At 39.3% G+C, this 72089-nt stretch overlaps 1 protein-coding gene across 1 annotated transcript; it reads left to right on the top strand.

Annotated features, from left to right (window-relative positions):
* Nucleotides 1–21963: 21963 nt before the first annotated feature.
* Frg1 (FSHD region gene 1) lies at nt 21964–37482 on the top strand. The gene is made up of 9 exons (XM_028768241.1): nt 21964–22154; nt 23520–23590; nt 27066–27191; nt 28120–28177; nt 30803–30917; nt 34641–34745; nt 35492–35583; nt 36082–36192; nt 37359–37482. The coding sequence occupies exons 1-9, from the start codon at nt 22093–22095 to the stop codon at nt 37393–37395; spliced, it is 777 nt and encodes a 258-aa protein (XP_028624074.1). The 5' UTR covers nt 21964–22092; the 3' UTR covers nt 37396–37482.
* The last annotated feature ends 34607 nt before the right edge of the window (nt 37483–72089 follow it).

The following is a 72089-nucleotide window of genomic DNA, read 5'->3' as shown; positions in this document are numbered from 1 at the left end:
ACCAGTGAGGGCTGGATGTGAAGTATTCAAAATGAGTCAATGTGCCCAGTAGTTCATAAAGTACTAGGCAAGTACTCAAGAAGTAAAGGTAGCCTTCCAGGTTCACACCTCCAGAGAGTGTGATTTCTGGACAGTCATTAACAAGGAATACTACCTGACAGACAGACAGACAGGCAGGCAGGCAGACAGACAGACAGACAGACAGATACCTTCCTACAAACTAAACATTTTTGCCTTGGATGTGGTCACTCCTATTATAAGAACAAGAAGAAAACAATCCACATCCCTAAGAAGATGCTATAGACTACCTCACAATACAGTTCTCTCTGTACTTGCTCCTTGGATCTCTGTTTAAAATTTAGTTCAGAAAGGAAAGTAAACTTTGCGATAACAGGGGCAATTAAGATGGTGTTATCTAGGAACATTTTTCTGCCTTGTCTCTGTGGGAGAAAAATGTATATGCAAAAAAAAATAAGATTCGGTAAAAAATAATGCTTTATTACAACCTGGAGATTTCTCCAAACTCAGAGTGAACTCTACAGAGCCAAGCCAGAGCTCTATCAGTAACTCAGCCTGCCGCCAAAGCAGGCCAGAGACCACCTCCACCCCCAACCTCCTTCTGCTACTTCTCTCCAACCCAACCCTATGTCTTACATCTGGTCACTCACGCAAGAAAGAGCTAGGCTACTCAGCAGGCAGGGAAGTAGAGGGAGGCAGATGGCCACAGAGAATGCTTACTGATGGCGAGAGAGCTTGTTGAAGAGTTAGTACATTTTTCTTGTTTGCCTTGGGTGTGTTGTCTGTAAGAGATTAGCTGGGAAGTCTCCTGCCAGGGATTATCCTGCAGCCCTTGATTTGCTCAGTGCTGGAGCAACAAGATCCCAAAGGAAGAGAGAAATGACAAGACTTTCTGCCAAAAGGGAAGCCCAGCCTTCTGTAACTCTTCAGCTCACCCAAGAAAATCCACTTAGAGTTAAGGAAAGCTTCTTCTTTAGCTGTTACCCCCAAAAGAGCCTTAACCTTGGCTAACCGTAGCATCCCTGGAGATATACAGAAGAGTGAGTAGAATCTGGACATCTACTGTCTAATACTCCGGGCCGGCATATCATTGCCATGTGCAGAAAGCCTCAAAATAGTGTTTGCTGACAATACAATATATATATATTATATATCATGTACATGATATATAATATTTACTGAATCTTAATATGTATAAGATTATATATATCACAGAGAGGTTTCTTATCCTACTGTCATGATAAAATACTCTGATAAAAACAACTTAAGGGAGAAAGAGTTTATTCAGCTTACAGTTCTGGTTACAACCCATCATGAAGTCCCAGGTTATAGTCCATCACGGTTGGGAGGTCAGAGTAGCTGGAGTTTGAAGCAACCGGTCACATTCTATTTGCATTCAAAAGAAGACAGCAATGGGTACGAGTTGGTGCTCAGTTTCCCTTCTCCCATGTTACACAGTCCCAAATCACCTGCATAGGGAATAATCTAACTCACTATTAAGATATGTCTTCCTACATCAATGAGCATAGCCAAGATAATCCTTCACAGGCATACACAGAGGCCTCCACGATTCTAACTTTTCGTTGGGTGGGGAACTTCTGTGCAACGCAAACATCAGGGAATGTTTGCTAAATGGTTTGGAGCAGCTTGACGAGCTCACTGCCAGTACCTACACAGCAGACCTAGGTGGGTTCTCTCTGGCTTGGATTTCTAAGGCTACTTGAAGACCCTTCAGACAAGGGTCTCAGCCTCAGGGGGGAAGTACAGACTCTAGTGTCAACCCTGCGCTCATAACGTGCACTCTTCAGTCAGCGCGGAACACTGGACACTTAGCCTTTCTTTCTGACCAGGACCCGCCTTCCCTCGTGCAGTTACTAGCCTAGCTCACAGGCAGCCTTGGCATTTGTGTCAGGCCTGTTTGACCACCCGTAGCTTAGTGAAAATCGGAACATTAGGCCTGCTGGCTTCCAATCCAGGACTCCCCTCAACTTAGAGTGCAAATAAATTTAAAACCAAGAAACTGAACGTGCTTTATTTTCATTTTCTCATTTCATCACTTCTTAGAAATCCCCGTTTAGAGAATCTTGACCTCCAACGTCCCATAATCCTTTCAGAAACGACACAGCAAATACGATGCATGCGCAGAGCAAAGCACTGCTGACTTCGTTTTTTCTGTCACCTAAAAGGCGTAGAAGGTAATTTCCAAACCGGCAGTAAAATCTATTTATAAAGAATGCTGATTTGTTTTTCAGCACTTCACAGCACAGAAGTTCAACTCATTTCCTTACCATTAAAACGGAGAAGGGGGGAGGAAGGGAGCCGTTACTTTTTAAAAAACAATCATAGTCAATGCATTTTATGAATGTTTTAATTTTTTTTTAAAAAAAACTTGTAAATTGGAAAGGAAATAGCTTTCCTAAAATGTCTCCAGTTTATACCCAGTTTGCTGGTTGGTGAGCTTGCCATTCTTCAAAGCGAAATATTTTATAGTCACTGATTATATACTACAAAGTCGTTTTTATAAAGCAGTTGGTTATCACTAAAACAATTATTACAAATTAAGTATCGAGGCTTAAAGGAACATCTTTATTCAGACAAATGCCAAAGTATGAACTAGCTCATTACCAGAAATTATGTTTTTACAGGAAAAACACTACATATTCTCTTTGTGGAGTAAATCTAACACAGTAGTGAAATTTTAATAACTCTGCAGCAGGAACTATGGTGACTTTTACAGTACAGTGTGTTCTCTGGAGCACTTGCCATGAGTTATTAGAAAGGAAACACCACCACCTAGTGGATAAATGAGGAAGTGAACGCGTGCCGTGAAGTTTAAAGAAACAAGGGTATGGGAGGGTTTGTGGGGATTAAGAGGAAGGGAAACTTATGAAATTATATTATCATTTCAAAAAGAAAAAAATTAAATAAAGAACAAAGTTTGTATCACCTTCTCTAAGGGTAGTGATACCATAGTTACCTTTAGTTAACAGGGGGCTGAGAATATAGCTCAGTCGGTAGAATTCTTGCCTAGCTTGACAAATCTTTGAGTTCCAAATCCAGAACCCCATAAACTGGATATGATGTTCCAGCACTCTGGAAATGGGGTAGGCTAATCTTGTATTTAAAGAACAGGATAGTACTTACAGAGCTGTATAATTGACACCAAAAAAAAAATGTCTTCAGGGGATACATCACTCAAAGATGGCTAGTGAATTCTTTCTAAATTCCAAGTTTAGGTAGGGAAGAGGTAAGGTTCAGGACAGATTAAATAAGACTTTATTCATGTAATACTAAGTATATCCATTCTTATCATTTCTAACTTAAAGGAGATCCAAGCAACAAGAATTCAAAGGGAAAGTGAAGGGGCAGAGGGCAGGGCTGATATTTCCACATCCCCAACCCTCCTCCAGCACCACCCAACAGGGCTTGCAGCCACAGCTCTCTCCTGTGCATGCTATTTCCTCCTACTCTATAAACATGCAGTGCAGAGAATCCTGGAAGGTCCCTACAGCCCTTCTGCAAAATCAAAATTTGGTTGTTTTTTAATAATTCGAAAACTCTACTGTGTTTTTCATACCTCTTCTCCAAGCTACCACAAGAAATTAAATGTAAAAGCAAATGAAGGAATCAATCGCTCTTCTGTGGAGCCGGGCATTAAGATGCATGCGAGGGTATGAAGCACAGCCTTTCTTCTCATCAATGCTAGTCCTCTGAAGAAATAGCGTTCAGTGAAAATGTGATTTCTGTTAAAGTGTAATAAGTGGGAGCTGAGGAGATGGTTCATCTGGAAGAGGTGGCGCTGTTCTCTCAGAGGACAGGAGTTTGGCTCCCAGCACCCACACAGGGAGGCTCACAGCCGTCTGTAACTCCATCTCTAGAGATTCTGCCTCCCTGCAGCCGCCTCTGTGAGCTCTTCACTTAGAAGCACATACACGCACATACACACACATATGAGAGCATACACACACACAAACACACACAAATAAGAAAGAAAGACTGTGACAGGTATATTTTTAATATTTTAAGCTTTCTGTGTTAATTTGAATACATTAACTGTGGTTATAAGCCACATAAACAAGCATGTTTGAGCATCCTGATTAACTTGTAATGACAGAGTCTTAAAGCCAACAGGCCTGAGAACTGATATGCTAAATCACATACTCCTGTTCTGGGAACTCCCACCATACCTTAAAAAAAATAAAAATAAAAAATTAAAATAAATAAAAATAAATAAAAATAAAACACCGGGCCAGCGAACACCCCATGCCTTTACCCTGGTCTGCCTTGCCTACTGCAGAGTAGTACGGTAAGTAGTAAACAGTAGTAAACAGAGTAGTAAACAGAGTAGTACAGTAAGTAGTACGGTAAGTGTTAAACAGTAGCATCCTTGCTATTTCACATCATTAAGATATCACTGACCGAAAAACCTCAAGTTGTATTCCTTCATACTTTGGTTTGTGTGTACACTGTGAAAGCATCATATCAAGCAATTGAACATCCGTCGTCTCTATGTAACTGGCATTTTGTGCAGTGGTGGGGTGGGGCTGGGGGGTTGGAAAGCACTCATCACATCTATCCTCTTAGCATGCTACAAGTGTGCAACACGGTGCTATCCAATTGAGCCTGCAGCAACACCACAAACTTGGGTCATGTACTGGCTGGTTCTGTGTGTCAACTCGACACAAGCTGGAGTTATCACAGAGAAAGGAGCCTCCCTTGAGGAAATGCCTCCAGGAGATCCAGCTGTAAGGCATTTTCTCAATTAGTGATCAAGAGTGAGAGAGAGCCCATTGTGGGTGGTGCCATCCCTGGGCTGGTAGTCTTGGGTTCTCTAAGAAAGCAAGCTGAGCAAGTCAGGGGAAGCAAGCCAGTAAGTAACATCCCTCCATGGCCTCTGCATCAGCTCCTGCTTCCTGACCTGCTTGAGTTCCAGTCCTGACTTCCTTGGGTGATGAACAGCAATGTGGAAGTGTAAGCTGAATAAACCCTTTCCTCCCCAACCTGCTTCTTGGTTATCATGTTTGTGCAGGAATAGAAATGCTAAGACAGGTTATCTTTCCATTTATTTATCTACCTCAATTCCTTTCTAGTGTATAACTCTTTCTCCTTCTTGGTTCAGTTTATTTCTAAGCATTTTAGTCTTTTTGGTATTATTACAAATGGGAGTTTATTTGTTTGACTTTGGGGATAAGTCCATGGAAAATAGAAGTGCTGCTGATGTTGAGGCAGATTTTGTACCACGTATATTAGTTTTAATAGTGGTATTACTGTCAGGCATTTCATCTTATGCAGTTTTCAGGGTTGCCTGGCTAGACTATCATTTCATCTTCAGCCTGGATGCATATATTCTTCCCCTTCTGCTTAGAAATGCTTTAGTTGTTTCTTATCCAATTATGCTGAATGAACTGCCAGCTCCATCTTGAATAGAGGTGAGGAATGAATCCCATTGCCTCATTCTGGATCATAGAGGGACAGATTTCAGCTTTACACTAATGTATTAGAGATGGCTTATCCCTATGTGGTAGTTGCTTTGTTGAGGTGTCTGTCATATCCAGCCTATTCAATGCTTTTGTCATGAAATGCTGTTGAATTTTGTCAAATGTCTTTTCTATTTACTGAGGTGCTTGCCGATTCTCTATCTTTTATTAATATGGTGTATAGTGTAGATTGACTTGCGTGTGCATTGAACCAAATGAATTCAAATTCTACTTTGTCATGATGATGCCGAATTCCATTTGCTAATATTTTGTTCAGGACTTTCGAGTTTATCCTGCTAATTTTTTGTTGCCTGCTAATTTTCAGCAATAGAGCCCTGTCTGCGTGCTCTATCTACTCTTACACCTGCATGTCAGACAGAAGAGGGCGCTAGATCACATTACAGATGGTCGCGAGCCACCGTGTGGTTGCTGGGATTGAACTCATAACCTCTGGAGGAGCAGACAGTGCTCTTAACTGGTGAGCCACCCCTCCAGCCCCAAGAGTGCCTTATTTGGAGGTGAGGTTTGGGTGTGTGTTCATGCAGGTGTGTATCTGTGTGTGCATATATACACATGGAAGCTGGCCATCAACTACGGTGTAAGCACTCAGGAACATCCACCTTAGTTTTTGATGTACTGTCTCTCATTGCGATCTTCTCGTCAGCAAGCTCTGTCTCTGCCTATCGCTGCCTTCCCAGTTCTGGGATTATAAGTACATACCACCATGCCCGCATGCATTTTTACATTTATTTTAGGTGTAAGAATGTTTTGTCTATCTGTCTATGTATGTGTTCCTGGTACCTGTGGTGTTCAGAAGAGGCTGTCGGATCTCTGTCGGATCTCCTGGAGCTGGAGTTAGGAGTGGTTGTGAACTACCATGTTAGGGCTAGAAGTACAACTGGGTCCTCTGCAAGGGCAACAAGGGCTCCTAACCTCTGAGCCAACTCTCCAGTCCCTCAGAGGGAATGTTTTGCCTGGATACTGGTCTCAAACTCAAGTCTCCTCTGCAGCTGTCTCCCCAGGTCCTATGTTTGCCGGTTTTTTTTTGTTTGTTTGTTTGTTTGTTTGTTTTATTTTGTTTTGGTTTGGGTTTTTTTTTCCATTTTGACTGATCTTTTTTTTTTTTAAGAATTCTTTTCTGTGTTTACTTTAGAGCCTGTAAGATGATGCCAATGAAGATCATTTTAAATTCAACTCTCACCTGTAGGTTTTGTTTTGCTTTCTATTTACTCAGCATGGAGTATGATTTGAGATCACAAGCTTACCTGAAGCCATCCAGAGGTTACACCTCCTGGATGATCATTTTCTTTCCCTCCTGAGTCAAAGGCAAATTACATTTTATTACTGCCCCTTAGTTCCATTAGATTTGTGTCCCACTCAATACATTGAAAGTATAGCTCTTTGTCTATATAAAGAACCCCTTCTCAAGGAGTCCAGCCTCTGACTGCTTCTATCTAAGGCACTCAACAAAGCAGAAGTCCTAAATCCCCAGGATTTGGGAGCCTTTTGGTTAAGAGCTAGCCTTATGAGCTGAGGGGGGTTTGTAGCCCTATGTGGGCAGCAACAGTGTCAACCCGCCAGACCTCCTGGAGCTCCCGGGGACTGGACCACCAACCAAAGAGTACATGTGGAGGGAGCCATGGCTCTGGCTGAATATGTGGCAGAGGATGGCCTTTTTGGACATACGGGGAAGGAGTGGCCCTTGGGCCTGAGGGTGTTCAATGCCCCAGTGTAGGAGAATGCCAGGGCGGGAAGATGGGAGTGGGAGGGTGGATGGGGAAGCACCCTCATAGAGGCAGGGGTAGGGGGCATGCGATAGGGGTTTGGAAGGGGAGACCTGGAAAGGGGAAAACAATTGAAATGTAAATAAAGAAAATAGCCAATTAAAAAAAAAGAGCTAGCCTTATTCATCCAAGTGTTCCTGTTTTCTCATCGTTTTCAGCTTCTATGGGCTCTTACTTTGTACCAGACGACCAGTGCTTTAAAAATACCTTGTCCAGTGGAATGAGGTTTTAAATATTTATTAAATGTTAAATAAATTATTACAACTTTATTAGGCACAGGCATGGTACACATATAGGCACACATGCAAAACACTCATACGGATAAAAATAAATAAAGTTTTTTAAACTTTATTCTAAAGAGCTCATAAATAAAACATCATGCAGTGCAATTAATCAAACCTATTGTTTCTTATTTCATTTATTGTTTGTTAGATCATGTTTCAGTGAACTTCTATATAATTAGAGGCATTCTGTGTAACTTCATATTGGATTTTACACTTTCACTGTCAGATAAGTTTCAAGTGTTTGTCTGCACCAAAAAGAAGAAAAATCATTGACAGAGTTAAAACTAGAAAAATGATTATCCTCCATTGTGGGGCTTTCCGGGGAGTGGGGGAGCCTCTCTAGCTGTTAAATACTAGAGATGCAGAGATATCTGTGTAGTTTAAAGCTGCCGGTCTTTGGCTGGGGCAGTCTCTCAGCAAGCCTCTAACCCAAGCCGACATCTCCAACACTGTGTCTCTCCGTGTGACTCTCACTGCCCCACTTGCCTGTTGTGCCCTCCTCCATGCTTATGTCCCTCTGAGTCTGTCTTTCTGCTGGTCTTTCTCTGGTCCTTCTGCACCAGCTCTAGCAACCAGCTCTTAACTATGCAATAAGCCACACTCCTTACTCATCCAGGTCGCATTAGGGGATACATACATGACTTTCCCAAGGAAGCTTGCCTTTCTTTTGGGGCAGGTGAGGAAGGAACAAAAACATATCCAGCTCGCCTGGCCCGCCCAGCAATTAACAATGCAAGGACATACTTTTTCGTAGCCAGTAATACAATATCTGTGGGCCAACCCAACCATCTTCTTTCGCAAATATTTCTTTTTAAATAAGAAAGATCCTTCAGGCCGGGCAGTGGTGGTGCAAGCCTTTAATCCCAGCACTTGGGAGGCAGAGGCAGGCGGATTTCTGAGTTCGAGGCCAGCCTGGTCTACAGAGTGAGTTCCAGGACAGCCAGAGACACACAGAGAAACCCTGTCTCGAAAAACAAAAAAAACAAAAAAAAAGAAAACAAAACAAAAATACAAAAAAAGGGGGGGGCCTTCAGAGTATTCACTATCCTGTTGAGATCGGAAGTGTAAAAATATTTACTAACAAGATAAGAAAGTAGGGAATAATGGTGACTCAAACATTGGAGATAATAATAAGAATTTCAAATTGTTAGTTTAAACTATCATAATGTTTCTATGAGACTGACTGCAGATATGGTCACAGTCACAACCAAAGGCCTACTTATATATTTAAATTTTCCTGTAGTTTGTTTTCTGTATTCTCTTACTTTATGTGTCCACTTAGTAGCCAATAAACAGACTTAGGAAAGTTCATGATAGAGAAACAAACACACAAAGAACAAATCAGCACAGACTAATACTGTCACAGTCACAGCCTTTCTTTCTTGGACAGCACACAGCACACAGAGCCCTGTTGTAGTTACCAAACACCAAGAAAAGGAAGCACCTGTAGATTCTAGTTTGTAAGTCCCCATTAGACTCTGAAAATACAAGTTTGGTTTTTATGAGCTATGAGGCAATATTGACCACCAGGCTACAGGAAAGGAAGCAGCACATTCTCTCTGCCATAGCAGATAAGACCAGTAGAATTTATGAGCAGTCTTCCACAGGCGTAAGGACCTACTAAACAGAGTCAGAGATTTCATTTCAGTATAGAATACACAAGAAATATCTGAGAGGAAAGTGCTGTTATTGGTATTGAGTGCTTTAATTTTGTTTGGTTTGGTTTGGTTTTTTTTGAGACAGAGTTTCTCTGTCCAGTCCTAGCCACCATTAGGTGGCAAATGTTCTTTTTTTTTTTTTTTTTAAGTCTGGAAAGAGATGGAAGAGGAAAGGGCCAATAAAGGTATCCAACTGTTCTTTTTATTTTGCTTCTAATATTTCCATTAGATGACATGATTTCATATTTACAGCCCCATGGTATATTGGACATTATCTGCACCGAACTCTACATTTGGACAATGCTGACTATGGCGACATCACAAAAGAACATTACCATGAAACATCCATATCCTAAGAATTTGAGTAGTAAACTACTGGGCACGGCTAGAATGTTCAAATTTTTTAAATTTCTTCATTTATGTATTTTTTTAAATGTAGGGGTGCTCTGTCTGTAAGTACACTTACATGCCAGGAGAGGGCATCAGATCCCTTTATGGATTGTCGTGAGCCAACAAGTGATTGTTGGGATTTGAACTGAGGACCTCTAGAAGTGCTCTTAACTGCTGTGCCATCTCTCCAGCCCTCTGATATCTTTTAAGTTATAAAATATAGAGAAAAGAGCTGGGCATGGTGGGGCACACCTTTAATCCTGGCACACAGGAGGCAGAGACATGTGGATATCTGTGAGTTTTAGGCTAGCCTGATCTACAGATTGAGCTCCATGGGAGCAAGGGCTACACAGAGAAACCCTGTCTTAAAAAGCAACAACAATTATAATGATATAGAAAAATTAGAATAACCCATTAAACATAACTCCTGCAATGTTGAGTTGCAGATAAGCAGAGACTTGCTAAAGTCTGCAAAACTGACCCAGGGGTTCCACACTACACGTGAGTAGACACTGAGTCACCTACGTTCATGGGTCCATTTTAATAATTCTAATGCATTTTAAAACATATGAATTTATTTATTTACTTTAATGATTTATTTACCTAAAAAACCCAAGATCCTCCATTTGTGGAGGACACAGAGAGAAATCAGTAGGAATTTGAGCAGATTGTGGTGTAGTGCCTCCAAACAGGCTAACCCTTGTGCATAAAAGAGATTAATCTTGGAACAGTTGTTTTTTTAACTATTGAAAAGTAATGGAGAATGACCAAAAATAAGCTGGAAGTAGAGGAGATTTTTCTCCTCCTGAGTAAAGGATTGTATTTTTATATCTTAGGTAGACCCCAGACAATGAATGCCACTGAGTCATGACAACCCACAAAGAAGCTAAACCCTTACAAACTGAGGAATCAAAGTTCAGAAAAACCTGAGGATAGAGCCCTGACCCTGAGAAAGCCACAAAAACTGCCCAGTCCTCACACACATCCCTAAGCAAGCTTCCAGCTGCCACCTGCTGTACTCAATCCCAGCAGTCAGGAAGCTAAGGCAGGCAGATTCCTGTGTGTTTTGAGCCAGTCTGCCTTACATAGTGAGTTCCTGCTTTAGGGTACACAGTGAGATTCTGTCTTTAAAAAAAAAAAACAAAAAAAACAAAAAAAAAACAAACAAACAAAAAAAAAACAGAATCCTCCCCCAAAAGAAGCCAAACTAAAACCAGAACTGAAAAGAAACTTCACTGAAGCTTATCACAAAAAGATTGAATTTGGAGACAGAGTTCACTATCTTCTAAATGAAATGATTAGAATTCTCCCACAGGGGGCTGGAGAGAAGGCTTGGTGGTTAAATGTACATGTTGCTCTTCTGGAGGTCCCAGGTTCCATTCCCAGTACCCACATGATGGCTCACAACCGTCTGTAACTCCAGTTACTGGGGATCTGATGCTCTCCTGGCCTCCGCAAGCACCAGGCACATGTGTAATGCACATACATACATACATACAGGCAAAACACTCGTATGCAAAATAATGGTTTTTGTTTGTTTTCCAGCAGAACAAAACAAAATCCAGAGTTCCTATAATCTAGGATGCAAACCAGTTAAGTCCAATAGATGAAGAAACACACTCAAAAGAAAAACCAGTCAATGAAACCAACTCCAAAGTACCCTGATACTGGAACTGGGGGTATGCCCCAAACAAAACAACAGAAAAAACAGACAAACAAACAAAAAAAAAACCTAAGAGTAGATGAAAATCAAAGGTGTAAAATGAAGTTAGAATAAAAAGTATAATAAAAATTTCTAAAGACACAATATATGATTTTTAATTGGCACACGTACTTAAAAGCAATTTGAGACAGTAAAGGTAAGACAATGAGCCTAAACATAAAAATATTAAAACTATCTAATCTGAAAAATATGAGTAGTCAGAATATCTTAGGGAATGAGAACTTTTCCCCAAAGATTACTTTTGTGTAATCTTATATTTTTTTGAATTTTTATTATTTTAATAATATTTTACTAATTCTTTGAGAATTCATACAGTTTAATCGTATTCATTCCTCTTCTCCAACTCCTCCCAGATCCACTCCCACCTCCCAATCCACCCAACATTGTGTCCTCTTTTCTAAAAAATCCATTGAGTTCAATTTGTACTATCCAAATACTCTTGGATGCGGGCAATCTTGTTTTTAAAAAGTCACTACTACAGACTGGTAAGCTAGGAGATATCTAGCCAGACTGTATCTTTATGTCATTATTACTTTAAACAGAATTTCTTCATATACAAGATAGAAAATGTAGACCACATGGGAATATTTACACACATTTATTCTTCACCTGCTAGACTCTCAAGCTGAAAGCAGTGATCTAAAAGACTTGGTAAGAAAGCATGATGGGGCACGTATTGGGATTGCATACTTTTAATCCAGAGGCAAAGGCAGGTTGACTTCTGTAAATTCAAGTCCAGCCTGCCTGATCTACACAGAGAGTTCCAAGGCACCCAGACTATATGGTAAGACCCAGTCTCAGTGATTGATTAATTAGTTAATTATTCAAAGAAGAAATCAAACATCTTCACCTCCAAGCAAGGTTGCTTATTATGACAAGGCAGCCACTGGTCAGAAGTTGCCTATTTCATCTGCAGACAAAATAGTATCCACAAAAAGGTCACATAATGCAGAATAGTCTACCATTGGCTCTGCAAAGACAGGACAAGCAGTCCTTGATATTTCTGCTTTCCAAAGGTCTGTCAGATGATCATGGGTCAGAAGGGTCCAACATTTTGAGGAATTAGGTGGCTGTTCAGGTAGTCAATTGTCTCTACAATTGTTTAAGTTTGAGAAGCTGTGTTTGGTGCTTCCTATATATCCAGGTAATGTTTAAGTCATTCTCAGATTTCTGATGGGGTTGAAGACAAGTTTTAGTCTCATAATCAAACTCAAGTTGTTTAACATTGAGAGGTTATAGAGTGGAAGACATGGTTTTCAGATGGCATTACAGGCTAACATTTAAACATAATCTAGGGATTTTAAGTTTTAAGTTAGGAATAATGGTAGAGTACTCCATCTAATTAACAAATATGATAGACTGAATGTCATTTGTATGTCATACTGTGTAATTTACATGATTGTTTTGGTTTTGTTCAATTTATGTCTGGGAGAACAGTGTTTTTTTTTATCTTTTATTTTTTATTGGACAGAAAAGTGTAGGGGTGGTTCTGATGCTGTTCCCCAATTGTTTCTTGATCTGTCATTAAAGAAACCATGGGCCAATTGCTGAGCAGAAGGAATAGATGGAACTTCCAGGTCCCTGGAGAAAAAAAGGGAGGAAGGGAACTTTCACCATACTTCTGATGGAGAAGGGTTGAAAAGCCATGTGAGATCTCAAAACGGAGTGGCCACACAGGCTGCTCCTACAGGCAGGTGATCAGGGCATTTAGTAGGGGCTAGCTGTGACAGAACAACTAAAGTTTAGGGCAGGCAGGAGGTGAAGAAATAAGAATATTAATAGGTTTATCTGCTCCTGATTTAACATTGGTAACTGGTATTTGTCTAGAAAATTGTCCATTTCATCCAGATTTTCCAATTTTGTTGAGTATAGGCTTTTGTAGTAGGATCTGATGTTTTTTTAATTTCCTCAGTTTCTGTTGTTATGTCACCCTTTTCAGTTCTGATTTTATTAATTTGGATTACAATTTGAAAAAAATAAATAAATTATATAAAAGAAAAAAGAAAAGAAAGGAAAAGAAAAGAATATTAATAGGAACACACTTTTCCAGGTGAGAGATAGTAGCGTCCAGCCATTGTGTCCAAAGGCACGTTGAAATTGAACAACTCTGTGTGTGTGTGTGTGTGTGTGTGTGTGTGTGTTGTGTGTGTGTGTGTGTTTTATCCATGGATTCAAGGGAGGCTGGGTGGGGGCTGATACCACAACCCATTCTCAGAGCTTAAGTGGGGAAGCTAAGGCTACATGCAACAGATAATTCCTATCATGTTCTTCAGAAAGTGCTCTCAGTACAGTGAAAATTCTGGGCCTAAGCCTTGACCTGCTAAGATTCCATCTCTAAGACTGGATTGAGGGCCCAGGTGATTTGACACACTTGAATATGAACTACTTACTGTTTGTTCTGGCAGAATGAGAGCTGGCAAAAGACAGTCCAAAGTAGAGTCCAAGGGCAAGTTTTACACCCTTAGCACTATGGGGCAATTCTTCAATGGGTAGGGGCCGCCTTATGCATGGTAGGGTATTAAGAAGCATTTCTCTTCCCTTACTTCTCAAGTTTTTTTCAAATGAACAAGCATCTGGACACTAGAAAAGTACCTTAGGAAGTGAAAGGGTCCCTAGAACAGAAGAAGAGCCACTGCTTTGGAAGGTTGGAGGAATAAGAATGTTGCTAGCAGGGTTGGAGAGATGGCTCAGAGGTTAAGAGCACTGGCTGCTCTTCCAGAGGTCCTGAGTTCAATTCCTAGCAACCACATGGTGGCTCATAACCATCTTTAATGAAATCTAGTGCCCTCTTCTAGTCTTCAGGCATACATGTAGGAGACTGCTGTACACATAACGAATAAATACATTTTAAAGAAGAAGAAGTAGAAGAAGAAGAAGAAGAAGAAGAAGAAGGAGAAGGAGAAGGAGAAGGAGAAGGAGAAGGAGAAGGAGAAGGAGAAGGAGAAGGAGAAGGAGAAGGAGAAGAAGAAGAAGAAGAAAGTTGCTAGCCCAAGAACTGGAAGGTAAAGCAAGATGGAGGAGCTTCCAAATATTGGAACTGCCAGCCCAGGCTAGAGTGTCTGCATAAGCGTTCAGCTCATTGCTTGTAGGTGGCCTGTTTGATATTAGATTGGTAAGAGACAGACTAGAAAGACTAGCACTATACAAGATGACGCAGAACAGGCCAGACCTGTATTCTCATGGTGTATCAAATTTAACATCAAATTTTAAACTTTGTTGGCCCATAGCCAACTTTAGCCCTGAATCATATTTAATTTTTACATTTATTTTTTTAATTTATACACACACATACACACATGTGACAGTGCATATGTGGAGTTCAGAGGACAACTTTCAGGAGACAGCTTTCTCCTTCCATCTTGTGGGTCTGGAGAACTGAACTCAGGTCATCGGTACTCATAGCAAGCATCTTTATCCACGGAGTAATCTCTCCTGCCCCAAACCAGAATTTCCAGTGATAAAATACAAGCATCTGATGCAAAGCTGGATATGGTACACTCACTGAAATGAACATAAATCTGTCTGAGTCTGGAACTCAGCCCAGACGGGTTTGAGCAAGGCAGACATCAGACATCCTTAGTGTCTGAACCTCTGGTAGCTCTCATTCCATGTTACAATTGAGGTAGTAGCTAAATCTGTGGGTCCTAACCAAGGAATTTCTCCAATACTACCCCACTACCTTCTTTCTAAGTTGATATTTGCTCTTCTGTATTGTCCCCTCTGCTTCAAAGGCAATGCTTTTCTCTCAGCCTATCCCCCATGTTCCGATAGTTATTTGAATTGTTTTTGATCTGGGAATGATAAAAACGAGAATCAGTTTTCTCATTAATTGATGGGTTAAGAGTTCCTAACTTCCTTTTAAAGTAACTTTACAAGGCTGAGCATCAGTCGTAACAATAGAGAGGGTGCAGCATGTGATAAAACAGATGTCACTTGCAACATAAAAAGTAGCAGCTCTTAGAGTAGCACTTTGTTCTTTATGCCATACTTTATACACACACACACATACACTCACTCTCACATATACACACATGTAACATACACATACAGATAAACACACACGTACACTCACACTCATACACTCACATACACAATTTACACACATCTACTTACATACACTCACACATATATACTCACATGCACATACACACACTCACACAGACATACACTCACACACACACACACACACACCAGCCAGAAAGGGAGGGATTTAAAAATTTAGTTACAGCTTTTTCCACAGGGCTTACTTACCCTCCTGCTAAGTCTCCAACAATTGAGTGCTATTATGAGTCACAGCGTGAAACAGCTCCACGGAGGTGCTTGCCCATTCTAGTGTGGCATGTACTCCTGAGGGCAGGTAGTCCTGATCCACTCTTGGCTGCCTGGAGGAAAGTTGACTCCAGAAAGCCATGGTCTTGAGCAACTTTACCAGGTATTTCAATTACACAATTGTTTTTTTTTTTGTATTGTTTCACTGAGGAGGCATGAGTAATGAGCAGGAAACCATTATGTAAGAATATAAAATATAATTAGATAGCACTTTGAGCCACAGACATCACAAGTGCTATCTTAACTTTGTTGGCGATTGACCATGAAGATGAACTATGTCAGAAGCATACATGAACACATTTGTGTCTTTCCACAATGTTAGAATTTATGGAATAACAAATTCATAAGCCATAACAGCTTCATTGCCAGCAATTTGCTATACATATATACAACCCCAAGCTGGGTAACTTCCTGGGGTAGCATCTTTACTATAGGACAAAGTTAGTTATTAGTTTGTACATCATGGAGAGCACTGGGCTCTTTTATTCTAGTTTTAATACTGCTATAGTTTCAGGTCACATGTTACATATCACACAGGGAATGTGTGTGTGTGTGTCCGAGAGCGCGCGCCTGTTACAGATAGCTACAAAAGGGTGAAAGAGACCACAACAGAGTTCAGGGAGGTCAAAGAAGCCTCATGGTAGATATAAGCTAGCAGCTAGTGGAGATGCAAAAAGTCATTGCAGTGGAGAGTGGCTGAAGGGCTGCCATGTTGAGATGGCCTCAAGGTTGAGTTGGGATGCAGAGGCAAAGTGCAAGACTGTTTCTGCCATGCTGGCCAGGCACAGAACCCGGTTCAAAGAGATAAAGGGATGGACAAGCTGAGAGCAAGCAATTCAAAGTGGCTCTGTCAGAAGTGGAGCTCTGATAGAAGCCCTGAAGCAGGAAGTTGTTTTCCTGTCAGTATCTTCACACAAACCAGGTAGTCAGAAGACAGTGGTAGCTGTTGCCTTCAGTGTTGGGTAGCCTCCTCTTCATGGGATCAATTTGGATATCCTCACCCTTCTTTTTCCTAGTGTGGCCCATAAGTCACCAAGCCTTGTTTTTTCCAGTGTGGTTTTAATGTGCCCATATGGTTCTATAGTTCCAAGCTACTTGGATAACTTTGTTGCGGGAAATATTATAAAAAAGAAAAAAATAGTATGACAGGATTCCCACGCTACTGCTGCCAACTCTCTGCCCCAGTGCCATCCCACCGGGCTACTCTTGGTCCGCCAACTCTCTAGTGTGGCTGGAGCTCCTGCATTCCCTTCGCTGCCACACTAGCTCCACACAACAACCGTCCACTCGGCAGTCAGCCACCACAACACTCATTTACCTGGTAGAAACAAAACTCTTGATGCTTATAATTAACCAGTCAGATTTATGTATCAACAATTCTCAAATCACAAGATGCCCACACAATGATTTCAAGGCCAATTGATAAAGATACAAGCTGCCACTATAGAATAGATAAGTTATCTCAATTCTTCTAACCTTGTAAGATATTCACCACTACCTGCAGTTATTTAAAGCCACAGTGATTTGAATCATCCTGTCCTGTCTCCATCTTGGCTCCTTCTCTCTCCTTGATACTCCTTGATCTATCTCTCTCCCTCCCTCCCTCTCTCTCTCTCTCTCTCTCTCTCTCTCTCTCTCTCTCTCTCTCTCTCTGAGTGTGTGTGTGTGTGTGTGTGTGTGTGTGTGTGTGTAACTCTTAGCTCTGTCTTCCTTTTCCCTGTCCAATCATAGACCTCTCCTGCTACATAGATTTTATTTATATTTAAATAGATTAGACAGGGAAATTCCTGTCACGTAACTTCATGGGGTAGTATCTTTCCTATAAGATACTTAAGTTATTTGTGCATCATGGGTAAGACTGGGCAGGTGGTAGTATGTCTACATGTGTAACAAGGTGCAGTTATTCTGTCTCTGCATTTGTACTAGAAAAATGGAGCCAAATGTCGCTTATAAAATGGAAACAGCATAGCCTGGAAGCCAACGTTTTACACAGTTCAAGCGATTTAGAGTAGGACATAGCCTGATCTCCACAGCGAGCCTTGAGAAACTCTGTTCTAGAGTCAGTCATCTGACAACTGAAAGTCAGAGAGGAGTGTACATGTTTATAAAACTTTTGTACCATACAAGGGCTGCCTGCAACCTTACACTCTATTATTTGGCTTTTAAACTAGTAGAACTATTACATTCTTTCTAATGTCCCCCCATTGTATACTACTCCTTTAATTTACTATATGGTGCTCTGAATGCACTCTGACCGTTTTTTCCAAGTGTAAACAAGACAGAAATATACAATGTATTATGGTACTTGTATAGATACTGTAACTAGTCATTCAACTCTCCTTTACAAATGTGGTTTTATTCTAAACAGGAAGCACAAAAACTACCTTTGGCTGTCAGGAATAAAAATAGAAGTTCTGGGTGAGTATTTGTTTGAAGATAAACAATACTTGTGACTCTTACCAAAACTGCATATGCCCTATGCATATGTTATGGATACTGTGTCGGTGAGAGGCCTAGGTCTTTGTTTTAAACTAGTGTCTACCATGATTCTTATGAATGACAAGTGTTGGAAACTCCAGTAGGATCCTTGTCACCAACAGCCTTAGAAAGATAAGTTACTCTTAGAAGAGTAACTAGGAAAAAATAAAAATATAGGACAATGTTCAGAAAAGACAAAACAGAGCATTAAAAACTTCTCAATAACTCAGTGCAATGTTAAATATTAAGTATGGGGCAGGAGGAAGACCATCAATATAGGTTAGAGAAATGGATCACCAGTTAAGAATGTTGACTACTCTTCCAGAGGACCCAAGTTCAATTCCAAGCACTCACATGGCAACTCACAACTACCAGTAACTCCAGATCCAGGGATCCAATGTCTTCTTCTGTTCCTCCTCCTCCATTCCCCTCAAGCACAAGATACATGATGAACATACATGTAGGCAAACCACCTATACACATAAAGACCTTTTTTTAAATATTAGAAGATCACAATAGTTATTAACTAATAATAGAATTTTCTTCCTGTGTCTGGACAAGGGAAAGAGCTGCCTTATATAAATAGGGAGGAGAATGCCAATCTAGGGGAAAAATTAAGATTCTTCAGAGCATTTACAGAGGAGCATAGTGTGCGCGTTCTCAAGGAGACTGAGGGGCAGTTTTTAAACACAGAAATGAAGAGGACAGAAGCACGGATTTAGCTCAGTCATAGAACAGAAACTTTGGGATGCTGTGCAGGTGGGTACCATAAGTTACAGGGATGCAGATGGGTGCCATAAGTAACAGGGATGCAGATGGGTACCATAAGTTACAGGGATGCAGGTGGGTACCATAAGTTACGGGGAAACTGAGGCATCCTCTCAGGCTTCTTAGTCTCCATGATAAAAGGATATAAGAATGAAATTAAACAGACGCTCAAGGACAATTCTATTAGTGTTCAAAAGAAAAATCCCAGAGCAAAGAGCATTACATTTCTTCATCCATACTAACATTGTCTCGGGAATAGAGAAATCTGTTGTTTGTGAGTGTGAGCACCCAGTCGTGGAAGTAGAGGTGGTTTTAGGGGAAAAAAGAATAAGAAAGAAAAAAAAAGCCCAGAGTTCCTGAGAAAGCTTGCTCAGAATGAGCTGAAAGAGAGGAGGAAAAGGAAAAGGAAGAGTTACCCTTTTCTGAGTCACAAGTAGAAAAATCAAGCAGACCTTTAGAACAGCCTCAGTTGCAGCTCGGTTAACCAACAGCACCAATGGTGAGGTTTACAGGGGGGAAAGTACATTATCTCACTACTGGGATAATTATTTCTCTGATTTCTTTATCCAAGGCTTAAGGTAAATCAGCCTTTCTTTCTGCAGGAACGGTCTCTACCAGGTGAACGATAAGCCCAGCTGTATTAACTCATAATTTTGGTAAACTAATGTGTTCGGTTTCACTAGGCGATGGTGGGCACACACCTTTAATCTCAGCAGAGGCAGTCAGATCTCTTTAGGATTTGAGGCCAGCTTGGTCTACAGGGCAAGATCCAGGACAGCCACAGACACTCCAGATATTTCCTGTTTTGAAGAAATAAAAAAAAAAAAAGATTTTAGGTCACTACCTAAGAACAGAGATTCTATCTTATTTTCCAAAGGAAAGTGCCTCTTCCTTAATGGGCCTCGATAGACCTCTGATCGAGACTACTGTGGCATTTTCCTCCCTTAAGTCATAAGCCTAGCATTATTTTGAGGATGGGCTAAAACTTGGGATGAGATAAAAACCTATTTTACCATGAAAATCCAAAGATCTAATTCCAGAAGAGATTAGTGTCTTGAACTTTGGTCATGCCCTCAGGATCACCTCCAGGTGCTCTCTCAGGAAGTTATAAGACCCCAAGCCTCCTGGTATTCTTGGGGAAAGCAAGGGCATTCCTGGTATTACAGCTTTCCAGATCCTTGCCCTAAACTGTCCTGTCCCCATCTCCCCTTCTTATTACAAACCCAGGCCCCCCAGCACCAGAAAAGACAAGACAAAGATAAAGAGTTAAATCAGATACTTTTAAGCAATAATCACTGGCTGAGCTATTAATAACAACCCATGTATTTGCTGGATAGAGAGAAGTCTTTGCAGAAGTGTTTCCGTGTATGAGGTTGTGGGCTGCCTCTGTGCAATGTCGGGGTTCAGGCAGTGTTTTTGTGATAGATTGTAACAATATCTTCTATTTGCCAGATGTGACTGCTGTCTCAGAGGCTTGCTGTTGAATAAACCCACCCTTTCTACCTCGTTCTAAAGTCTGGCTGGCTCTTTCAGTTTATCTGTTCTGGCTCAGACTCCCCTCCAAGCTGACTGATTTTCTCTGGCTTCTCTCAGTGTCTCCTGAATTGCTCTGTTTGCCCTCAAACTCACTCTGGCAATCTGTCCTAGTCTTCTGGCTCCTGGTTCTCTTTAACTGCCTCTGCTGACCTGCAGTGAATTGCATGAATTCATGAACAAACTCAACTCCACTCCACTGCACTCCCTGCTCTGACTCCCCACTGACTGACAAGCACTAAACACTGAACTGACTCCACTGACGTAAATAGCTTCTCTCTCCTGTGCTGAGAGATGAGAGTTGAGCATATTCTGTCAAATCTTCCTCTGATTCATCACTTGTCTGCTCCTCAATTAGACATTGTTGTTTGGGATTAAAGGTGTGTGCTAAGTGTGTGTCTGGATTCCAGCCAGAGGGTTTAAAGGTGTGTGGCTCGTCCTTATTCCATCCAGATCACACAGACCTAGGATATCTTCAGATGCCATCCCTTGCCAGAGCAGCCATGTCAGTGTATTCAAATTTCTCTACAATAGTTACTTGCAAGCAACAACAGATACGAATCACTCCTTCATAAGTGTTTTTTATGTTTGTCAAGTGTTGACAAAAGGCATTCCTTTTTTGTTTTTTGTTTTGTTTTTGTTTTTGTTTTTGAAACAGGGTTTCTCTGTATAACCCTGGCTGTCCTGGAATTCACTCGCCCTCGAACTCAGAAATCCGCCTGCCTCTGTCTCCCAAGTGCTGGGATTAAAGGCGTGCGCCACAACTGCTCGGCATCCATTTTTGATTCTAACAGTATTCATGTTTCTTTCACAGGCCTTTAAAGAGGTTTGGTTTTTAAAAAAAAAAAAAAGAAAAAAAGAAAAAAAAAAAAACTAAAGATCACACAGAAGCTGTATCAGCGGTGCATGGTTTGTAATATAACATTGTGGGAAAGATTGGAGGAGGCCAAAGAAATATGCACGCAGCTAGATCAAGACTACAGGGAAAAACAGATTAGTATTCCATGTCAAGACCCAAGTCCTTCAGCACTTGAGGTAGGGACCAGTATTTAGCAACTATACATTATATCATTCCTCAATTGTCTCCTGTGCATTACTCATACACAATACACGAGTAAAACTTGTACAACACAATTAACAACTCCGGAGCTGAAGTTGTTGATAAATTTGCCCGAGGCCAAAGGCTCTGACCCACGCCTCCATAGAACACAAATCTCGGTTACCCTGTGCAGGCCCAGCCTGGCTGGCTGCCCGGGGAACTTGGTGCACTGTCCGCTGCGAAGAGAGTGGGCAGACAGATCATTTCAACATCTGGCTCATCATCTCCAGGTCTGCTCTTCGCAACCTCAGCAGCAAAAAACTGCTAGATACCTACACGCCCACCAGGGGGCGTGTCTATACGTTTTGCCTGTTAAGGGAAAAAAAAAGCCGCGAACATCGGGGACTTTGCACCAGGAACGCTGGCGTGGTTGGACCCTCCGCGGCCGCCGTAGCGCCTCGACCACAGTAAACAGGAAATAGGAAGGAGTCTCGTAGCCCGGAGTGGAAGAAGGCGGAGGGATCCGTAAGGGATTCCCTCGGCTCTGGCCGTTAGAGCCACTTCCTCCTGCAGGAGCTCTTCCAGCGGCTGCTACTTCAGCGTGCCGAACCATGGCCGAATATTCCTATGTAAAGTCCACCAAACTCGTGCTCAAGGGCACTAAAGCCAAGAGGTGAGGCGGCGCTCGCTCGGGCGGGAGTTGCGGTTCTCGGTGTATCCATCCCCGGGGGGCCAGGGCCGTGCTAGCCTCCCCGGGTAGCCAACCCCTAGAGGCAGAGCTGCGTGGACCGACACTCCCTAGCTGACGCTGAGTGGCAGGGGAGCCCCCGAAACAGAAACCATGAGTCCTACTTTAGGGACCCTAGAGGCCTCCCTACTTGCTTGTTGTACTTAGTTTTATTTTATATGTGTGAGTACACTGTTGCTGTCTTCAGACACTCCAGAAGAGGGCGTCTGATCCCATTACAGATGGTTGTGAGCCACCCTTTGGTTGCTGGGAATTGAACTCGGGACCTCTGGTAGAGCAAGCAGTCAGTGTTCTTAACCACTGAGCCATCTCCTACTCTTAGTTTTGAGACGCATTCGTGCTGTGGCCTGTGTATTTGTTCCGTTTTATGATTGAATAGTATTAATAGTATTATTTTTGTTATATCATTAGTACATCTTATTCCTTCTTCATTTGATGAATGTTTCCCACTAATGTTGCTGTCAATATTCTGGTTATTGTGGACATACTTTTTTCAAGGCTGTCTTTAGTTAGGGGTTCTATTGTTCTGATAAAACACCTTTACCAAAGACATGGGTTGGGGCGAGGGGTTATTTCAACTTACATCTGTCTTGCAGTCTGTCATCCCAGGAAAGTGAGGACAGGAACTCAAGGCAAGAATCTGGAGGCAGGAACCAATGTAGAGGCCACCAAGAAATACTGCCTACTGCCTTGATCAGCCTGCTTTCTCACACAACTCTGGACACCTACCCTTTATGTGCCAAGACCACATATGTCAATTGTTAATCAAGAACATTCCCCCAGAGGTTTGCTCACAGTCTAAATCTGGTAGAGGTGTTTGTTCAAGTGAGGTTCCCTCTTCCCAAATGACTCTAGCTTATGTTAACCTGACCAAAACAGTAGCCAGCACAGAGCTCTAGTCTAAAGCAATAGAAGAAGGTACATAGTCACACACAATTCTTATAATAACCCTAGGAATTGGGCTCATTATTACCCTCCTAGGTGGTGACATTGATTGACAGAAGGATTAAAGGTTTTGAGGTATTTGTTTTTCTTTAAATAGCAGACTAACAGGGTCAGGGCTTAAAACCTGGCAGTGGCTGCAGATTGTGCTTTTAATGTAGTAATGTGAACACTAGGGGCAGAAGCAACTTCTCAGTATTTCAAATATAATATCTGTAAATCATAAAAGATCATTTGTTTATAGGTCACTTATATAGCTGGAATGACTCCTCTGAGTTCTCCTCTTGTAGTTTTTAACACATATTCCAATATGTCTAAATTCATGTATGTGTCTTTTTTCCCCTTTAGTAAAAAGAAAAAGAGCAAAGATCAGAAGAGAAAACGAGAAGAGGATGAGGAGACCCAACTTGATATTGTGGGTAAGCCACTTCAGCTTTTTCTTTTTCCTTTTTTTCTCTCTAGAGCCTCTTCTATTAGGGCACTAACAGCAGTTTTGAGAGCTGGACCATCACAAACTAATCTCCTCTGTCTGTCGCCACCTCTGAGCTCCAGAGCATTGGTGACAAGGTTTCAGCATGTAGAAATGGGATGATACGAACAGCCAGACTGTGGCATGACTAATATTTGAGGCTCATGTAATTTTCACTTGCCTTACAGTATTCTTAGAGTTTTGCCAAACATTAACCAAGTCTAGACAGCCATCTTAGCTCCCAGGTGCACCATCCTTTATTGTATGAAAAGTTTGCATCTCTTGGTGTTCCACTTGAAGTATTTTCCACATGAGAACTGATAACAACCTGCTTCTCGGGTCACCAGATGTCACTTTTGTTCTTCCTTGTCATAGAAAACACGCAGTGGACCAGAAACTCCATTGAGTCTGATCCCTAACTTTAAAGGCCAGTCAGACAAAAGTACTGTTTAACCAAGTATGTTCTACGAATTATTTTCTTTGAAAGTATATAAACCATAGTGAAAAGTCTGCAATTTCTTTGTTTCCAGAGGAAGTATAACCTAGCAAATTAATAATCATGTACCCTGAAATGAATGAAAATCGTAAACACAACAGAACACCAAGGTGCCCTATAAATAATGATTCTAGAAGCAGATACTTGCAGATCTCTAGCCAAATCGTTTTTGTTTCCTTGTCCTGTGTATACCTATATTTTCAATCAAATTTCTTGTCTATTAAAACTGGGCAAGCTAAATTTTGAAACTTTGGCAAAATAAAAGAACAGGTAATGGCATGCATGGCCAAGCCTGGCAGCCTGATTCAGGTCCATGGATCCCAGAGGGAAGGAGGGAAAGAGAGAAATGACTCTCACAAGTTGTCCTCAGTCTGACTTGTACATGCACAGATACACACACAGATACACACACAGACGCGAATAAATGTAATAAGGGATTTAAAGACAGACAGTGATGTAGAGTTACGATTTAGGAAACCTCCCATCACTTGAAAAAAACCAGTTCTAAAATAATAGAATTCTATAATTAGGGTCGGGATCAGGGGAAAGTGTGTGCTGATTTGCTATTTCGTAGCATAGGTGAGTATTTAATGGTCTTAGAATGTGCCAAATTTTTCTAAATGGTTTTGCTGTTTTAGTGTCCTACCAAAGATAAAAGAAAGTTGTCGGCTGCAGGTCCTGGGTAGTAAGTAGCCCTTTCTCTCAAGCTGGTGCCTTTTGTTTTCCTGACAGTGCTTACTTATCTGCTAAGGTGGTCACTAGTGTTCCTCAGGCTCATTAATTGTTTTCTCTCATGGTTACTGCCTTTGAAATCTTTATTTAGCTTACCCCAACATCTTGGAAAAACGTCTACTCTTCCTTTTGGACATATTATAGTTTAGAGTTTTCTTCTTCCCTTATTTTATCATTCACTTCAGGGTTTTTAATCATTCATTTCAGGGTTATTGTGTAGTATGAGGTAGGTCTCAGAGGTTAGATTTTGCTTCTGGTCTTCCTGTTTATAACCAGCTCCAGCCTCCTTTTGAACAGTTACCTTTCGCCATGAAATGGCTATTTAAAAATCAGTTGAGTTTCCGTATGTCGGTCTCCTTTTTGACTCCTGTTCCATTTTTCCATTTGTACTTTTCTGTTACTATGTTTGTCTTTGTCACTTCATTACTTCATTCGTGTTATAAGGTTTCTAGGCCCAGGAGTTTAGTGTGTCTCCTTTGTGTTTCTTTAGTTAAAATTCGCTATTCTGGGTGTTTGTGTCCAGTTAAATTTCAGAACCATCTTCACCATTTCATTTAATAAAGTCTATTGGGTTGTCTGAGAGAACTGTATTGCTTCTAGAATATTTGAGACGTTCGGTATTTCAATTGTATATAGCTTGTATTTCTGTATTGGCCTTGCTCTTTGGGTTGTTAAGCTCGCTCACTATCATTGCTACGTTGTTTACATGAATATCTATCTGCAGTCATGTTTTCTTTGACAATAGTTTGATTCTTCCTTTCTGGTGTCTTCTATCGCTTTTACTGTTTTTCTTTTACAAGCCAAGACACTGGAAATACTGGACAAATGTGGTGAGAAGAGCCATGGTTGTTACTCTAGTCTTCAGCATAAAGTCCCCCAGACAGGCTGATTTTAGGCAGAGGATCGTCACAGACGTTCTACCAAAATAAGAATTATAGATGAAGATTTTAAAAACAATTCTTAGTAAATTGCAGAATTAGTCAAAGAGCATCAAAGATTTGAACATGTACCCCACTTGCCAATGGTTCTGACATATAGAAAACACATAACTGACAACTGCAGAATGCATTTTTAACCATATGTAGAAATGCACTAAGAAAATAATGAATAATGTCATACTGTAAATGAGACTGCACAGCAAAACCTTTCGAAGTTCTAAAAATAAACAACTTCATGTTCCTTCATTTGTTTTAAGAAATAACAAAGTTTTGGGGTGACTCTCAGATTCAGCCTTAGTGTCTGCACTAGACCAAGTTAAGCTGTTTTTTAAGTGAGGTGGTGGGTTGGGGCCCCACTACCAAAACAAGACAAAACCGATTGACTTAGTGATGGGCAGCTTCCTTGAGTCCTGCTCATAGTCTGTTGCTTTTTGACAGCTTAGACCATGGGATGATCCTGCACCCATGAAACATGTAAGCATCCATCTGGGATTTGAGTGGAGGCTACTTGAATTCCCAAGAATAAAACGTCTTTCCTTCTTGAACTAACTTTTTAGGCAGTGAAAAATTCTAAAACTGATGTATTTTCTCTACTTTGGCAGAGACTGAAAATTTTGAAGAGCTTGTCTGTCAGGAATTTATTGTTTTTCTGAAATTCACTATTGAGATGCTATGTTCAAATGATTTACTTACTATTGAACGTAGGATGGGGTGTGGTAGGATAGTTGCCTAGCATGCATGAAGCTTCATCCTGGGTGTAGGAGAAAGCCTTGGTGTATGTAGGATTTGATGTTAGTCTCAGACTTCCACTGAGGAAAAGGAGAGGCTGCCACGTTGCTGCTGCAAACTCAGTCTCAGTCAGTCTCTCTCTCTCTCTCTCTCTCTCTCTCTCTCTCGGACTCATTTAGACATTGCTACTGGAAAGCATGCAGTCAGAGGAACTTACCGTTTTGTATTTCTGTATGTGTTAAGAGTGATCTTGACTATGATGTTAGTCACAGGAATCTACATGTATGAATAAACAAGTTCATGCAAAACTGGTAAAATATGGGTAACTCAGGATTGCATCAGTTTCGAGTGCTAAGGACTGTACAGGACATATGCAAGGTGGTAGTTAGGAGGAAGTCAGTACAAGATAAACCAGATTTCTCTGCATTCATTCTTATGTTGACAGGCTTTTTAAAAATAAGTTATAGTATACAAGAGAGCTTTTGAGTAACCCTAGATAAAAAGGATAAATTTTGATTTTTATTTTGTAGGAATCTGGTGGACTGTATCCAACTTTGGGGAGATTTCAGGAACTATTGCCATTGAAATGGATAAGGGAGCTTATATCCACGCACTGGACAATGGACTGTTTACACTAGGAGCTCCACACAGAGAAGGTTTGTGTGGGGGACAGTGACGGAGACCCTGTGAAGTAAAGCCTTACAAAGTTTATGCATGAGTCTGAAGCAAGGCTGCCATCACACTGAGCTCTTGGACATCTCTCTGTCCTCCTTGTTCTTTATTAGCTGTTGAGAAGTGTCTTTTTCTAGAATAATCATTTGAAAACATGGTGATTAGTGACAGAGGAAACTCTATAGGAATAGAAAATAGCCTTAAAATCGCCATTGTAGCCAGGTGGTGGCAACGCACGCCTTAGTCCCAGCACTCTGGAGGCAGAGGCAGGCAGATCTCAGAGGATAGCCAGGGCAGCACAAGGAACCCTTGTCTCAAAAAACCAAAATAATAATAATAATAATAGAGTAAATATAGGATTGTAGGTGGGAAGAAAATCTGAATCAGAAGTGCTTTTTTGTTTGTTTTTCCTTTAGAACTGGGTGTAGTTAACAGTTAGACATTTAGACATTTTCTTCTTATCCTTAGCCCACACAGAAATACCACAAGGAATGAAGTAACTGAAGTAAACAAGATTGAACATTTCTGGAATAAATAAAAGCATTTAGTATTTCACATTATTTATGTACTGTGTTTTAAAACATGAGATTATATTGGAAGTGGCTAAGTAAATGTCATGCCAAACTGTCCTACAAAATACATAAATTCATTACAGAAATTCAAAAATGATATTTTGATAGTATAGTTAGTATATTATTATAGTGTGTCCAAATATCTTAATATCCTTATAAGTAATTTTAGGGGGAAAACTGGTTTTTAAAGCACAAAATACATATATATATATATATATATATATATATATATATATGTATATGTATATGTATATGTATATGTATATGTATATGTATATGTATATATATAATACATATTTCTAACAAATGTTGTATATTTTCCATTTTTATCTTTCTGTAGTTGATGAAGGTCCCAGTCCTCCAGAGCAGTTTACTGCCGTCAAATTGTCTGATTCCAGGTAAGCTTTAGTTGAACTGTATTAAAAGCTTTAAAATTTAATTTCACTTAACCATGCATGGTGATGTATGCCTTTCATACCAGATAAAGAAGAGTCAGAAGGATCTGAAATTCAAGGCCATTTTGTCTATGTAATGAGTTTGGGGCCAGCTTGGGTTACACGGAACCCTGTCTCAAAAGTAATAATAATTTCACTTATGTTAACAGAATTACACTATTAGTGAATATAAGGTCACAGAATTATTTTAATTGAAAGACTTTTGAAAAGGAGGTATGGTGTTCAGAAAACATGTTGTTTATAATCAGAACTTTTTTGAACTTTCGGTTTTGGGAATTTGGGGAATGTCTACTTGTGCATTAGTGAAGGCGCACATGTTTTATTTACCTCACACATACGTTGTCTGAAGATACATTTAAACAGTGTGTCACTGTTTCTGAATTTGGCTGTGAATAATCGTAGGAAGCCAGCTATGGCATTATCCATATATGACCTCATGTCTGGCTCAGAAACTTGGGATTTCTGAAATTTGGCCATTAGGGATACTTAACCTGTACTACATATGTGGGTATTCCCAGTATATGCTCCTTGTCTAGAAAACTAGCCAAAAAATGAAAAATGTCAAAAGACCAAATTAAATAGATCAGAAAGAGCATGAACAGAAAATAAACATAAAACAAGATCTGCCAATGATTCTATAATGTATAGATTTTGCAGTCAGAAGAGACATAACAACTTAGTGGCAGACATCAGGAGGCTCAGGAAGGAGAGGACACGTTTAGGCCCCTAGGGGATGTAGTGACACCCTCTCTCAGGAAAAAGTCGACAGAGAAGAAGGCAAAAGAAAATCTTGCTGAAAGTAAACAAAGAATATTCCTTACACAAAACAGTTGACCAGTTTTGTTCTTACAGTGCAGAAGTACAGAATGGTATTTTGAGTAGGTAAAAAAGAAATTGAGTGTCAATGTTGTATAGTAATTATATCAATATAATAATGATTTATATATTATCTTCAGCCATCAACTGAGTGGGAAGTCAATCTAGTATCCCCAGAGATTGGTAGGCAAAATAAAAATCAGAAATCGTAATTTTTAAAATCACATTTAAATAATGACTTTTATATTTCTTTGAAAGACTTAGGAGTAAATCAAAGGAACAAAATATTAGTCAATAATCTTTATAGTTGCTATAAGCAAAAGAAAATGAGGAAAGTATTTGCAACAAATCTCCAGCAGCAGTGAGTGGTTATTTGGTAATATATTTGCATAGCAGAGTCCTGATGATGTCAGTAGAAAATGAACACACACCATATAGTTTTGAGATGGAAAAGGAAAATGAAAGACATGTTGATGTCATTCTCCTTAATGACTGTCATGCAATGTATATACAGTACAATTCATACTGAATTTTTCATTATTTTAAAAGTACATGTTAATTATTTTTCTTATCAGTGAGACCTGACAAAACAACTTCAGGACAAAACATTTTGATTCGTAGTTGAGGGATAAAGTTTGTCTTGCCAAGGAGCAGTCGCAGAGCTAGTGGAGCCGAGAGAGTGTGCATGCCTGGAATTTTGTATTTCCAGGTGTCAACAAGTGAGAGGGGAGAGCTGGCCCTCAGCTGGCTTCCTTCCTTTCCCCCTTTTCATATTCTGGAACCCCAGCTCATAAAGATGCTACCACTCACATTAAGGGTGTGTGTTGCCTCCTCACTTACACCTCTCTGAAACCACCCTCAAAGACACAGAGGTAAATCTTCTGGATGATTCCAAACCAAATCAACTTAACAAGGAAAATATACTTCAGTTTTCTTTCCCTCCCTTCCTCTCTCTCTTTCTTTCCTTCTTTCTTTCTTTCATTCTTTCCTTTAAATACAGGGTTTCACTATGTACCCCTGGCTGGCCTTGAACTTATTACGTAGACCAAGATGGCCCCTAACTCACGGAGATCCAACTGCCTTTGTCTCCTGAGTACTAAGACTAAAGGCATATGTCATCATAGCCAGGGTATTCATTTTCAAAAGTGCATGATTAAAATAATGTTTAGCTAGCTTCATAGCTTAGCGCATTAGCCTAGGTGGTGTTTTCAGTTCCTAGCACCTCTCTTGTGAGAGGTAAGTTTTTATAGCTTTTTCTTGAAAGCAGGTTGAAAAACTGTAAAGTTTTAACATCTGTGCACTTAATAGCCTGCCCTGGTGGGAATCTGCTGAGCTGTTAAAAAAGACATTGGTTTACAAGTATAAGTTGATAACCTTCAATCCAGTGGCTTCCTTTTCTAGGAATCTCTTCTAAAGATAAATCAACAGGTATATATATAACAGAGAAATCAGTAAGACTTTATACAATAGCATAAAAGGTGACTTTTATACATCTACAATAGGACAGTAATCTCTTTGGAAAATGGTTGCTGCACAATGTAAGATAACTATATAATGATTATATTAGCAAAATGTAAGCTTACAGATAGAGAACAGAGTGTCCACTGTAAACATGTCTGGTCTGGATTTATTATATATTGATATACTTATTTCTGTATGTATGCACATACAGGTGCATAAGTATACTCAGTCTATAATTCTCACTCTCAGTTTTTGACATTTATCTTTTTTTTTTTTTTTATTAAACCAAAGAATTGCCCTGAAGTCTGGCTATGGAAAATATCTTGGTATAAATTCAGATGGACTTGTTGTTGGACGTTCGGATGCAATTGGGCCCAGAGAACAATGGGAGCCAGTGTTTCAAGATGTAAGTATTGTTATTTAGAAAAGCCAGTTTAAGAAAAAGTCATTTCAGCCGGGCAGGGGTGGCCGCACACCTTTAATCCCAGCACTTGGGAGGCAGAGGCAGGCGGATTTCTGAGTTTGAGGCCAGCCTGGTCTACAGAGTGAGTTCCAGGACAGCCAGGACTACACAGAGAAACCCTGTCTCAAAAAAAAGAAGAAGAAAAAAGAAAAAGTCATTTCAGTAAAAGTATATTCTCTAAAGTTAGTAGTAAAACAATAAAGGTAGATTGTAACAGTGTTATAGATTAAATTGGACAAAATTAAAATGAACTACTATAATAACTATAAAGACAAACACAGACTAAACATAATGATACAACATCAACACTACAATGGCTTGGTGCATTCCAAAGTGATAAATTACGTTGCTGTCAAAACAGTGCAAAGGGGGACATTTTCCATTCTGGTTTCCATGTGCCATTGAGGCCTATTGTCATATTTTTTAATGAAAATATAAAAAAGTAAATCCTATGGTATTTCAGCAGCATCTTTTTCACATAAATGTGTTCAGGACCTTTAGAGACTGATAAGAGGGCAATCGAGGAGGCTAATGCTGAGAGAAACACAACTTGACATTTCATGAGCGAGAGTTGTACTTAACAGTCATGATTTATTTATTGTTTTGGTTTTTTTTCTTTTATTCAAAGTAGATTTTTATTCCATACAGTATATTCTGATTATGGTTTCCTCTCATGATACTCCTCCCCAGTTCCTCTCTACCTCCTTTCTCATCAGGATCTACACCCTTTCTGTCTCCTTAGCAAACAAACAAACATCTAGGGAACAATAATAAAACAAAATATAATACAGTAAAACAGAAACAAACATCACATAGGACAAAACAAACAAACAGTCAAAAGAGAAAAAGCACAGGAAACAGATAACAGAGACACATGTTCACACACTCAGGAATCTCATCAAAACACAAAACCAGAAGCCATCATGTGTAAGCATAGGACCTGTGAGGTTAAAAAAAAATGCCTTGACTCTGCGTTAGGAAACAACCTCCAAAGATGCCATTGAGTTCATGTCATCTGCTGTTGGGTGTGGGTCCTACCCAGAAGAGTGGTTTGTTTCCCCTGTGAGGCTGCATTTTGGAGAAAACTTGTTTTTCCTTTGTAAGTGTTCTCAGGTAGAGGCAGCTTCTGGGTTAGGGATGGGAGCATGTACACACCACCTCTGAGCTCTAGAAACCTGTCTGTTGCAGACCTGGGCAGGCCTGTGCATGCTGTCCACCTCTGTCTCAAAGGACTCACTGAGCCCTGAGGGAAGCGATTTCATAGAGACACCCCATTTAGTACTGGATGTTGCAGAGCGTCTCGCTGTATATTGTCTGGCTGTGAGTCTCCAAACTTTTTCCCATATGCTTCAAGAGGAAGCTTCTCTGATAGTGGCTGAACAGGGTATTAATCTTGATAACTGTCATTGGGTGTCATTATTGGTGTTCTGTTGGTGAGGCTTGCCTCTGAGTTTCCTGCTGGAGTTTCAGTTATCCCTCAGCTTGGCTTTTCTATATGTCTGTATCCTTTATTTCTCTATCTGTTGTGATTAAAAAGTCCTATTTCCGCTTTCATGTATAGAACTTTTTTTTTCCATTTTATTCCACTGTTTGTGTTTCATTTATTTGTTAATGGGTTATTCATTTCCTTTTAAAGGACCTCTAACACAGTCATACAGACTATCTTGAAGTCTTTGTCTTGTGTGTCAGCTATATTGCATTTCTCAGGACCAGTTGGGCTGTAGAGGAGATAGACTGTCCTGACTGTTACTGATTTTACATTGGTGTCTAGGTATTTGGGTTTGGGATAGTTGTACTTCTACATGCTGATATCTGATCTTGTCTTTGTTGGGATGGTGTTCCGTTCCTTGGTTTCTGTTGCCCTCTCTGGTTCATACAAGAGTGTAATTGCTGTGAGTTACCTGGTAGTGAATATGTTTGAGGACCTACCAGGGATGGCCAATGCGGGTTTGAGGTAGGAAATATGTTTCTCGGTATTGGGAGCTGACACTTAGAAATGAGGGTGGTCTTGGAGTTGAGGGTATCCACAGAAGGGAGGAAAGCAGAGTGTGCCACCTGGACTGCGTGGTCTAGGGAATGGGAATGGGGGCAGAGAGGAAGGAAAGGCCACAGCAGTTCATGTGCTCCAGAGCTGGAGGTGAGACTCGGGGCTTGGATTTGGAGGTGAGAAGAGAGACTGGAGGTGGAAGGCTGCCTACTTGCTACCTTGGTGGGCTTAGGGTTCCCAGGGAATGGCCGAGGGAGTTGGATCTGAGACAAAGAGCCGCTGTAATTATTCATCATGTACTATGCACTGTGGCATCGTCTGTGCTCTTCTGCCTCACTTTAGTTTGGAAGATCTTGTTTTATTTTTTTCCAGGACTGATTTAAATTGCAGAAGCAGAGTGATCTACAGGTAGATTCTGGGGCATGTGGCTACATACAGTGGAGTCCCTGCCACCTTAAATTAGCCACTAAGCAAAATCCATGTGACTCATACTATTTTAATTGGATATTTCAAGATTATTCTGTAATTATTGTATTTGTGAATTTTTTATGATATTCAAAGTTTTCCAGAAGAATCATTCAAATGAAAATTTTAATTAACCCATACAGTCATTAGGAAAGCTTAACTATAATTCACATTCAAACCCACAAGAAATTTAATTTGGGGGGATTTATTTAATAGAAATAAGTATAATCATAAACATTAGACCCCTAAAAGAATACAACGTCATTCTATACAAAATTCCCTCTAGGCCAAAGGCTAGCTTTTTAATGCTTTGAATTACAGAGAAAAGTAAATTGCACTCAAAATATTAGTATTTCAATAAAATATTGTATATTATTGATACATTTTATTTTCTTGAAGACATTCTTTAGCTTACCTAATGAGTTGTATCTTTAGAGACAGGAATTACAGGAATTAATTTTGTATAGTTAGAATGCTGTCCTGCGAGGCAGATGCTCACAACTAGCCATTGAACTGATCATGGGGTTCTCAACAGAGGAGTTAGAGTGAAGACTGAAGGAGAGCTGAAAGGATTTGTGGCCCCATGAGGAGAGCAACAATACCAACCAACCACAGCTCCCAGGGTCTAAACCACCAGCCTGGGAGCACTTATGGAGGGATCCAGGGCCTTAACTGAATATATAAGAGTGGAGGGCCCTGCTGGGCACAGGTGGAAGATGAGATCCTTGACCTCATGAAGGCTGGACGCCCCAGGGGGTGGGAGTTTTGAGGGTGGGGAGGTGGGAGTGGGGGGGTAGATAGAGGTTACATCCACAAAGAAGAAGGAGGAGGTGTGAGGGGATTGGGGGTTCCTGGGTGGGTGGGGGATGGGGTAAGGGGACAACATATGAAATGTAAATAAAACATCCAATAAAAAAATTAAAAAAAAAAAAAAAGAATGCTGTCCTGCTAGAAGAAAGAAAATGATAGTGTAATGCTCTACCACTGAGATACAGCCTCCAGCCCCGTAGAAAAATACACTGACGTGTTTATTGTGATAATGTCTGAAAATTAAGATTTATTTGGGGTGATTTTGGTTTTCCCTTTCTGTATGTTTTTGTGTTTTTGGCTTTGTCAATTTTTTTTTTTTAATTTTAGAATTGGAAAGAAAGCTAGCATAATGACTTAAATTTCTGCAAGTATTTATAGCTTAATTTTTTCTTTGTTTCCTTTAGGGGAAGATGGCTTTACTGGCCTCAAATAGCTGCTTTATTAGATGTAATGAAGCAGGCGATATAGAAGCAAAGAATAAAACAGCAGGAGAAGAAGAAATGATAAAGGTAAACACCTACAGACAATAGGGGATGTCTGTGAAGCCTGGGGTAGCCACTGACTGCCACTTTCCAGATCTGATCCGGGTGTGCTTTCATGTTAATCATAAATCCAGTGTATCTTGTAAATCGAAGTGTAAATTGTTTCCTGGCTTTTATCCTTAGAAGCAGTGCTGCAGCACATGACTGAATCTGCAAAAGCAAAATTGTATTAACTACTTTAACACCGATGACAGTAGTCACTAATAAACATGACAGTCTAGTAGACCTTGTCAGTCTTTGGCCCTCAGATTTTGCCCTCTTTATGAGTACACATCCTCTGTCCATGAGAAGAAGCATGAAACACATAAAGCAGTTGTTTGTTTTCCTTTGCTGTAAGTCACTAACTGAAAGGTAAAGCCCTTCTTTGAGGCAGAGTTCCTTAATGCAACTCGTTATTTTACTTAATTATAAAAGTTAAACAGATACATTCATATCACGGTAAAGTTCTCAGTAAACTCACAAGACCCTCAGGTAGCTAACTGCAATCTGATAGAGCCTTATTTCAGCTTACATATAATTCCAGCAGTTTCTATAAATAATATGTTTATGAAATAAAAATCACACACCACTTTTTTGAGCTTGTCTTTTCCTAAATCTGATTGATGAGTTCATTGTTTTCTTGGTTTGCATGAGAAATCACTTAGAGTGCTCTTGCTTAGCAAGTCGGGAGAGGAAGATGAATATGTGATCTATTGGGTTCTCTCAATATCCAGATCAGATCCTGTGCAGAAAGAGAAACCAAGAAAAAGGATGACATCCCAGAAGAAGACAAGGGAAGTGTGAAGCAGTGTGAGATCAACTATGTGTATGTACTCTATTCTAGCCTCACTCTGACACTCTGGGCTGCTCAGGGCAGGAAAGAACCTTAAGGACCACAAGAACCGATAGTGAAAACTCAGGGAAACAGAGCATTGAGCTCAGTGCTTTTCTTAGGGCCTCAGTTGTCCCAGTTATTTTTTCAGTGCTTAAAGCTAAAGGGTTTAAAGCATGCGTCAGTCAGCTCTCCCTTTAATAGAGTTGCTGTCACACCACTCAGGGGTCATTCATGTTCCAGACATGAGGGCTTCAACCCACCAACATCCCTAGGAGAAGGAGGCTTTGCAATGCTACCCAAATGGCAGCCCTCTAGAATCATAAAAAAATTACCTTTGTAGCAGAAAAACTATCATTTTTTTTTTAAGAAATACAATTAAGTTTGTTAAATAAATGTGTTGGAAAAACTTTTAATAGTATTTGGAGTTTGATAAGGAAACACAGAAGTTTGAGATTTTTTTTTTTTTCAATGAGAGATCTTTCTCTACAGAAAGAAATTTCAGAGCTTTCAAGACCACAAACTCAAAATAAGCAAAGAAGATAGTAAAATTCTTAAAAAGGCTCGGAAAGATGGATTTTTACACGAGACACTTCTGGACAGGTAATTGTATATTTACATAATTACAGCAGTTTTCAAAAGCAGTGTGTTCTTACATCACTGTTTAAGAATTGTCTTTATCTTCAATTTATGTGGCAAATATTATCTAAAGAAGACATAAGCCTAGGGAAAGCATGCTGAAAACAAATTTCTAAGTTACAACTAGAGTGTAAATACATGCATTCTTTTAGCTTTTCAGGTTTCATTGAAACTTACATAAATTTACTGAGCCACCAGGCCATTTCTGTGGTTGACAGTTACCATGTTTGCCTCACATAAATTCTCTTCCCATCATCTTCCCTTAAGAATTAGGAACAGGGCTAGAAAGTTGTTTGAGTACTATTAGATTCTGTGTATTCCGTCAGAGTAGTAGAGGTTACTAAAACTGAAGGGGAAAAAAAATCCATGAATTTGTATCCAGACCAAAAGTTTAGTAAGGAAAATCAAACCTGTTTTAGTAAGGTTAGACTAGCAGTGTACAAGATACTTGTCATATAGCACATTATTGATATTTGTTCCAATTTATTTATATTTCAATAAATAACAGCCTACAGCTACCACATGAAAAAGCAGGCAAGGAAGTTAGCTGCTGCTTAACACAGTCAGTCAGAAGATGCAAATCACTCTTAATCCTTTCCATTATCTGATAAAATAATGCGTAATTATATACTTCCTGTTAACTGGTTTATAGAGTTGGTAAAGGTGAAATCCATTAATGGGAGAATACTTTTCAACCTGAAAAATTAATACATTTAATTATGTGGTTCTGAAAAGTCAGAAAAGGACATAAAATATAGTCAGACTGTGAACTCTAAAACAGAGTAATCTGTTAGTCTAGCAACTTTAAAACCGGTTTTTAAGAAACACCCCATTGCTGCCCAGTAAAAACTTAGACTTAAACTTACTTAACTCATGAATAACTATCATTTCTCTTGTGAACTGAAAAAGCCCTTAAGCCACCTTTGTGAAATACTACAAAATATGTTTCATAAGAGTAGAATCAGTTTTATATAAAAAAAGAAAACCGAAGGGTAAAAATTTCATAAAATCTTTACTATGAATGCTTAATAGTTATGAAAATAGAACAGTTTCCAAGCTTGAATTTCCTATGTTTTAGCAATTGACTCTGTATGGTGTGTTTTACGTCGATGGTTTTTTGTCTTAAACAGGAGAGCCAAATTGAAAGCTGACCGATACTGCAAGTGACGGGACATTGTGTGTTGCTTTGGGGTTTTTTCTGTTTCTTTTCTTTCTTTCTGAATAAATATATTCTGTATGAGTGCTTTTACAGAGTTCTCGAGTCCTTTTGAAATTATTGCTAAATTTAGTATCTGGTTTGACCTGACTGGTCAAGGTTAGCCCTGGTCCTTCATGGGATTTACTTTTCAGGTAAGCATCCCCTCTTAAAGGACTACAGGACTCTTCATTCTCCAAATTCCCTGTCATGTTACTCCAGGACACATGTTCCTGATGCCAAGGACTCTGACTGTTGCCGTGTGCCTCTTTTCTCAGTCCACGCTTGATCTGTACAAAGTTAGAAACCTAAAGTGAGTAAAGCTTTGACACTCTTCTCTTTTTCTTTTATTTTCCTTGTATCTTTGCTTGCTTGTTTGTTTTGTGGTCTAGTACCATAACAAGGATTGTCCTGTTGTGTAGAAGGACATTTCAAGGCCAGCCTAGGGTGCATAAGACCCTGTTCCCCCAAAGAAGTGTTTTAGGCAAGGTCTCTAGAGGAGAAGCACCAAGGAGAGGGAGGGATGGGTTGTGGGGAAGAAGAGAGGGGGAGAAAATCACTGTATTAAATGAACTTCATAATAATGATGGCCATATCACTCCTGACTGGGTGCCTTAATTGGAGTAAGTACAAAAATAGCTGTCCCTCTGTGAGGTGATGAGTCACAGTTACTCACTTCACAAGTGGAGTTGCCGCAGTCGACCCAGTCTGTCACTGGAAGCTCAGGGAATTCCCGTAGAGCCTGTGTTCATTCCCTGTTCAGCGATTGAAGCTTGGCAATGCTGACTCTGCTGATGGTGAAGGAGCCAGTAGTGTGGCTCAGTGCAGTTCAGGAGGGAGAGCCAAGTGTCAAGAGAGAATAACCCTTCCTCTGAACTAGACTTTTAACTGAGTTGTTACCTGGAGGTGCTGCCCACAGTCAGGATGGGCCTTCCCACGTCAGTCAGGGAAATCAGGACAGTTCTTCAGGTGAGGCTCTATTCGGGTGATTATAATTTGTGGCACATTAATATTAAAATCCGCCATAATAGAAAAGAAACTCTGCTAACCTGCCAAACCCGGCCTATTCCTATAGTTTATGTTTCATACTCTTAAAATCAAGACAGTGTTCTGTCTATAAGCATAGTACCTAGTGTCCACTTTACACAGGAGCCAGTGAAGGGATGGAGTCCACCTTATCTCTCTCCCCACAACTGGGAATTGCCTCACACTGTTCTCCTGCATCTGAGCTATAGACTGGGAACCAGATCTTACACTCACTCCAGGCTTGGCTTTGTAAGGGACGTGTTTCAGTATCTCAGCAGGAAGAGGGAAGGGTGCTAATAAACATATTTCCTACAAAGCAGCAGTCTGCCACAACCAGAAATCATCAAACCTAAAATGCCTACATTTCAAGGCTATGAAAATCTGTAAGCTGGCATGATCATCTGGGCTTTTCCTCCTCCTCACCACCACAGATAAAGCAATAGCTCAAAGTTACAGACTATAATGACCTAGCCCACCTGTGATCTTCAGTATAGATTCCCAGGAACTATCCTTAGATGCAAGGCTTAGCAAATCTAGTATTAGACCCCAATTTTGCATGTTAAGACCAAACAAGTGTTAGAAAATACATTGTGGAGGGGGAGAAGATATTAAAAGATAGATTTCTCATGTTGAAGAATTGGCAGAATTGATGCTATAAAAAGTGGTTGTATTACCCCATGCAATCTAGGCAGTCAATACAGTCCTCATAAAAATCCCTGTGATAGTCTTCACAGAGTTAGAAAACGACAGTCACTAATTTGTATAAAGGCATAAAAGACTGAGGATAATGCAGTCCTTGGCAGTATCACAATACCCAACCTCATACTGCAGAGCCATAGTTAACAGAACAACACGGTCCAAACACACCAAAAAACTATGCCAGCAGAGAACAGAGCATGGAGTTAATACATGTACATACAGCCACCTACTTTTGACAAAGTTATTTAAAACAGTTGGAAAAATACTGCCTCTTTAATGTTTCTGGGGAAACTGGATTTCCCACATTTAGAACAAAATTAGACTCACGTAATTTTCCCTACATAAAGGTAAAAAAAGAATTGAAGCTCAAAGACTTGAAACTGAAACCACTGGGGGAAAACACTTAAAAAATTATTTTTGAAAAGGATTCCAGGCCGGGCGGTGGTGGCGCACGCCTTTAATCCCAGCACTTGGAAAGCAGAGGCAGGTGGATTTCTGAGTTCGAGGCAAGCCTGGTCTACAGAGTGAGTTCCAGGCCAGCCAGGGCTATACAGAGAAACCCTGTCTCCAAAAACCAAAAAACAAAGAAAAGGACTCCAGTATCACAGGAAACAATCCCAAGAATTGATAAATGGAATTACATGAAATGAGAAATTCTGCACAGCAAAGGAACAATCACCTGTCCCTGTGAAGAGAGCTTACTGCATGAGGGGAAAACCAGAAGAGCACAGCTGGCTGTACATCAGACAGGGTTAATTGCTAGACTAATACACTTCAAAAATTGTACAAGTCATATGTTCAGTAAATGGAGTGAATATCTAAATAGTTCTGAGAAGACTGCAAGTGGCCAATAAGTACTTGGAAAACATTCAACATCCTGAACTAAAGGGGAAATGCAAATTATAACTTATTTGATATTCCATCTCCAGTAAAGCTTATCATCAGGAAAACATGCTCCAGATGAGGCAAGAGGAACCCTTATACACTGGTGCGGTAATGCAGCCTGACGCAACCACTGTAAAAAAGTCATATGGAGGAGCTGGACAGCTTAGTGGTTAAATGCACCTGTTGCCCTTGCACAGGCCCTGGGTTTAATCTCCAGCAGCTACATGTTGGCTAACGACAATCTGTAACTCCAGTTACAGAAGATCGGACACCTGGCCACACCTAAAATACAGACGGCATGCAAGCCAAACACCCATACATATAAAAATGCACCATACTGGGTGTGGTGGCATACACTGCCAGTAAAAGCAGAGGCTGGTGGATCTCTGACTTCTATGCCAGCTTGGTTTACAGAGTGAGTTCTAGCATAGCCAGGACTATAGAGAGAAACCCTATCTCAAAAACAAAAGTAATAATAAACCCTTTAAGACATTAGTATGGTAGTTCCTCAAGAAACTGAAAGTACAACTACCATGACTTAGCCATACCACTTAGTATATACACCAACAACTATGCAGCGTGCCATAGAGATAGATACCTTCACACCCATGCTCATTGCTTCATTATTCACAGTAGCCAGGAAACTGAACCAGCCTGTGTACTCATCAGTAGGTCAGGAGATAAAATGAGGTGCAAAAGCAAGATGGAATTTTTAACAGCCATACAAGAAATTGAAGTCATGGCATCTGTGAGAAAATGGATCCAAATGGAACTCCATTGAAGTTTTGAAATGAGCATTTGCACAAATAAATGTTTTATAGATTTAAATTTAGGATTATATGTGTTTGAAGGAGGGCATCATGAAACAAAGATGAACATGAAATGAGAGGAAGAGACCGTAAGGGAAGGGGAAAGTTAATGGGATAAGAGGGAAGCAGAAAGTGGAGACTAATGGGAGGAGGTACAAAGCATAATTATATGTATGAAAATGCCACACTCAAACTGATTCCTCAGCTAACCTAAAAATTAATTTTAAAAAAGAAAACCATTTTGAAAACTACTACCATGAAAACATCAAAAGACAGACCCTGATTTCAAATATTTGCTTGGTATTCAAGACTGCCTGTGACTGATTTTCCTAGAATAAACATTTCATCTGTTTGCACTTCTCTATATAAACTGTGTTCCAAAAAAAAAAAAAAAGTGTGTTCCTAAGCCCTTTGACAGCCTTGTGTTCTCTATTTTCCTGTCCTTATTACAATAAGTAGCTCTAGTAACAGGTTCTGAGAAGATGAAAATTTATATTGTATTAGAGAGGAAATATACCAGTAAGTGTGGGCAACAAATGTAGATAAGATATGCCTGGTTATCTATATCAGCGCTGCTAGAATAGCAAAGTCAGTCTGGGAGAGTGGCGTAGGTTATATCAACTGTCATAGAGCACCAGCCTATCACACCCAAGGTCCAAGATTCAGCCCCTACTTGTAGTGTGGAATAAAGGCATGTAAGTGTTCCCCTTTCTATATGTCACACCTCAGACTATTGTGAGGCATTCTGTTTAAAGCATTACAAAAATCCCCAACTAAGTATTGTCCTGATTTAGCAGTGTGATAACCTTATCAGAAATAAGATAAAAACACTGACCTGAGAAACAGTGCCTACATTTTTTTTTCCTTTTTTCCTCTTTATTTCCAGAAAGAGCAAAAACAGTCATTTTAACCAATAACTATACACATCTTTTGAGGAAAAGTTCTTGGACAGACACAAGTCAAACACAATCCTGAGACGCTTGGCCCACATTTTTCAAATGAGGATATTTCTAATCTGAATTTCTAGAAGTTCATTTGGGATGTAAAGACTTATTTCTTAGAGGAAATATATTTGTAATATAAAATATTTCTATTGAAAATAATACTTTATGTACTCTGAAATCTTTACAACTACTAAGTATTACATGTTTAAAAACTAGTAACTTGCCAGGTATCATGGTACATACCTATAATCCCAGCATTTGAGAGGTTGAGCCAGAAGGATCGGAGTTCAGTCTGGGTTATATGAGACACTTCTCTCAAACAAAACAAAACGATCAGATATTTAGTAACTTACTAAGATTGTTTTTACTTTTAACTCTTTAGGGTCTGGACAAGGTCTCAAATAACTCAGGCTGAACTCAAGCTTGCTATGTAGCTTAGGTTGGTCTTTAGTTCCTGATCTTTCTGCTTCTACTTCCCAAGTACTGGGGTTGCAGTCACGTGCCACCATGCCTGGCTTACAGCATCTAAAAGTCAACCAGAAACCATTGAAACTGAAGATGTGAGCTAGTGAGAAGGGTAAGAATTAGGTCTCGGGTTGGGGTGGGGGTGCTGCTGAAGAGCATTGCTATAGTGATGGGTGTGTGTGGAATCCATCCTGACAGGGACAGTAAGGTGTTTCAAAACCAGTATTTGGAATCCTACATGATTCTCTAACTTTGAGTACATAGGAATGAAATTTGAACTCAACACTAGAAACAAATCAGAAGGCATTATGTAGAGGGGGTATAGAGAAGTGGTTCTCCAAAGGATTTCTTTGGGAAATTTATACTGTTCTATTTGTTCTCCAGTCCAGCTTTGAATTCCTGGAAATAGATTGTTCTTCCTGCCTGTTTTCTATGTAGCCAGCATCAGAGGTCTAAAAGCATATTTATTCTTCCTTCCCTACGCCTCTGTAACTGCTGTACTCAGGAGCTGAGAGGGATCATACTCGTAGGCCCTCTGTTTCGTTGCTTAGTGTTATACACTAATATTAAATGCAGAGGCATTTTCTTTTCTGGAATTCCCATGTCAAATCAAACTCCACAGATAAGGAAGCTTTCACAACCAGGTCTTCCATCCCCAGCCATATGGTAGATTTCATACCATGTATGACACTGTGCTGGCTAGATTTATGTCAATTTGATAAAACTTAGAGTCCATGGAAAAGAAGGCACCTCAATTGAGAAAATGCCTCTATGTAAGGTTCATTTTTAATTTCTGATGGGGGCTGGAGGAGGCTCATCTTTGTGAGTGGTCCTGGTTTCTATAAGAAAGCAGGCTGAGCAAGCCAGTAAGCAGCACTCCATGATCTCTGCATCTGTTCCTGCCTCCAAGTTCCTGCCTGATTAAATTCCTGGTCTGACTTCCTTCAATAATGAACAATGATGTGGAAGTATAAACCAAATGAATCTTTACCTCCCCAAGTTGCTTTTGGTCATGGTGTTTCATCACAGCAATGATAACCCTAACTTAAGACACACTTCTTGTTGAAACAACTAGTCTATTTGGATTAAATGTTTAAATATATCTGACCCCAAATCGCAGAATGTATAGAACCTAGAAAGATAACAGGAATCCTTAGGGATGAATGAATAGTAATCAAGAGTACACCTGAAAGCCTCAGCCAAACCTAGGATACCTGCAACTTTGAAAAAAAATAACAGAGATAATTCTGTTTTTCTCCACCCTTCCCTTCTCCCTCTCGATCCAGCCCTGCTCGATCTGGCCCACAGGTTTTTATTTATTCATTATATGTAAGTACACTGTAGCCATCTTCAGATACCCCCCCATAAGAGGACATCAGATCTCATTACAGATGGTTGTGAGCCAGAGAATCTGAGTACAATGGCTACATTTCTGGGAAACTGAATAGGATAAGCTCCATACGAATCCATAAGAAACTCAATCATGAGAAATAGCCAGGCATGTTAGTATATGCCTAAACCGAGTCCCAGTACTTAAGAGGCTGAAGAGAGAGTTCATGAACCTACAACATGAGCCTGAGAAACACAGTGATATATTGTCAACGAAAACAGAAGAAAGAACATTTAAAATTTCCTGGCTTAAGCTAAGAATATGTATGACTCAGTGGGAGATCATGTGATGATTTCTAAGCCAAAGAAGCATGGAGAACATAATGAGAATGCCTAATATATATCCTGTTAAAGTATGAGATGATAGATATCAAAGAAACAGTAGAGACAGCAACTGAGAAATTTTCAAAAAACAAATCTTGGCATACCAGAGAAACCCAAATACAAACATCACATAGATACATTATGGGGAAACTATTTGAATGTTTTTTTTAAAAGCCAGGAAATGATAATATAGGAAAATTTAGCAGTTTAGGTGGCTGTTGGATTTTTGCCAAGAGCCATCTAAAGGCTAGCAAAAGAGTGTCTTCTATAAGGTGAGAGAAAACAATTGTCAAGCCAAGTTTCTCCACTTTATGAGACTGTTTTCCATTTCCCAGGAAAAGACTGAAATGATCCACGTGAGATAGTTACTGACACACAACCATGCTGATCAAGACAATTAAAATTTCCCAGTCCTTTATTAATGGCCAGAGCAGAGCAGACTCATGCCTCTGGAAAGTCTCTTCATCCCTAAGCTTTTTAAGGACAAACTATAATTACATCAGTGCTGGGGATGGGTGCAGTCCATAGTGAGGCTCTAGAGTTGCCTAGTAACTTCTGCTTTCTTTGCAAGACTCGGTGGTGTCTTCCAGACTTTCCATAATATGTTTGGACCATGATCAAGATCATGGACAGTTCCAGAAGTATTGCTAAAGTGGCTGTGGCATTGGAGGTGGAAGACAGAGGTGATCAGGCAGGCGCAAAATAATGTTGGAACAAGATGTCTTCATTATTCCAATATTTTTTTTTAAAAAAAAAGAGTTAAAGCAAAAAAAGAGAGAAAAAAAGATGTAAAAAGAACAACTATCAATGGGTTAAAATTATGGGCTAGGAGTATGCTGGGGGTTGGGGAAACGTCATAAAGATTGGAGCAGAAGACCGAGAGTTACAGAATGAGTTCCAGGTCAGCAGCAGGTATATAGTAAAACCCTATCTCAGTATGCCAAAAAGAAAAGAGAAAAGACAAAGAAATAATAAATAAAGCCTTGGCAGAAAGGAAATGATCTCAGAGGTCAGGTTAGAGAAGAGGAGAAAAAAATCCTTTTAAAATAATGGTAAAGCTATGTAAAACTGTTTATATATAAAAGACTAATAATAATGCTTCATTTATAGAAGGGTATAAACACTTAAATACTGTATTAAAAGAAAAAACCTGGTGAAGTACTTGCTTTGTAAGCATAAGGATCTCCCAAAACCCATGTGAGAACAGTTGGGTATCCTGCATGGACTCAGGCAGATCCCTAGGGTCCCCTGACCAGCCACCCTAGCCTACTTGTTGGGTGTCAGGCCAATGGTGCCTGTCTCAAAATAGCATCTGGGGAATGACACTCAAGGTTGCCCCATGGTTTCTACATACATGAACACACACAAGACATGTACTAGCACACATAATGTGCATCCCCACACAAAACAATAATGACCCAAAGGACAGCAATTTATCTAAAGAATTAAAAAAAAAAAAAGACACTTCCAAACTTATTAAGCAGTATCACTCACTTAAAAACTCTAGCTTCAGAGGATACAGTGTCTTCTACTGGTCGTTGCAGGAGCTACACTCCGGTGCACAGACCCACACTTAGACACACATAATTTAAAACTAAATAAGAGCTGTGCAAAGGACTTGCAATAAACATCAACGCTCTGGTAAAGCATTATGAGACAACGTCCAAAAATGCCATTGAGTTTGTTTTGTGTTGGCAGTCTACTACTGGGCATGGAGCCTACCCTCAAGAGTAGTTTGTTATCTAGTGAGACTCCCTTGGAGAGACCTAATTCTTTCATTTGTGAGTAGTTATCAATTGAACATAGTTTCTGGGTTGTAGTGTGCATGTCTACTTCCCCTCTGAGCACTGGGACCCCATTAGGCCTATACCTGTGCAGGCCTTGTGCATGCTGCCAAGATCTGTGTAAGCCTATATGTATATCAGTTGTCTGTGTTTAGAAGGCCTTGTTTCCTTGGTGTCCTTCATTCCATCTGGCTTTTACAATATTTCCACCTCTGCTTCTGCAGTTTCCTAAACCCTGGGGGGAGGGATGTGATGGAGACCTCCCATTTAGGTATGAGTGTTCCAAGGTCTCTTACTCTCTGCATATTGTCCAGTTGTGGGTCTCTGTATTTTTCCCATCTACCTCAGGAGAAAGCTTTTCTGATGATGGCACAGTAAGACTGATCTCTGGATATACTGAATGTTTTTAGAGTCATTTTATTGCTGCATTTCTGTGGTGGAAGGAATATTTGCTTTTCCCCTAGGACTTTGGCCTATCTAGTTTAAGGTTTTGGCCATTTTAAGAGGTTTACTTATTTATTTATAGTGCTACGGGTTGAACCTAGGATCTTACACATGTCAGTCAAGGATTTGCCATTAAGCTACAACTCCTATTAATATATTTTTTAAATCATAATGTTTCACTTCTGTTCCCTAAAGTTTAATGCTCATAGATTATGCAAAATTAATTTAGTCTACCCCCTAAAAGTCCCCAATATCATAATAGTTCCAGAATTGTTCAAAAGTAGAGTCGCAACTGAGACTTGGACAAAATGATTATTTAAATAATTATTTAACTCTGGGGTTCTCTAAAATCAAATAGCATTTTACATACCCCCAATATACAATGGCACAGTACATATTTTCATGCAAAATGGGGCCACGGAAAGATTGGGTCAAAGGAATTCCAAAACACAGATCCTACACTCTATTGTCTGGCGTCTCGGGATCTTGGCGGTATCATCTGGGCTCCCACAGCCTTGAGTAGCATGAGCCCTCCAGTTACGCCACAGGTGCAGCCTCTTTCTCGAGCCAGCTCTACTATGTCTTCACACAGGTTTCTTCAATGGGGCACCAACGGTCCGAGCATTTCCAGCATCTTGGAGTCTGTATCATAACTTGTGTTTTACTTTCACAGTTTTACACAGTAGCCCTCTCAAGGACTCCTTTTATGGAATTTGAGCCTGACATACATTGCCTGGTCTTGGAACCCTCACTAGAATTACCCATTAAGCACTATTCTTGGGACCCACTTGTCAGAAGAGAACCAACTCCCATAAGTTGTCCTATACATATGTATCTACAGACCACATATTACACACACACACATACACACACACACACATATTAAATACGTATAATTTTAAATATTTTATTATATGTGTGGATCTTTTACCTGCATGTATGTCTGTGCACCAGTTCATACCATAGAGTCCAAACAGGGCATCTGACCCACTGGAATTGGAGTTACAATCATGTGAGCTGTCATGTAGTTGCAGGAAATTGAACCCCAGTCCTTTGGACTGCTCTTAAATGTTGAGTTATCTCTTCAGCCTCCAGTTAAAAACAAACATTATACAAATGTCCAGAAGTAAACTCTTGTACAGCCAACTGCTCTTTGACTTTACAATTGTAGGAGATAGTTTGTTCATAGATAGTGCTATGAAAGCTGGTTATCTATATGCACATGTGCCTGTATCTCAGCTATGCACAAAAACAAGGCTGTATGTCAAAATAATTATGTAACAAGAGTACAACTAATAATGAAATCTTGCATGATTGTAGTGTGGCTGAACCTAGAGGATATTATGCCAAGTTTAATAAGCCATATACAGAAAGACACTGATACACGATGTCATTGACATGATGAATAGAGAACCTTCGAGGTCATAGAAGCAGAGGAGAATGGTGACCGCCAGAGGCTGGAGAAGATGGTAATCATCAAACTTTGGGGAAAGTATTCTCAAAAGTACAAAGTTCCAATCGTACACAACAAACGATGTTCAGTTAAGAATACTTCATCATATACTTTTGCTAGGAAGGTCAACTTTAATTATTTTTAACACACACAACTTCAGGAATAAACTTGAAAATGAAGAATAGGTTTATTTTGTAGTAATAGTGATTATTATTTTTGTGAGTTATCTCTGAACTCACTAAGTTTATATATCAATTATGTATGAATTTTTCTGTGTATATACAAAAATATTTCAAGATGTTTTCTTAAAGATAAGCTAAATTAGGGCTGGTGAGATGGCTCAGCGGTTAAGAGCACTGACTGTTCTTCCTGAGATCATGAGTTCAAATCCCAGCAACCACATGGTGGCTCAAAACCATCCATAATGAGATCTGATGCCCTCTTATGGAATGTCTGAAGACAGCTACAGTGTACTTACATATAATAAATAAATAAAAACCTATGGGCCAGAGATAGAGGGAGAAGGAAAGGGGGAAAAAAGAAATAAAGATAAGCTAAGTTAGAGAAGATAACAGAAGATGTATACTTCTGATACATTGGTACTAGTCAGTTTTCTGTTATTATAATAAACTATCAACTGCTGGATACTTTAAAAGGAGTTTCTTGGCTGGGGAGATAGCTCAGCAATTAAGAGCACTGACTACTTTTCCAGAGGAACCAAGTTCAAATCCCAGCTCTGACATAGAAGCTCACAATTATCTGTAACTCCCAGGTCTGATACCCTCACACAGACATACATGCAAGGAAAACACCAACGCACATAAAATAAGAATAAATAAATTTTTTTAAAAAGGAGTTTCTTTAACTTAGTTCTGGAAGGTTTGAAGACACTTAGCTCTGATGATGCACATGTGAATGGCATCAGAAGATTAAGAGTGTTAAAAGAGGAGAGAATACACTGCTATTCCAGAAGCCAGAAAGACTGGAGTACCATAATATCCATGTTAATCCCTTGTGACCCCTAATAACTTAGTGACCTAGTACCCATCCATTAAATGTCCTTTCACCTCTGAACATTGTCATAAATATAAAATCTCCAACACATGAGTCCTTGGGGAGTCATACTTAAAGCATACACAAACCATAACAACATATCAGTGGGTAAGGAATAATATTTACGACTTGGTGACACAGAGAATGACAATCAAGAAGTTTTCAAAAAGCTCATTAAAAAAAAAATAGACAAAAGACCAGAGGAAAACTCTTAGCTTACAATGTTTGCTCATTTCTTCAAGATAATGATCACAGCCTACTCAGGGTGCTCCTGTGATAGGACTCACCACAACTGACTCATAACAGCCCATGAGAGCAGACTCTAATGGCTCACATTTGTAATCCCAGAACCACAAACAAAGCCGTCATGAAACAGCATCTCTAGCAATCAGACTGATGAGAATGAAAAGCCCAATTAGCATTAACAAGAACACCAACAGTGGGAACCTCTGCTTTTGAAGTAGAAAGAATCACTTTAGTTAACTATGAGAGTATTTCACAATTCATATATTTCCCTCCTTGAGATCTTTGTGTTTAAGATATACACTCACCATCAGTATCTAAGGGTAGTTTTTGTCTTTTCTGACATGATTCTGAACAAGTGACATATACAGTAAATTTGGTCTTAAAGCTTATAGAACAGAAAAAAAATTCAAAAGCCAGATTCTAAGATAAAAATCAGATCCTCAAGGCATTATACATAATCTGTAGTTCTTCCAAGGTCCAACACAGATCAAAGTTTCCAAATATGGGCTAAACAGTGTTATTATCATGTCTACCTCTGTGAAGAAAATAAGACACAGAAAGTAAGAAATGAAGCAAGTGAGTGCGGTTGGAGAAAGAGAAAGGGCTAGGTGTATAGAAGCCAGGTTAATGTTTGGCTGCGTTTGCCCAGGAAACCTTGTTGTTTGGACAGTTTAGTTTCTTTGGCTCTGTAAGTAGTCAAGTGATCATGATGTGGCTATTATGCATCTTTACTATGCCAGGCATTTTGCTTGATGTTCCAGATATGATGAAACATCAAACAATTAAATGATCATTCAATAATTAAACTGTGCAAAGTAAGGAAAAGTACAGGGTATTTGAGAATTAACAGAAGGAGCAAATGTGGTAGAGAGATGTAAGACAGGGAAGGCTTCCATGAGGACGTATGTTCAGATGAACTCTGAGGGAAGAATAGAAATTATACACATAATGACTGACATGAGAGAAAATATGCCATATATTGAAACCTTGTGAGCATTCAAGAGACTGAGATAGGATGGAACAGTGTTTTTAGAGGATTGTTTTTTGACTGTAAGAGAATGAATCAGGGACAGTCAAAAGAAAGGAAGCCATAGAGGAAGCCAGAGGCAATGTAGCTTCTGACATGAGTGACATGTTGCCAGACATGTTGAAATTCGGGACTTGACTGTCCAGTTATTGGGAGACTATTGAACATCAGGCAGTAATATCACATTTTCATTTTAAAAAGATTATTCTGACAAGGTGAAGTGATGTACACTCGGGAAAATTCTAGCACTTGGGAGGCTAAGACAGGCAGACTCCTGTAAGTTCCAGGCCAGCCTAGTCTACATAGTAGAGTTCCAGATGAGCCAGGGCTACACAGTGAGACCCTGTCTCAACGAAGAAGCAAACACAAAAAGACAGCTTATTCTGTCTGCATTTTAGAATCTATGGCCATTCTACCATGAATGTGCCTTATTTTGTCATCTGCTTGCATTTTAGAGTATATTTTGAAGAGGAAAGTCCCAGTAGGAATTTATCATAGTGGTAGAGGCCAGAATTAGGACAGCCTGGACTACAGTATTGGCAATGAGAAGTAATGAGATTGTTTAAATATGACCAATCACCTTAGTCCTTATGATTAAACGCAAGAGATCAAGAAAAGACGGTCAGGGCAACTACTAAATTCCCAGAGGCAGTAGCATTTGATTTGGTAGAAGGTTTGAAAAGTGGAAGGAAACTGACGAGTGCAGTTTTTCTTGTCATAAATTATATATGAAATAGCATTTGGAGAGAACAGAGTCTAGACACAGAAGATATGAGAGGGGATGAGATCAACGTGGAAAACATAGTAAGACATGTAGACAGAATAGAAGCCAAAATGGCCACACTCTGGTTTTGGCTCTTTTCTGTCTTGTAGTGTAAAATACTTCACCTTTTTCTTTCTTTCTTTCTTTCTTTCTTTCTTTCTTTCTTTCTTTCTTTCTTTCTTTCTTTCTTTTAAACATTCTTTCTTTTAAACATTTTTTAAAATATATTTTTATTGGCTATTTTATTTACATTTCATATGTTATCTCATTACCCCCCGCCAGGAACCCCCTATCCCATCACCCCTCCTCCTGCTTCTCTGCGGATGTGCCCCCACCTACACTCCCCACCTCCTCACCCTCAAATTCTCACCCACTGGAGCATCCAGCCTTCATGAGACCAAGGATCTCTTCTCCCACCTATGCCCAACAGGGCCATCCTCCCTTACATATACACCTGGAGCCATGGATCCCTCCCTAAGTGCTCCCAGCCTGGTGGTTTAGACCCTTGGAGCTCTGGTTGGTTGGTATTGTTGTGCTCCTCATGGGGCCGCAAACCCTTTCAGTTCCTACAGTCTTCACTCTAACTCCTTCATTGGGAACCCCATGATCAGTTCAATGGTTAGCTGTGAGCATCCACCTCTGAATATGTCAGACTCTGGCAGACCTCTAAGGAGACAGCTATATCAGGCTCCTGTCAGCATGCACTTCCTGACATCCACATCAGCGTCTACCTTTGGTGACTGCACATGGGATGGATACCAAGGTGGACTGGTCTCCAGATGGGCCCTCCTTCAGTTTCTCTCCCATACTTTGTCTCCATATTTGCTCCCTTGAGTATTTTGTTACTCCTTCTAAGAAGGACTGAAGCACCCACACTTAGTCTTCCTTCTTTATGAGCTTCATGTGATCTGTGAGTTATATCTTGGGTATTGAGAGCTTCTGGGCTAATATCCAATTATCAGTGAGTGAATACCATGTGTGTTCTTTTGTGATTGGGTTACCTCACTCAGGATGATATTTTCTACTTCCATCCATTTACCTAAGAAATTCTCGAATTCGTTGTTTTTAATAGCTGAGTAATACTCCATTGTGTAAATGTACCACATTTTTTGTATTCATTCCTCTGTAAAAGGACATCTGCGTTCTTTCCAGCTTCTGGCTATAATAAATAAGGCTGCTATGAACATAGTGGAACATATGTCCTTGTTATATGTTGGAGCATCTTCTGGGTATATGCCCAGGAGTGGTATAGCTGGGTCCTCAGGTAATGCTATGTCCAGTTTTCTGAGGAACCGCCAGACTGATTTCCAGAGTGGTTGCACCATCTTGCAATCCCACCAACAATGGAGGAGTGTTCCTCTTTCTCCACATCCTCACCAGCATCTACTATCACCTGAGTTTTTGATCTTAGCCAATCTGACTGGTGTGAGGTGGAATCTCAGGGTTGTTTTGATCTGCATTTTCCTGATGACTAAGGATGCTGAACACATTTCTTTAGGTGCTTCTTCTGTATTCGCTACTCATCAGTTGAAAATTCGTTGTTTAGCCCTGTACTCTACTTTTTAATAGGGTTATTTGATTTTCTGGAGTCCAATTTCTTGAGTTCTTTGTATACATTGAATATTAGCCCTTTATTGGATGTAGGATTGATAAAGGTATTTTTCCAATCTGTTGGCTGCCGTTTTGTCCTATTGACAGTGTCCTTTGCCTACCAGAAACTTTGCAATTTTATGAGGTCCTATTTGTCAATTCTTGATCTTAGAGCATAAGCCACTGTTAGAGCATAAGTTACAGGAACTTTCACCTGTGCCCAAGTATTCAAGGTTCTTCCCCACCTTCTCTTCTATTAGTTTCAGTGTATCTGGTTTTATGTGAAGGTCCTTTATCCACTTGGACTTGAGTTTTGTACAAGGAGATAAGAATGGATCAATTTACATTCTTCTACATGTTGTCCTCCAGTTGAACCAGCATCATTTGTTGAAAATGCTGTCATTTTTCCAATGGACAGTTTTAGCTCCTTTATCAAAGATCAAGTGACCAGAGGTGTGTGGGTTAATTTCTGGGTCTTCAATTCTATTCCAGTGATCTTGCTGCCTGTCTCTGTACCAATACCATGCAGCTTTTATCACTATTGCTCTGTAGTACAGCTTGAGGTCAGGGATGGTAATTCCTCCAGAAGTTCTTTCATTGTTGAAAATAGTTTTTGCTATCCTGCGAATTTTTTTATATTCCCAATTAATTTGAGAATTTCTATTTCTAACTCTATGAAGAATTGAGTTGGGATTTTAATGGGGATTGCATTGAATCTGTAGGTTGCTTTTGGTAAGATGGCCATTTTTATTATTAATCCTGCCAATCCATGAGCATGGGAGATCTTTCGATGTTCTGAGATCTTCTTCGATTTCTTTCTTAAGAGACTTGAAGTTCTTGTCATATAGATCTTTCACTTGCTTGGTTAGATTCACACCAAGGTATTTTATATTATTTTGTGACTATTGTGAAGGGTGTCATTTCTCTAATTTCTTTCTCAGCCTGTTTATCTTTCAAGTAGAGGAAGGCTACTGATTTGTTTGAGTTGATTTTATTACCAGCCACTTTGCTGAAGTTTTTTTTTTTTTTAAATCAAGTTTAGGAGTTCTCTGGTGGAAGTTTTGGGGTCTCTTAAGTATACTATCATATCATCTGCAATTAGTGATATTTTGACTTTTTCCTTGCCTGTTTGTATCCGTTTGACTTCTTTTTGTTGTCTAATTGCTCTAGCTAGGACTTCCAGTACTATGTTGAATAGATAGAGAGAGAGTGGGCAGCCTTATCTAGTCCCTGATCTTAGTGGGTTTGCTTCAAGTTTTTCTCCATTTAGTTTGATGTTGGCTACTGATTTGCTGTGTATTGCTTTTACTATGTTTAGGTATGGGCCTTGAATTCCTGATCTATCCAAGACTTTTACCATGAAGGGATGTTGAATTTTGTCAAAAGCTTTCTCAGCATCTAGTGAGATGATCATGTGTTTTTTTTTTCTTTGAGTTTGTTTATGTAGTGGATTACATTGATGGATTTCTGAATATTGAACCATCCCTATATTCCTGGGATAAAGCCTACTTGATCATGATGGATGATTGTTTTGATGTGTTCTTGGATTCAGTTTGTGAGAGTTTTATTGAGTATTTTTGCATCGACATTCATTAGGGAGATTGGTCTGAAGCTCTTTTTCCTTGTTGGGTCTTTGTGAGGTTTAGGTATGAGTGTGATTGTAGCTTCATGGAACGAATTGGGTAGTGTTCCTTCTGTTTCTATTTTGTGGAATAGTGTGAAGAGAATTGGTATTAGGTCTTCCTTGTAGGTCTGATAGAATTCTGCACTAAAACCATCTGGTCCTGGGCTTTTTTTTGGTGGGGAGACTTTTAATGACTGCTGCTATTTCTTTAGCGGTTATGAGACTGTTTAGATGGTTTATTTGCTCCTAATTTAACTTTGGTACCTGGTATCTGTCTAGAAAGCTATCCATTTCATCCAGATTTTCCAGTTTTGTTGAGTATAGGCCTTTGTAGTAGATTCTGAAGATTTTTTAAAATTTCCTCAGATTCTGTTGCTATGTCTCCCTTTTCAGTTCTGATTTTATTAATTTGGATACTGTCTCTGTGCCCTCTGGTTAATCTGGCTAACGGTTTATCTATCTTGTTGATTTTCTCAAAGAACTAGCTCCTGGTTTTGTTTAAATTTTGTATAGTTCTTTCTGTTTCTACTTGGTTGATTTCAGACCTGAGTTTGATTATTTCCTGCCTTCTACTCCTCTTGGGTGTATTTGCTTCTTTTTATTCTAGAGCTTTCAGGTGTGCTGTCAAGGTGTTAGTGTATGCTCTATCCAGTTTCTTTTTGTAGGCACTTAGAGCTATGAGTTTTCCTCTTAGCACTGCTTTCATGGAGTTCAACAAGTTTTGGTATGATGTGTTCTCATTTTCATTAAATTCCAAAAAGTATTTTAATTTCTTTCTTTATTTCTTTCTTGACCAAGTAATCATTGAGTACTGCCTTGTTCAGTTTCCACGTGTATGTGGGCTTTCCATTGTTTTTGTCATTATTAAAGACCAGCTTAGTCCATGGTGGTCTGCTAGGATGCAAGGGATTATTTCAATCTTTTTGTATCTGTTGAGACCTATTTTGTGACCAATTATATGGTCTATTTTGGAGAAGGTACCATGAGGTGCAGAGAAAAAGGTATATTCTTTTGTTTTAGGATGAAATGTTCTATAGAAATCTGTTAAATCCATTTGGTTCATAACTTCTGTTAATTTCATTGCATCTCTGTTTAGTTTCTGTTTCCATGATCTGTCCATTGCTGAGGGTAGGGTGTTGAAATCCCCCACTATTGTTGTGTGAGGTGCAATGTGTGCTTTGAGGTTTAGTAAAATTTCTTTTATGTATGTGGGTGCTCTTGCATTTGGAGCATAGATGTTCAGAATTGAGAGTTCATCTTGGCAGATTTTTCCTTTGATAAGTATGAAGTGTCCTTCCTTATCTTTTTTGATTACTTTTGGTTGAAAATCTATTTTATTTGATATTAGAATGGCTACTCCAGCTTGTTTCTTGGGACCATTTGCTGGGAAAATTGTTTTCCATTCTTTTACTCTGAGGTAGTGTCTTTCTTTGTCACTGAGGTGTGTTTCCTGTATGCAGCACATTTCTGGGTCTTGTTTATGTATCCAGTCTGATAGTCTACATCTTTTTATTGAAGAGTTCAGTCGATTGATGTTAAGAGATATTAAGGAAAAATGATTGTTGCTTCCTGTTATTTTTGTTATTAGAGGTGGAATTATGTTTGTGTAGCCATCTTCTTTTGGGGTTGTTGGAAGATTATTTCCTTGATTTTTCTAGGTTGTAGTTTCCCTCCTTGTGTTGGGGTTTTCCATCAATTATCCTTTGAAGTGCTGGGTTTGTGGGAAGATATTGTGTAAATTTCATTTTGTCATGGAATATCTTGGTTTCTCCATCTATAGTGATTTAGAGTTTTGCTGAGTATAGTAGTCTGGGCTGGCATTTGTGTTCTCTTAGGGTCTGTATGACATCTGTCCAGGATCTTCTTGCTTTTAGTACTGGGTGAGAAGTCTGGTGTAATTCTTATAGGTCCGACTTTATATGTTACTTGACCTTTTTCCCTTACTGCTTTTAGTATTTTTTCTTTGTTTTGTGCATTTGATGTTTTTGATTATTATGTGATGGTAGATATTTCTTTTCTGATCTAGTCTATTTGGCATTCTGTAGGCTTCTTGTATGTTTATGGGCATCTCTGTCTTTAGGTTAGAGAAGTTTTCCTCTATAATTTTGTTGAAGATATTTACTGGCCCTTTAAGTTGGGAATTTTCACTCTCACCTATATCTATTATTATCCTTAAGTTTGGTCTTCTCATTGTCTCCTGAATTTCCTAGATGTTTTGGGTTAGGAGCTTTTTGCATTTTGCATTTTCTTTGACAGTTGTGTCAATGTTTTCCATGGTATCTTCTGCACATGAGATTCTCTCTTCTATCTCTTGAATTCTGTTGGTGATGCTTGAGTCTATGACTCCTGATCTCTTTCCTAGGTTTTCTATCTCCAGGGTAGTCTCTCTTTGAGATTTCTTTATTATTTCTACTTCCATTTTTAGATCCTGGATGGTTTTGTTTAATTCCTTTACCTGTTTGGTTGTATTTTCTTGCAATTCTTTAAGGGATTTTTGTGTTTCCTTTTTTAGGGCTTCTACCTGTTTACCTGTGTTCTCCTGTACTTCTTTAAGGGAGTTGTTTATGTCCTTTTTAAAGTCCTCTATCATCATCATGAGAAGTGATTTTAATTCTGAATCCTGCTTTTCTGGTGTGATGGGGTGTCTAGTGCTTGCTATGGTGGGAGAACTGGGTTCTGATGATGCCAGGTAACTTTGGTTTCTATTGCTTATGTTCTTGCACTTGCCTTCACCATCTGGTTAACTCTAGTGCTACCTGCACTCACTGTCTCTGACTGGAGCCTGTCTTTCCAGTTAGCTTGCTTGAGTCTGAACTTCTCACAGTCCAAATGTCTCTGTGATCCTGTGATCCTGAGCTCCTGAGTGGAAGAACTCCTGGGACACAGGACACCTCTGGGATCCTGAAATCCTGCTGCTCTGAGTGGAGTGGCTTCTCTAGGATGTCTCAGGATATGGTATCTTCACAGGAGCAGACCAGCTAGGTGTCTGCCCCAGCCAAAAGGACCAAGCAAGGCAACAATATTTGTTTATCTGTTTCTCTTGTTACATGGGATACATAATAATCTCCTGGTGATCTGATACTAATTCATGGTTCAGCTCTTATCTAGCTCTCTTTTGAGATACTAGGTATGCATGGGAGAAAATAGGGTTAACAATAGGATCCAGTAGAGACTGTTTTCTTAGCATCCAAGATTTTTGTTTATATTTTAATGCTACTGTTACAACAGCAAGAGTGGTTTCAGATGAATGGAAGAGAAATGGTCATCATTTACAACAAGGTGTTCCTGAAATGGTATAGCCAAGAATCCAAAAGACAAGTAGGGGGGAGTAGATTTAAATAGGAAAGACAGTGTCGTCTTCACTCTAGCAAGGAACAGAAAGTATAAAAATAGGAATAGAATATGGCAAAGAATTGGGCACAATATATCATGTCTGATTTTTTTTAAATGTTATTTACTTCTATTTCATGTGCATTGCTGTTTTACCTGCATGTATGTCTTGTGTGAGGGTGTCAGATCCCATGTAACTAGAATGACAGACAGTTGTAAACTGCCATGTCAGGGCCAGGAATTGAACCCAGGTCCTCTGCAAGAGCAGCCAGTGCTTTTAACCACTGAGCCATCTCTCCAGCTCCATCATGATTTTTTTAACATATACATTTTATTTAATTTTTAGACCATGTCTTAGTTAGGGGCTCTATTGCTATAATAAAACACCATGACAAAAAACAACTTGGGAAAGAAAGGCTTTATTTGGCTTACATTTCTACATCATTATCCATCATTGAAGAAAGCTAAGGAGAGAACTTAAGAATAGTTACCTGGAGGCTGGAAATGAAATAGAAGCCATGAAGTATCACTGCTTATTGGCTTACTTACCATGATTTTCACAGCCTACTTTCTTATTGCTCCTGGGACCACCAACCTAGGAGTGGCATCTCCCACACTGAATTGGGCCCTCTCACATCAGACATCACAGAGAAAATGCACCACAGGCTTACCTGCAGGCAAATCTTAGGGAGGTATCTTCTCAACTGAGAGGCCTTCTTCCAAATGATTCAAGCATGTGTCAAGCTGCCACAAAACTAGTCAGCACAAGCATGATCTGGTGTAATGTTTCCCAGAACAGCCTTGAACTTTCTATATAGCCAGTGATGACATTGAATATCTAATCCTCCTGACTCTATCTCCTAAGTGCCAGGGTTGGAGGTGTGCAGAATATCTGGTTTATGTGGTGCTGGGGATCAAACATGGGGCTTTGTGTACATTAGGCAAGAACTTTTACCAAGTGTGCTACATCACCAGATCACAAACTTTTAACAATATCTGATCTACTAGGTGGAATTCAGCAGCCCAAGTGCACAGGAATAGAAGGTAAAGATATCTGTGTTCATCAGATTGGAGTCTTACAGACAGGACAAAAAAAAGACAGAAAACAAAAATCTTTAACATATTAGCAACTGAATGGTTGACTCCAGAATCTAAGCTTAAGAGAAGAAAATAGAAAACAGGCTTATTACCATAGAAAGGTCCATCCAAAAACAGGAATACCTGATAGTACAACTTAGAAATCTACAAAGTCTGTTTAAACTTCAGCACAGTGGTTTGCATATAAGCTGGTGTCTTCTGTTTTTGTCCTTTCTTATTATATATAAGTTTGCATGGGGATTGTATGACTTACATAAGTTTTTGTGATCTGGCCTGGCATTTTACTGTAGTAGCTAAGGGTACGTGCCTCAGAACTAGAAAAATTAGGCATAAGCACTCAATATACAACTCAGATTTGTCCCATGAGATAGAGATTACAGCACCTACTTTATATCTATATTGATCTCCAGTCAACTTAAAACCTGGAATGTAGTCTATCAGTAATCCATTATTCATTATGTTATTGTAGCTATCACTTGGTATATGATATGAACACAGTTATTTTAGTTAATCAATTAAATAACTATTCAGAAACCACAAGAAATATTCAAAAAATATAACAATTCACACACTTGTGCATGCATACACACACACACACACACACACACATACACACACAAAACTAAGTCTATGACCTCATGGATCTTACATTCTGGCTAGAGGGAGATAGGCATTGGTCACATAAGGAGGAAAATAGTAGGTAGTGATAACATTTAGAGTTTGTCCGTCAGTGCTGGGAAGTTGGGAAGCTAGGATATACCTATAGGGTGATTGCTATCTTATACCTGACTGGGCAGAATAATCCATTAGGAACAGTTATTTGAAAGTTTGAGTGAGTGCATATATGTCTAGGACAGAACATGCTATAAGACTGAACAATAAGTGTTAAGTCCCTCACATAGACCATCCCTAGCATGTCTGAAGCTCAGAAAGAAGGCTGAGATGGGTTGAGTTCCATGAAAACAGGACAAACTGTAGGGTGAGAGATCAGAGAAGTAGCAGTGGGCTAGCCAAACCATAAGTGGTTTTATAGACCATGGTAAGAGCACTGGCTTTTAGTCTGAATAACAAGTAAGTAATGGATGGTTTTGATCAAAGAAGAACATGGTCTTTATTATATGCATGATAGGTGACAGCAGGAATAATCCAGGTAAGTGTAACCTGGACTGAGAGAGTGTACAGAAATGTTAAATTCTGGGTATCATACAGATTGAAGGTAATTCCAGTAAGATTTGCTGGTGTGGTGATTTTGTAACAAGAAATATAAAAGTTGAAGATGACCAGAAGATGTTTGTCCTAAGCATAACAGGACAGTTGAATTGCTCTTCACTAAGAAGAAAACTGGATAAGTGATAGTGTGTCACACCATAGTTTATTTGTGCTGCTGCTGCAACAACAACAACAACAAAACTACTCAGGACTGGTTAATGAAGCTCAACATTGTGGCACAGAGCTGTAATTCCAGCATTGGAGAGGGAGAACTGGGTAAACTACCACAAGTTTAAGGCAAGCCTGGCCTATATAACAAGTTTCAGGCCAGCCATAGCTATATTCCAAGACCCTGTCTCAACATCTCAACACACCCCCCACCACACACACACACACACACACACACACACACACACACAGAGTTTTATATATACATATACATGTATCTATATGTATATGCACATTTATACACATACATACATACATACATACATACATACATACGTACATACATATTGTTTTTGGTTTTGGTTTGTTTTGTTTTTTAACTTTAGAGCTGGAAGATCCACTATTAAAGCTCCAACCTCAGACAAAGCCTCTTTTCTCTATCCTCACATAGTTAAAGGCCAAAAAGGCCAAAGGCTGTGTGAAGAGCTTCTTTGAAAAGACATTACCTCCAAGGAGAACTGTGGTGGCCCAAGCCTTTAATCTTAAAACTCATGGAGGCAGATGCAGGTGGATCTCTGAAGGTCAACCTGGTCTACAGATCGAGTTCCATGGACAGCCAGGCAACATGGAGAAACCCTGTTTAGAAAAAAAGAAACAAAAAAATCAAAAAAGGAACCTACCTTCAAATGATGCCAGTTCATATGTTCAATCTAATCAAAACAGTGGAACATATGTAAAATATTTGAATGGGAGTTGATTGTGAATTATTTTCTTTTTAAGTTGTAAGCTTGAGGTTTGGCATTAGTGTGTTACTGTGTGTGTATATTGATAGCACCTACAAATCTGTTTTGTACATATAGTCAATGATAACTCTTTACCCATATATTAGTGCCAAAACAGCTAAGTTCCCCTGGGAACCTGCAGCTGTAGCCAAGGCAGATGTCTCTATCCAGGTTGATCAAACCTGTTGTGGCAAATGTTCAAGGTCTGCTTAGCCTGCTCAAGGCTGGGAAGGCCTGCTAGAAAGGCCACAATTCCCCATTTTTTGTTTTTTAAATATGAGCAATACCAATTGCTGGATGGGGCGCAAGATTTACTTGTTTTCCATAATCCTGTCTAGCATATAGAGTAGCTAGGCAACTGTATCTGGCTTAGATTGGTGTCTATATTGCTCCTACTTACCTGTAATGGAAACATACATAGCATTGATGTATGTTCTGTCTTAGGTTGATAGGAGATCAAGAACACTCTTACCTGTCTTTGACTAACCAGTCCTCTATAGCACTCTTTCCTAATCAGACCAAAGCCACAAAGGACATATCAAAGCTGCATATACACTTAATGCATTTCTTCATAGCGACGAATAACTGCCATTGTGAATAACTGAGCTTGCTGAAAATGATCTTGTATGAAAGCAATCAATCTGTTTAAAATACAAGGCTCAAAAGTTAAAAGCAAAATTATAATTAATGGTCCAAGCAGTGTAGACATTAAAGTTGTAAGCCATGGGGAAGTAGAAAACCAGGATTCAAACCATCCCTGATTCCTTTTGGCCAGTCCTTCTTGAACTTTAGCCATAGAATCCTTTACTACTCCTGAATGATCAATGTAAAAACAACACTCTTCATGGAGAGCTGCACATAATCCTTCTGAGTATACAATGCCATGGAAACATTTCTGGATAAATCATATACAAAATGAGCTGTTTGTACACTTTGGGATAGGGCCATAGCACCTGTAGTACCAGTGGCTATTAAAGTAATCAAAGCTACAACACCTGTTATAATAAAAGCAATCATGTGTTTAGGCCTGGCCATCACCTTTGTTAACTCTTCAATTACCTATTAACCCTTGTCATCAAACCAATCTTTAGAAATATTTACAGGAACCATCACAAAAGCAAAGGTACAATCACAAAAGGTTGTTGTAAAATCATTATAGAATGTTTAGAATAGGCTTTTAAAACACAATTAGTCAGTTTACAGCCAACAGAAGACATAGTAAAAGTATTATTTTCAGAATGTAGAATAATGCTAATATTTCCTACTAATAGGACAAAATCCTGAGGTCAGGTCCATGAGGCTGATAAAGCACACACTTATTCCCCACACATCTTTTCTAGGAAATTGTGACATTTGTGCATTCCCTCATTCCACAATGAGGAAAATGTTGTGGTGCCTGTTATCTCTCAGCCTCTAGGCCAGTGGGTAAAGTTACTCGAATACCATTTAAACCATCTTTGCATGAGTCAAGAACTTTTCCCTGAAATGTAGCAGAAGATACTCTCAGACATTTAGCAATGTTCCACTTTGAAAAGCATATGGAAAAAGAAAGAAAGAAAGAAAGAAAGAAAGAAAGAGAGAGAGAGAGAGAGAGAGAGAGAGAGAGAGAGAGAGAGAGAGAAAGGAAATAAGAAAGAAAGGAAATAAGAAAGAAAGAAAAGCATATGGAAATACCAGTTCCCAATCCTTGGTAATTAATTTCTCTACTGATAGTGAAATTTCCTCCAGCAGCCATAGCCATCAACTTAGTGTTGTTTACCATTACCACAAGTTCTGGGCCTTCCCATACCATTGGATGTAATAGGGATGGATCAGAGACATAGGCCAAATACAGCTTCCCTATAATCATTGTCAGGGCACTCTGTAAAATCATGATCAGGATCATTCTTTGTCGCACCCTGGCAGCTAGCACACTCCTTCAGCATCCTGCAGAAAAAACACAAACATGCCCTCTTCCCCACACTCAGAGAGTTCCTTGGAATCTGAATTTTAAAATTTTAAAATAAAGGGCATGATTTAAATAATTTTGTAGTGTACAGGAATATGATTCCCCCTTTTTTTTATTTTTTAAAGATATTGTTTAAAAGTTCCAAGGGCCTGTTCCACAATACCTTGTTCTTGAGGATAATAAGGAACCACAGTAATATGACTAATAGTAAATTGTTAACAAAACATCTCAAATGCTTGGCTGCAATAGCTAGTTCCATTATCTGTCTTAATCTGATTTAGAACACCTAGTATAGAAAAACAATGTAGGCAATGACTAATTTCATTTTTTGTTGCTTCTCCTGATAAAGCAGTTGCAACAAGAAAGCCTGAGAAGGTATCAATAGTCATATGTACATTTTTTAATTTTTCAAAATCAGAGTAACATCCATTTGCCATAATTGATTAGGTACAAGTCCATGAGGATAAACACCATTATGTGGTACATGAAGAAATTGAGGACACTGAGAACAAGTCTTTACCATTTGATGTGCATATTTTCTAGAAATACCAAATTGTTGTCTCAAACTACTACTATTTTGATGCTGTAAAGAATGAGATTGTTGCCGGGCGGTGGTGGTGCACGCCTTTAATCCAAGCACTTGGGAGGCAGAGGCGGATTTCTGAGTTCGAGGCCAACCTGGTCTACAGAGTGAGTTCCAGGACAGCCAGGGCTATACAGAGAAACCCTGTCTCGACCCCCCCCCCCCCAAAAAAAAAGAATGAGATTGTTTGGCTAATTGTACCTGTGTAAAACCCATAATCTGCCTAGTATGCAAACCTGCTGTGGCATTGGCCTCATTAAGGGGTCTGGGCAATCTAGTATGAGCTCTTAAATGTCCCATATAAGGAACAGTACATGCTTTTAAATTAAGGTGTATTTGTATAAATAACTGTAAAATTTGAGAATTAGCAATATCTAAAAAAAAAAAGGTACAATTTCAAGCAACTGTAAGCCATGAGCTATTTATTTTGATTATCAGCCTACAAATTAAAACCTTGATTTTTCAACATTTTAAAAACAGTAGCTATAGTACATAATTCAATTATTTGTGAAGTAGGGAGAAACTCAAGAGAATAAACAGGTGATCCAATTACATATGTTTCCTTCCCATTAGATGAGCTGTCTCTAAATACAGTAAATGCATTCTCTATTGGCTGCATGAATAAATTTACAGGAAATACAAAAGTATGTATAGAGGCAAACTCTAACAACTTGTCTTTTGAATAATGATTATCAAATTTGTCTAAAAGTTTATATATGTAATAGGCCAAATATCAGCATTCTGCAATTTAATTTCTGTTTGAAATAAGGAATAAATATTTCACCAGGTTCTTTCCCAAAATACTTTCGTGATTTTATCCTACAATTCTGTATTAACATAGCAACCACTTCATAATAGGGTGTTCAAACTTTATTTGGAGATGAAGAAAGATGAATCTACATTAATGGTCCCTTTTGTCAAAGGACTGCTGTGAAACAGCCAACAATTGATCATAGTCTATATAATGTATCTGTTGTTGGCTAATAGCTTCCTCTACTTTCTGTAAAGCTATTCATTCCTCATCAGTTAATTGTTCAGGGGAAATCGGATTTGCATTCCTCATGAAAAATAGCAGTTTTAAGTTCTCCTATGGCAAGCTTAAGGTGAGGTTTTAGCCAATTAACATTTCCTAAAAGCTTTTGAAAGTCATTTAAAGTAAGTAAACTATCTTTTCTTATTTGAATTTTCTGTGCCACAATTTGTTCAGGATATGACGGATTGAAAAGGATATTGTCTTTTAATCTTTTCTTTCCCAAGATTTTAAAGCTCGTATCAGAACAAAGACTTGTAGTAAATCTCCTTCAGAGGGATCAGCTAATAAAATATCCATGTAATGAATAATATACACTGAAGGATTCAAAGTCCAAACCTCTTTTGCTGAAACAGGAACAATTTTTTTTGACATAATGTAGGGCTATTGGCCATTCTTTGAGGCAAAACTTTCCAATGATATCACTTCGTAGGTTATTTAAGATTACAGTCAGACACACTAAATGCAAACCTTTTACAACCATCAAGATGCAAAGGAAATCTATAATAATTTTATTCCTATTTTTGGAACTGCAGCTGATGTAGGTAAGGCAGGTTATAATGCCCCCATAAGTTCCCAGTTTCATTAACCTCTCATAAATCTTAAGTTTGAACTTTGTTTTGGATTAATGGAATAACCAATCCCATGGAAGTGAGTGAGTACATCAGCTCCAGTGTCTATTAATCCTTCAAAACTTTTCCCTCCAATTAGTAATTTAAGGTTAGCTCTCTTATTAGTAGTAGACTGGACCCAGTACACATCAGGGGAACCAAAGCAACCTTGTCCTCTCTCACTCTTAACAAATTTGGAGGGTAGCAGATGCAAGGGAACTAAAATACGTTGAGCAATTCTTTTGTTTGCAGGTACAGTTATAATGCCATGGGCAGAAGCAGCCATAATTTGTGTTCTCCTGTATAGTCAGTATCTGTAATTCCTAGGTAAATCTGTAGTCCTTTTACAATAGTGCTGTTTTGGCCTAAAAGTAACCCTCAGGTCCTTGGAGGCAAGGGCCCAAACATTCCTGTAAGAAGTGTTTGAATTCCCATTTCTGGGGTTAGCACTGTGTAGGTGGTAGAACTGAGGTCCAATTCTGCACTTCTTGGGATTGCTCTGATAAGTTCAGAAATGGATTTCCCTGGCTAAGAAGCAGCTTCATGGTTCCATAAGCTGCTTGCTGTGGATGTCTGGGGACCTGAGGCTGACCTCTCTGCTCATTTCTCAACAAGGGAAGGCCCTGATTATCTGTTTTAGAGCTACACTCCCTGGCCCAATGATTACCCTTGCTGCACCAAGGGCAAATTCCAGGGGAGTGATTCAGCTGCCTGTTGATGCCTCTAATTTTGAACAGTCTTTCCTAAAATGACCTATGCCCCCATACTTAAAACATTCTTTGTCACCTCTTTGTGAAAACATAGCTTGTACTGTATTCAATTGCAAGGCAGCAGCCTTAGCCAGACCCTGTTTGATGTTAGATAAACTCCCACTGAGATCACCTTTCTAATCTTGGGGGGTTAAATTTGCTTCTACACCTGTATCCAATAAAGCTTGTGTAAAAGGGACAGTAGGCTGCTATTGTGCTACAGCAGCTTTTAACTCTTTTATCACTCTTGCAATAATCTCTATTTGCTTGATTTTTTTCTTAATACAGGTGAGTTAAAAATCTTGAGCCTGTGATTGAATTTTAAACTGTAGCTAATGGAACATTGGCAGTGTAACTATATTTTTAAGTTTCTTTTGCAATATTCGAGCATAACCATAATTTTGGAAAGCAAAACCCAGTTTTAAACAATCCATTCTCTTTAAAATCAATACCAAGAGCATTACTTTCAAGGTTGGCTCATGCAATATGTTGTTATTTAGAAAAACTCCAACCATGAGTTACCAGTTTAAAGCTATGTTACAAATTTTTAATCATATCCAACAACTTATAAGCCAATACTCTATAACCAAGACATGCAGAACATATTTATACATTTAAAACCAATCAGAAACAAAAAAAGAAGTGTCTACACACACCTTATATATTTAGGCCAAACTTTTCTTACTTTTTCTAGCTGTAATTTCAAGAGAAAAAAGCACCTTGTCACTTGCTGAACCCAATAAGCACAATTACAGAAATTTTTCTAGGAAAAAAGCAGCCATCAGCTTCCTTACCAAATATGTGGAGAAGCTGCTGGCCCCTTTAAGAGCAGCTTGTGTAGATAATCAGCCCCTCGCAGGGCTTCTCCAGCTGTGCTTGACAGCCAGCAACAGTGCAGGGTAACTTATCAGTTTCTGCTGTGCAAATTGAGATTGCCTTTTAAACAAGTTAAACTAAATCAAGGGGTGGATAGCCAGCAGATAAAGTTTTTACCATTTTTATTTCAACATGGAACACAGAACAACAATCATTCAAACAGTGAAACAAAAGCACAGATTTAACATAAAACCGTCAGTTTTGACAGACATAGACAGATTAGTGCACCAAAGACAGACAATAGACAGAGAGGAAAGAGAACTAAATGTCCCAAAAGGGACCCAGATATCCTACCTAAGAGACCCAGAACCAGAACTAATGATATCTCCAGTAGGAGCCAGAGAGGAAGCAGGATGTCTCCTGATTTCCCTGTCTCTAGGAAAACTCTGATATATAGCTTATATCCATTTTTCTTCTCTTTTGCTAAAGCATCCTAGACAGGGGACAACTACATTTTTGAAATCCTTTTCCTCTCTCTCATATTCAAGGTCTAACTCTTCGTCTCCTTTTTCTTCTGGGAATTCTGCCAGAGAAGGGAGAGGAGGCACAGTGGCAGCTACTGACAGTTGCTCCCAAGTGACCTGCTTTTTTAACTTCCCCAATTCCTCCTCAACTTGTCTAATTAATTCTTTCATTTGTATATTTACCATTCCTACTTCTGGAAAAAAAGTGCAATATACATCTATTTGAGCTAAGAATTTTTCTAACTTTTGTTTTTTAAACCCTGCTCCTCTTGCCTGAAGCAGCTCTTTAGGCTGCAGATGAAGGCCTGTTTTGAATTCCCCTGCACCATTGCAATGTTGGGCCAACACCTCTTCAGCCTAGCTAGTATCCTTTTTCATTACACGTATAACAACAACCTCCAAAAGATAAACATTACAACTACTAGCACTAGCATTAATGCTGTTTGTTGCTTAGTGTGCAGGATACTGTTACTTTTCCTGTTTTCTGTGGAGCTCCACCCAAGACAGCATTTCTCAGCAGGTCTCCAGTTTTCAGGCTCCATATTGAGAGCCACCTGTAGCCATCCAGCAGCCACTGGAAAACTGGGTTTACCTGAAAGGGGGGACATGAAATGAAAAAAGGAAGGGGGTGAGAAAAGAATGAAGCCAAGACAGAGTTCTGATCAAGGCTCCAAGTTTAATGTTCACCTCTGTGTTTATAAAGGAAAAATTCACAAAACCCATCCCCTGCTTCAGCTAGAGTATGTTGTAGAGCAAGGTCAGTGCAGGCAGCCAAAACAGCTAAGTTCCCATGAGAACCTGCAGCTGCAGCCAAGGCAGATGTCTCTGCCCAGGTTGATAAGACCTGTCGTGGCAAATGTTCAAGACCTGCTTAGTCTACTCACGGCTGGAAAGGGCCTGCTAGGAAGGCTACAACCATAGCCAATTTCTAAGATAAGAGGATGTGATGAGTGCAGGGTGAAGCTGGAGCTGGGTCAGTACCATCACCATCAGCGCCCTGGTGGCAAGGACTTATATAAGCTCCTCCTTCTCCACGTGTCTTCAGAAGCGCTCCTTTCAAGGTGCTTTCTCTGGAATTTACAAAACATCATGTTACACTTGTATTTGTAAGATTCCTGAGAGATCTACCTATCTGGGAAGACATGGGAAAGACAGCAACTGTTGCTACTTTAGTTCTTGTCATCTAGGGCTATATGCAGTGAACATATTTCTGTGGAAGGTGAATGAGAGAGCCAAGGAAAGGACCAGGTCATACATGTACTCTGAGTCCTACAACTGTCAATTGCATAAGTCACTCCTCCCTTAGAGAGACATGAATGGAAGAATTCTGAGGGGGAAGGTCAAGTTCTCTCCTCAAAATAGCTGATTTAGATCCTAAGCTCATACAATTTGAGCAGTTCTTTCTGAAGAAAAGAATATAAAATTAGAAGCATAAAATTCAGTAGAAGGCCAGCAAGATTCCTGAGCCAGTACAGGAACTGAGATGCAGGCTCCATACCTTTAAGTAGTCCTCATCTGTTACTTAGAAGGTGATACTTATTTCTCTGTGTACATCAGTTAGGTTACTCTATACCACCACAATTCAACTTGGAAGCAAAGCAACTGGAACCTTGTGATAAGGAGTCATAGGCTTTGTAATAAGGCTTCAGTAATAAGGAGTGGAGTGGCCCATGGAAATATGGAGTCCAGCTGTCAGGCAGGCGTGGGGATTGGTTGATCTAACGTCCTAACAATGCCACTGATGACCCAGTTTCTTTTAACCTTTCCACTGAGTTGTCCACTGTCAATCTATTTCATCTTAGGTAGCTCCCTTCAGGTTTGTGTCATGACTGCCAACAGCATTGGACTATAAAGTTTCTCTTCTCTGTCCAAACAGAGAAGGCAACTACTTTGACTATACAGCACAAGCCTTGGGCTTCAAATCACAGCTTGTTTGATACAAGTATCTGAGTTAAGACCTAAGCCAAGTATTTCAGCAGAGTAATCTCAAATGTCTTAGGTCAGTAATGGCTCACAGTGAGGTTAGGTCTCATTCACATCCAGTAGCTGCTACATGACAGGACTGGAACTGTGATCCCTGAAACATCATCAATACAAGCCAAAGAGTAGACTCCTCACACTTGTATTAAGTGCTCAGTCTTTTTTGGGAGAATACATTTATTACAAATGCACTAGAAGCAATTTGCTGAAGCATCAAGTAGCTAGTTAAAATCACTTATGTAAAGTACAGTGTTATATAAAGTTAGAATAGTTTAGTTATTGTAAGATTTAAGTTGAAAGAGCCTTCAGGACTAGGGGGGTAGCTCAATGGCCTGTGTTTAAAATGTACAAGGTTCTAGCACACATGAAAAAATAAATGAGTAATATCCTGGTCAAAAGTATATCTCATTTAGGAAAAAGTAAAATAGAACAGGATGTTTTTTGAAATGGTACTTCAAATGTAACTTATATGAGTTATCATTGATTCAATATAACTTCACAGTGTCTCACAAAGAAATAGGGATTTAGTACAAATGGAAAGATAATTGTTATAACTTTTGACATTAATAGAGGGACAATTAGATTAAATATGAACACTAAATTTTTAGTTTTGTAACAAAACATTATTGCCTTATCTTAAGCTGAGGTAATATTTTACATTTTTTAAATTTAAAAATTAAGAGGAAAAAACAAGTAACCCTTGGCATGATAAAGCGACTAGAAGAAATAAAATGTAATAATTTTATATGACCTTTGATTTTCTACTTTTATCTCTTATCATCTTTATTCTTTCCTGAAAGACAGAAAAAAACACTCTTAAAACACATCTTAAATGTACTTTAATTAAAATTAAATATTAATTTATTTGAGATCATGACAGAAAGTCTCACAGGCTTACTTCAAAGCTACAGTCCTGAAGATTTAGGATTACAGGTGTGTAAAACATACCCAATTCCTCTAAACATTTTTGCTTTTAGAAACATATACTTAAACGTGGTAAGCTATTCTGTTAAAACATTTATTCTTCAAACAAATATTATGTCCATATTTCTTACCTTCTACTACAAGCTGCTGTACTTAATCATTATTAAAGCAAGTCGTACTTCCGAGTACATGGTAGACTTCATTTAGGGTGGTTACAGTTATTTCAGCGCTCCACCTGAGGAATAGGAACTTTCACTAGGAGGTTCAGAAGTCTATGGCTTGTCAAAAACCTCAGCTATCCCTATGAACAATTTCAATACTTATGCTTACTTTCAAATACTAAACAGCTTATCCAAGCCTCAGACTCAGTATGTCTTTGGAGAGTTTAAGTCACCTTTTCTATACACATAATCATTCACAAATACATTTAAATATCATCTCTCTAAATATATCAGTATGCTTAAACCCCTATAAAGTTTTCTATAACCACACATCTTGATTTGACTTTCTGTATACTTTTAGCATTGGTAATTGAGTAGATTTTTTTAAAAAAAATTGGTTAAACCCCTGTAATATTAGCAACTTGAAAGGCCGAGCAAATTCAGCGTTGCTTCCTTAAAACATAAGAAGAGGGCTAGGGATAGAAGTCATCAATGTGACCTTTCGTAGCATTTGCAAAGCTCTTTGTTCACTGAACACTCAAAAAAAAAAATCTCTGCGTGTGTCTTTGTGTGTGTGCACGCATGAATGCAGTGAGGGGAGACGTATATAATATGATGCACTTTTAAGGAAGTAGATTTAAATTTTAATTTTCCTGAAAAGAAAAAAAAGCCAATGTATATGGTAGGTTTTGAAAGTTATTTACATGAAGATGGTGTATAAGGTTATCGTGCCAGTTTATGTGAACGTTCGGTGACATGCTGAAAATGCTCTGAATAGTAACCTAGGCAAAGTAACCAGTGAGCCATGTGATCAAAGTCATCACTGACCGTATGTATTCAACATTATAAGAATTCCCAGAGTGAAGTCCCAGTCCTTACAATGGCGCTTGTCTTTAATCTGCTTTCCTTCCTTCATCTCTGACCTAGCTTATTTTTCCCCGCATTCCTCAGCTCCAGACACACTGGCTTTTCTGGTGTAGCTGAACATGCTTGACACTTTTAAAAAATAACACTCTTGTCTTTAGATTTCTGCCTAATGTCCTTGGTCTTTTGTTACTCTTTTGTTTCTATAAAATGCTTTTATTTTGAAACCATTTAAGAGAATCTACATTATTTCCTTACTTTTGGGTTAGTATGAAGAAATGAGCATGAAAGTCCAGAAACAGCTGAACTTAGTCCTATAATTTAAAAACTGGGTTGTAGCATTTCACTTGCTAAAGATGTGTTGACTTATGCATAAAACATGAAACTGTAGTGATGGAGGACAGCATAATGCTTTGATGTGTAATCCGCAAAGTGTAACCTTTACACCAGAGTAAGCATAACTCTTGAAACATTTATCATTTCACCATATAAAGCTTTTGTTCAGTCACATTCTCCCTGTTCTGCCTTTGCACTAGACACTCTGTCTCCAGGATGCTTTCCTGAGCATCCATCAGACTAATTCCACCACTTACTGTTCAGACCTTCTCTTTCCAATCATGTCTACTCTGCCTCGAGCTTCTACATTCTCAATACTCCTTGCCCCATATTCATTCCTCCTCCTCTTCCTCCTCCTCCTCCTCCTCCTCCTCTTCTTCCCTCCCTCCCTCCCTCCTTCCCTCCCTCTCTCCCTCTCCCTCTCTTTCTCGCTCTCTCTCGCTCTGTCTCTTGCTCTGTCTCTCTAACATTTACAGTCTTTTGCTTGCTATTTTACAGACAAAGCTCATATGCCTGGTGTTTGCTATTTCCCATCTAGTAAGTTTCGTAAGGGAAGATCTTTGTGTCTTTTTGTTGCTTCCTCAAACCCTGTTGTCAGAGCCCTGGTATGTTCTGTTTTGTTTTATTTTGGAGATGAAATCTTGCTATTTTGTCTAGGCAGGTTTGAAACCCCAGTCAGTAACTGAAGATAGCTCTCTGCCTCAGGTCCCTGTCTACCACAGTCCTTAGTGTTCCCCCTTCAAAAAGTATTTTCTGATCTTGCTTACCTAAGTAAGATTCTAAGTGTTTCTTAATCCTGTGCTGTGTTTCAACATCTAAACTTCCTCAAAAAAAAATACAACTTATTTATCATCTGCCTCCAAATTTAAGTGGTTTTACAGCAAAAAGGAGAAATACTCAGATCCCCAGCACAGGGGTGGGATGAGGATTAAATTAGTTTTAAAGAAATATTAAAAAATAAAGCCCCTGAACGTCTTGAGATGTCTGTCATCGAAGCAGAAAATGTAAATTCAGAAGGCAATTTTTCC

This window comes from Grammomys surdaster, unplaced genomic scaffold, assembly GCF_004785775.1.
Source record: "Grammomys surdaster isolate TR1022 unplaced genomic scaffold, NIH_TR_1.0 185, whole genome shotgun sequence".
NCBI lineage: Eukaryota > Metazoa > Chordata > Mammalia > Rodentia > Muridae > Grammomys > Grammomys surdaster.
This window is presented reverse-complemented; position numbering and strand designations above follow the sequence as displayed.

Excerpts from the sequence above, each read along its gene's own strand:
- Frg1 (XM_028768241.1), top strand. The coding sequence starts at position 22,093 with ATGGCCGAATATTCCTATGTAAAGTCCACCAAACTCGTGCTCAAGGGC. Across the intron at positions 22,155-23,519 it reads AAGGGCACTAAAGCCAAGAG|TAAAAAGAAAAAGAGCAAAG; the intron begins GTGAGGCGGCGC and ends TTTCCCCTTTAG. Across the intron at positions 27,192-28,119 it reads AGGAGCTCCACACAGAGAAG|TTGATGAAGGTCCCAGTCCT; the intron begins GTTTGTGTGGGG and ends ATCTTTCTGTAG.